Source organism: Cololabis saira, chromosome 8, assembly GCF_033807715.1.
Source record: "Cololabis saira isolate AMF1-May2022 chromosome 8, fColSai1.1, whole genome shotgun sequence".
Classification (NCBI taxonomy): Eukaryota; Metazoa; Chordata; class Actinopteri; order Beloniformes; family Belonidae; genus Cololabis; species Cololabis saira.
This window is the reverse complement of record NC_084594.1, coordinates 13,494,578-13,546,287: the sequence shown is the minus strand read 5'-3', so window position 1 is coordinate 13,546,287 and position 51,710 is coordinate 13,494,578. Positions and strand designations below refer to the sequence as shown.

The 51,710-nt window shown below is 40.6% G+C and overlaps 1 protein-coding gene across 1 annotated transcript; it reads left to right on the top strand.

The window, feature by feature from the left end:
• The first annotated feature begins 27,627 nt into the window (after window positions 1-27,627).
• Window positions 27,628-48,358, top strand: apcdd1l (adenomatosis polyposis coli down-regulated 1-like). The gene is made up of 4 exons (XM_061726806.1): window positions 27,628-28,034; window positions 40,449-40,632; window positions 44,734-45,253; window positions 47,134-48,358. The coding sequence occupies exons 1-4, from the start codon at window positions 27,956-27,958 to the stop codon at window positions 47,893-47,895; spliced, it is 1,545 nt and encodes a 514-aa protein (XP_061582790.1). The 5' UTR covers window positions 27,628-27,955; the 3' UTR covers window positions 47,896-48,358.
• The last annotated feature ends 3,352 nt before the right edge of the window (window positions 48,359-51,710 follow it).

Genomic DNA, 51,710 nt, shown 5'->3' with positions numbered 1-51,710 from the left:
CAAAGAAGAAAAAAACAGACCAACATTTGAGAGCAGTCGGCCGTCAGTCATCACTGAACTGAGGTCTTGCAGTTGTTTCTGGATGAGTCTGGGGAAATGACTTGTGCTGAGATGCACAAAAATCCTCCCTCCGCCTGCAGCAAGCAAATGGAAACCATTATGTGTGATTGGAGGGTTTGGCTGTCGGAGAAAAGCCCGGCTGTCTCCACGTATGACACACTGGACATCCCAGCAGCTCTCAGATGGTATTTGTGATAAAGCAATCAGAGCCGGGGATTACGAAGGCCTCCCTACGCTGCCTACCAGTCTGAATCCCACCGTTAAGTATCAGTATCATGCGCGGCGGAGATTAATCTGTATTTATGCTGAACGCAGTGCCGAAGATTCCCCTCGTGCAGACAGTGATGTCTGCGTGCCAGAGCCTGATAAGGTCTAAAACAAGATAATTAGCTCAGACCTGTTGTTTTCTTGTCATGTTTTCCGTGCAGCTCTCTCCTCCCGACCTATACTTTCTCCTCTAATCTTCCTTTCTCCCCTCCTCGTCTCTTCCCCCCCCTTTCCCTCTTCTTTGCTTTGATGTTCCTCGTCAGTATCACTCTTCCCTTTCCACCACCCAACAGCAGACACCCTGGTTAGGCCAGATTACTGGGTGGAAGCTGAGAAAAAAGAGAAACTACTCACAAAACAGTCATTTTCCTATTGTTGTCGTGAAAAGGCAGTTCCTGTCTTTCTTTGTCACTTGTCTTTAGTTGATAACTGCTGTTATCACGGACATTTCTGCGTAAACCCTATCATAATGGAGATCCATAAGTCTTAGTTTGTGCTGCTCTGAACAATGAAAAAGTGCATGCTAAATGTTTCCCGTTACAGTGTCCTGTTTACTTTACTTAACTAAAATAGTCCTAGTGCGCATTATGTGCAGTATCTCAAAAGAAAATGTTATGAATCACAAAATTAAGCAAAACGAAAATAATATGGTAAAAGGTTTTGTCTGAGGTGATTTTTGATGTTTATCAAACATCCGAGTTGATGTGCATGAGGTCCATGGAGACATCTACATAAACTAACATCAAACTCACAACTTATGATGCAACTAATAATTTTTTTCTTCTTGAGAAAGGAAACTACGACGGAGTATTAGGGCCAAACTAAGACAAAAAAAATTGGAAATTACGAGAATAAAGTCATAATATAATGAGAATAAAGTCGTAAAATTATGAGAATAAAGTCGTAATAGAATAAAGTCGTAATAGAATAAAGTCGTAATATTACGAGAATAAAGTCGTAAAATTCCGAGAATAAAGTCGTAACATTACGAGAATAAAGTCGTAATGTTGCGAGAATAAAGTCGTAATATTATGAGAATATAATTTATGAGAACTCTAACAGGAAGAGCTTCTTCTCCCTGTGTTAAAATGAGGAATATTGAGCATCTTGTGAAGTTATATTTATATATTTATAATATATTCTGACTTTATTCTCGTAATATTATGACTTTATTCTCGTAATTTTACGACTTTATTCTCGTAATATTATGACTTTATTCTCGTAATTTTACGACTTTATTCTCGTAATATTATGACTTTATTCTCGTAATTTTACGACTTTATTCTCATTACATTATGACTTTATTCTCGTAATTTCCTTTTTTTGTTTTTTTGTTTGGCCCTAATACTCCGTCGTAGGAAACAAATACTTGCTGATATAAAAGAATAATTACAAAATGCCTAATTGAAGAGAAATGGGTTCTTCTCTTTTTCCCCCCTCCATCTATGGCCAAGAGGATTTTTTTTAACTGTCTTCTTCGAGGTTTCCAGCTTTCCATTTAACGAGAACTCTGTCTTCCACAATATACAGTAGTTAATCAAAGCCAAGTGCAACACAGAAATAAACCGCAGTGTTTTGCTCCCTGAAACAGACTGGCATCAGCTCTCAACTTTAAATAAATGCTGGTACAAATGCACCGTTTTTGCAGTCACCACAAAGCTTTACCTCAGTTTCTTTCTCCTGTTCCCGCTGCTCCGGTTGAATTTTGTTAAAGCAGCACAAAGGAACTGTTGCAATTCAAAGCTCATAAACGCCCCCTACGGTTGTGGACGTTTTATTTGTAACATATTTTTATTACATTCCTAACATGAACAACAAAATGAACAAACATTTGGCGCTCAGTCATTTAGATTCAAATTCAATTTTCACAGGTGATAAAGTTCAGTTCAGGAGCCTCATCTGACACTGATGGGCAAGAAAGAAAAAAAAAAATGAATCACAATATGTGTGTATTTTTATGCAGGTTATATATTGACCAAATTTAACAAAAGGTACGTACAAATAATAATATAATTAGTGGTAGAGTGTCAGACTGCACATTCAAAACCATAATGCAAACCTTTTATAAGAAGTGGAAATGTCAACTGCACTATATGACAGTAAGGCCCTGTCCCAATACTACCCCTACCCCTAGTTTTCAGCCCTACCCCTAAATTTTGCGCGTTCCCATGAGGGTAGTGGTGTCCCAATTCCTCTTTCCACCTAGGGGTAGTGAAGAAAACGAGTGTAGTGGCTATGAATGTGTCCTTACGGATTGATGCTTTTCGTCGTCATTTGCGGACTGAATTTTTAAAAAAAACATGGCGGACATTTCTTATTTTTTAGTGTATAAAATCAATATTGTGAGTTAGTTTCTGCATAAAAATGCGTTTTGATTACATTTCTAGCGAGAAATATATATTTTACTTTCATAATATTCACTCAGTGAATGTACATAATCACCCGTTTGCCCGTTGTTGCAAAGTCTTTTTCAAACCTCGCCAGAATAAAGGCTGATTTATGGTTCCGCATTACACCAACGCAGAGCCTACGGCGTAGGTTACGCGGCGACGCACACCGTACGCCGTACCCTACGCCGTACCCTACGCCGTACCCTACGCCGTAGGCTCTGCGTCGATTTAACGCAGACCCATAAATCAGTTCCTGAGCCGGCAGGCAGTTGTCATTCCGAAATTTTCGGAGCAAATTTCTTAACAGGCGTAGCTACAACTGTTAGATTTCATCTATTAAACCAACATTTATCTTCCTAAATGATTTATTTCAGCCAGCGGTAATTCTCAACAGAGCTGCAGGTTTCTCCCCGGGACGACGGCGCAGGTTGACCTGGCGATCACGTCTGTACTCCGGCTGCTGTGGTGGTGCTGAAAGTAGGGGGAGTATTGGGACAGGGCCCTGGGAAGATTTCAAGTGCCCTAAAATCTGTGGCTTCTTTTTTAGGGGTAGTGGTGAGGGAGGGCTAGTGGCAGAAAGTAGGGGGTGTATTGGGATTGGCCCAAAGAGTTCCCATGTTTCATCATCTTTACTGTGTAGTTTACATGTCAGGTAGTCCAGCCAAACCTAATCATGTGTTACTCTGTGCCTGTGCACCTTAGATAGAACTTCACCTGTGGCCCAATTCAACAGAATACTCTTTCTGGCACAGACAGCAAACAAAATGTGCCATTGATGGATATATCAGACATACCAAGTAGCAGATATAAAGGGTTATTGTTACTGTTGATCGAGAAAATCCTCTTAATTCCCTTTACCATCACTTTCCGAAGCGGCTGAGCAAGACAACCAGTTTCTATTTTACACTTGGGACGCAATGGACATGCATTAAAATAGATTTATGACATTGAAAGGGAGCTATATAGAGCCTGTGTAGGATCTTAAGTTGCATAGCTCTCACTCTTTTACAGACACTCAATGTTTTTGCTCTTTTCCAGCATTGTTCCAGCCATCTTCTGTTATTTTAATATTGAGTTCCCTTTCCCATAATCCTTTCAGAGTAGAAGTATTTGTGGTGCTATATACCTTTGGTGTATTATATACATAATGAGCCAAAAGAATTGCCTGATATTTGTGGACAGAGCTGTTCCTCTATATGGGTTAATGTGAAATATTTTCACACTGAAGGATTGTGGTATCTTTTGTGAAATAATGTCTCACTTGTATATATTGAAATAAATGCTGGTTTTGCATGTTGTATTTACACTACAACCGATTAAAAAACATCATGGTGGAACCTTCCAGTAGTTTGTATGAACTGGGAATGCCTTTTTTTAGCCTAAATCTGGAAGTTATTGTCCACTACTCCAGGAGGAAAGTCACGGTTGTCAAATATTGGAGAGAAAAAAGAGGCGATTCGCAATCTGTCTTCTCGCTTTCTGATGGCCTGCTAGGCTTTAATTGTGGATACTGTAATGGGGCTACAACAAGCAGACTTTAAAGATGCAATTTTGTTTCTAATAAACAAAAGATTCCTTAGAGGGTATTTGGGCATAGAACCTTCTAGAGACCTCCCTCTGAGGATGGGAAGCTAAATGTGGCAATCTTAAGACATACTTTTTTTTCTTAGAGGAAGGAATTGAAATACCTATTAACGTTTTGGTGGTCTTGTGGGAGAACAGGACTGGGATCATTTGTATTGGATAAAGTAATCTGGGGAGGAAGTTCATTTTCAGTAGTGCGACACGGTCTTGCCAGGAAATGGGGAGGCTGTTCCATCTCTCCAAGTCCAGCCTTACCCATTCGAATATGGGTGGGAAATTTCTTTAATATAACTGTTCTATGGGGGGTATTACTCATATTCCCGAATAAATAAAGCCCTCTGGTGCCCATTCAAAAGTAAAGGGAGATGGGGCTTTAGGGGTCTGTTTAAAGGGGACCTATTATGAAAAACATGTTTTTTCTTGCTTTAACATATATAAAGTGGTCTCCCTTCAGTCTGCCAACTCAGAGTAGGAGGAAAGCAACCAAATTCTGCAGTGTCTGTACAGCCGCCCGGATGATCCATCCAGTGTGATGTGGATCTACGAGCCGTTCAGATTCTGCTCTCTTTCGTTACGTAACCAAAATGCAATTTGCATCGGTTGTCCTCCGATGCGTGAAACCACGCCCACAACTAACTCCGCCGGCCGGAGCTTCCACCATTTTTTCGTAGCGGTGTATCGCGTCATTCAGGCAGCCAATCAGCACAGAGCCTCATTATCATAGCCCCGCCCACTCAGAATCCTGCATAGATAATGAGGTTAGAGAATGGGATGATAAAGACATGGCTCAGAGGCTGGATTTCTAATTTATTTAGCAAAAACAATCAAAAGCTTGTTTTTAAGACATTCAAGGCCTGTTTAAAATAGGTATTAGATGCCATAATAGGTCCCCTTTAAGAGTACCTAATGGTATTACTTCAGATTTACTGAAGTTTCTTTTGTAACCATAAAAAGTGCTAAACATATTAATTGTGTCGACAAGGGTTGGAATAGATACCTCTGCGCTTAATCAAAATAATAAGGACATCATGAGCATAAAGAATAATCTTGTGCTGTCTAGCAGCCTCAGTAAGACCATGTATGGTGTCATGTGTCCTGACTCAACCATTGGCCTCAGCCAATGGCTCAATGGTGAGGACAAAGAGCTGAGGCGATAAAGGACAACCTTGTCCTGTGCACCTTAAAAACTGGAATGTTGGAATATTTTAACCTGTTTGCAAGCACTGCTGAGTTGTGTAGTGTATAAAATAAGTATGGTATTTCTGCTCAGTCAAATGCTTTCTTTTTCTTCTGGGATTGTATCCTTTTTTCTTTCTTTTTTTATAAGAGAGATGTGGGCTTCTCTCAAATATTGTGGTAGAATGCCTTTCTCAAAAGAGCCATTAACATATTTAAAAGAGGTTCAGTCAGTAAACTCGTTATACCATTCACTACTAAGTCCAACTGGACCTGGAGGTTTTCCAAATTGTAACCCTTTGATAGGAAAGTTAAGAGACGAGAAAAATATGTTCATTTTTTTTACTCATATCAAACTGAAGAGTAGATTTATAGAGATTTTCTTAAAAGGTTTTAAATTGATTATTTATGGTTACAGTGTTAGAGGCCTGTTTTCCCAGACTGTCTATAACTGAGCGAATAATTGGGGAATCTGCCTTTTTATGAGCTATGAGAGGTATCTCCCTGCTTTATTGCCATATTTGCACATTTTTTTTGGTCTGGCCTGTCTGATTTTAACTCCAGCATCTTTTTCCAATAATAAGTTTAAAGTGCAACCTAAGTGCAGAAATGTATTTGAGTTTTTACATAAAATGTTTTTTTTTTTAACATGTTCTTTCACAGCAGGTTTCAATTTGGACAAAGTTTCCATTGTTCATCCTGCCTTCGCCTCTTAGCGGACTTGTAAGATATGATAAGAACTCTTGAAAAAGCTTCAGATGTTTCCCACAGCGGTGACTGGTTATCAGTGGGAGCTGATTTAACAGATAGAAATGACTGAAACTCCTTTTTAAATTAGGACATGAATTTGTGGTTCATTAGGATAAAGGAGGCGAACCTCCAGTATCTAATTAGTGAGCTGGATTACACAGATTATGATGTAAAAACACGGCAGTGTGATCAGAAACAAGTATACTTCCTATTGAGCTGGAGACCACTGACTACAGCAACATTCTTGGGAAAAAGAAATAATCAGCACTACTGTATGATTTGTGAACCTTTGTGAAGGAGGTATATTCTTTTTCAGCCATGAATTAGGTCCTCCACACATGTACATAGTCTAGTTCCCCACAAAGTGCTGGGACAATTATGGGTTAAGGCAAAAGTGAAGATTTACCAACTGGAGATTTGTCCATAGGGTTTAAATGGCAATTAAAATCTTCTCCAATAAATCTATGACCTTTCACTTTAGTAAACGAAGAGGAAACCAGGTCATTTGGGTATCCAGGTAAGTTGTGAATACTCATTATTACAATTTCTTTGCCGTAGAGCAATCCTCTCTCAATCATGAAACACCCTGCTGGGTGTTTTATACAGCCCAGAAGTTTAAATGCAACACTTCCCTCGATTAAACCCCGCTGCAGACATGGTCCTTGACGTGAAATATGAAAATTAACCTGTCCAAATCCACCTTGTTGCAACATATCTTCATTATCGTTTAAGTGGGTTTCTAGCAACAGTGCTATGTCAATATGAAAAAAGATCACTTATCCCTTATCTTTGTAGGGATTTAAAGATAAGTGATAAGTGATCTTTTTTCGTTTCACAGCTGTCCGAACTCCATTTACAGTCCAAGTTCAAAGCTTTAAAACAGACGGGATTATGGGTTACGTGATGAAATCAGGGCAAAACATTTATCGCTACATGAAAACCATACCTGGGTAAGCCAAATAGAACCTAAAAACACGACACGATAAAAGTACAAACAGAAATCAGCACATCTATGGCCTACCATATCCTAACATTAGCAAAGAAAAAACTACAAACACTGTCCTCCTCCTAAACTTGGAAAAGCTCGAGTGCAAGGGTTCTCCACGGACAAAAGAAAGATATGAGTCTGGGACATCAGGAGGCAGCGCTTTTAATGATCCTACAAAAGTAACGGCTACCATGATTTAATAGAGTTCATTTTGTCCATGGCTTTACAATTTCATTTTCTGATACTTTTTGTCCGACAAAATAGACAAATTAGAGTAACAGCTACCTTGATCCATATAAGGAACACCTTATATTTATTGTTCAACTGCATAATTTACCGAGAGAAAAAGCAGCTTTTCGGCACAGGGAATCAAATATTCACATATTATCACGCAGGGTGTCTTTCAGGGACTGGAAATACGTCTCCCCCGTGGTTGGCTCATAAAATATCTTGGTGGATCAGCAGTAAGTGACTCTCAGGGATGCTGGGTAGAGGTGTCATAAGTATTCACATTCATTACTCAGGTAGAAGTATAGATACTACAGTTTAAATCGGTAGTCGGTAAATCGTTTAGAATCGGTTTTATCTTTCTGTCTTGCTTCATGGTTTGGAAATGCGTCCCTTAAAAACAAAAACTGCTTAAACCAAATTGTAAAATGGTCGAGCAAGCTGATTGGAGAGTCTCAGCTTCAGCCAGAAACCCTGTTTTCTAAGCAGTTACAGAGGATAGCTGGCTCCATTTTAAAAGACAACTCCCACCCCCTTAAATGTGAGATTCAGCTGCTCCCATCAGGTCGGAGGTTCAGGGTACCTGCTGGCAAAACGAAACGCTACAGAAATAGCTTTGTACCAGCAGCCATCAGTGCCATGAATAAGTGAGGGAACTGCAACATAACTTTGTATTTATGTTTTGTATTGTTTCCTTTATCTTGTTTTTATGAAAAGGCACATTTTTTATCCTTTTGCTTGGTTTTAATATTTTGTGTTTTTAGTCTACTGATGTTTTAACTTATTTTGATTCTTATCTTGGGGCCGTCCTTCTTGTTCTTTGTTCTTTTAGCCAAAGCTGTTGTCACTTTATCTTATCCTGTGTTGTTGAGTGTATGGTTTTAGATTGTATGATGAGGCACTCACTGTGAACCAAATTTACCCAAGGGTACTATAATAAATCTATCTATCTATCTATCTAAAAATAATCCTGTAGAAGTTGAAGTATCAACTCAAGTTTATTACTCAAGTAAAAGTACAAAAGTACTGGTTTCAAAACTACTTAAAGTATAAAAGTAAAAGTAATGTAAGGGGGGAAAAAGCCATTAAGGACAAAGGCCATTGAAAATGAATGCATCTTAGTATAATGCAAATATATTAAAGAACCATATATGTGTACTATTGAGCATTAACATGTGTTTCAGAGAGCAGGAGATATGATGACTAGTTGCCTATAAGTATTGTAATGGTGCAAAAAGTCAAACTTCAGAGGCATTTTATCATTTATCCTAACCTTTATTGGAATGTACATCCAAGTTTAGTTGCAGGAATCTGAGGGCAAAGGATGTAAGAACAAAACTGGACAAGAACATCTGAAACAACCGCAACCAAATTCACTCTATCCGGATGGAGCAATTTAACTGGATAGTTTTTTTTTAAAGGCCGAAATGAAATAGAGTAACGAGGCTGTTTTTAAAATGTAAGGAGTAAAAAGTACAGATAATTGCATGAAAATGTAAGGAGTTAAAGTAAAAAGTCGTCTGAAAAATATTTACTCCAGTGAAGTATAGATAACCAAAATTTCTACTTAAGTAAGCTAACAAAGTATTTGTACTTCGTTACTTGACACCTCTGAAACTGGGTAGACTTGCCGGTAGTGGGTGCAGAGCGTCCGCAGCAGTTTTTTCACTGCATCATATCCTTTTCTCCTGCGGACAACAGATGCTGAAAAGTCCTGAAATATCATCACCGTCAAATCATTATATTTATGCCCTTGATCTTTCCTTCTCATCTCCCATGCAGCATTTTATTAGATGCTGTTTAGCGCGATAGTTGTGAGACCGCACTAGCACTGGCAACGGCCTCTGATCGAGCTTTTCACCAACTCAACATGCTGGTGCAAGTCCAGCTCCAAATGGTTTCTACACAAAACTGGCTTGCTTTTCCACTGGCAGGAGATCAACGGAGCACCGGGAACCTTCGCCATTTGTTACGTCACCAATGTGCAAGCGGTAAATACGTAAAAGGAGCGGGAAGCCTAAATATTTCAAAGAAAAACCTCTAATGGAAACGTCTCTAAAACTGACCAACATTGCAATAACCTTGTCAAGCTTTGATGAGGGGGTTTTACAGACATGTTGATGATCCAGTTTAGTGCAAAAGTGTAATGGAAACATTTTTTTTTCACATTTGCACGTCTCTGGCAGCACTGGATGTGACGTAGCCAATATAAGGTCATCAAAATCTGAAGTTTCCAGCTGTGTTTGGCCTCATTAATACAATGTAGTTGTGCTATCACACTGGGTAATCATTATGCATTACTGCATTACATAAGGGCTTTTCTGAATAATGATTTGAATGATCATCTGCTGCCTTCGTCTGTTGTTGACTATTGCAACAACTAGCTGCAGTTTTGTCAAAAAACTAAAGATGTTTTTGTCCATCTTCTTCAAAGTCGAGATCTTCTTTTTCATTGTTTTCAAGAGAAGTCTGGCAGGATGAGAAATGGATAGTTACAGAGATACGGAGAGAGTTACACTAATACAAAAAACACAATTCAGTGGAAACATTCCGTTTTCTTAGCACTGAGTAAGTGTTTTTCTCGCATCCATCAGTCAAAATGTAAAGAATTGATGCGCTAGCACCAAACTAGCACTGAAACAGCTATGGTGAAAAGGCCCTATGAGTTCCATCTTTTCCAAAGTTTCCAATTTTCCATTGATTGGGTTTGGGGTGTCCTCCAGGACTGAGATCCTCTGCTCGGCCTCTGTTATGCACTTTTCATGGCAATCAAGTTCTTCTTATTTATTTACGGTGTGTCTTGTTGTAGCTGAGTGTGTTTTTTGACACTGTATATGTGTGATGATCCCCCACAAAATCACATTTCACTATATCTGATTGGATTTTAAGACTATGCTTTGCTGCTATTTGCTTGCTTAATGATTTGCTAAATTTGCTGATTTGCTAATGGCTGGTACTTTTATAGATTGTACGTTGTCTATGTAAATCTTTTTGTGATGTTTGTTAGTGTATTTCTGAACTGTATTTTTATGCTTTATTTTTATCATATTATTTTTATTGTTTTATTGATCCGACCCCAGGAAGAGTAGTTGATGTAAACTACATCAGCTAATGGGGATCCAAATCAAATCCATGTACCTTTAAACCTCTGTTAGTGATCCTGGTTTATCGTCTATAACTTTGAAGATGTTTGCTGTAATTAAGAATAGCCAATATACTTGCATCTGCTCCGGTGCTGGCTGCTGTGACATTAGCTTCTGGATTAGCCTGGTTAGCCCGGTGTTTATGTACAAGAACTTCAAGCGCTTGATCTTACTTACTATTAATGTTCATTTTTAGTCCAATCAACCAGGTTGGGGCGCTGCTTTTGCAGAGTTAAGGGAGCAAAGTATCGCGCCAGCTTTCCCGAACATGACCCTCTCCTTTCCCGCCATCTTTCCTCGCCTGTTGTATTTTGTCAAAACAACACAAAGGAACTTTTACGATTTGAAGCTCACAGGCTTCCCCTACAGGCGTGGATGTTAAGTTGCTCCTACAGCAGTGTCTGAAATCGTTTTTTTCTTCCATCTTTACTTTTGTAAGTCTCTTAGTCATATCTGCTGTAGCTCTGTGAGCTAGTTTCATCATTGTTGACATTTTAATGTGCCGTAAAGCGATGTGCAGTTGTTGTAAGAGACAGCTGCCATGGGAGTCCAGAGTTACTTTGGGCGGTTTCTGCCAAAAGCAGAGGACGTGAGACCGCGAGAGCTTGAAAACAGTTCTCACAGTAAGCCAATATTCCTTCAAATGAAATTGAAACTGATATTTCAACATGGAAAAAACTCCTTTGTGCTCCTTTAATGAAATTCCTAAATCATGGCCTCCTACGTAATCCACACAAAGCCTTGTCTCCCAAAGGCTTTCCTAATAATGCAAAGACATGTTGAAGAACAAGCAGGATTTTTGTCAGCGACTGCTACCATGGAGCTTTATCCCTGTAAAACCCAGCAGAACTCTTGTTACCTTCAACCATCCCCCCACTGCATCTCGTCTACGTGTTCTACTCAACCTCAACACCCTAATCTTGACCCCGGCTCGCTCTGCCCCTCTCCCCTAATCATGCTGCTCCCCTGCTTCCCTCGCCTCCTTGGCCATGTCAGTATAACAAATGCACCCCCATCACAAAACCCAGCACGCCACCGGTCAGTGATGGATGTGCACATCACAGCCAAAGTTTAGAAAGCCTCGGTGAACACAGCAGAACCACCGTAGATCCTCTCAGCTGAACCCCTTCTGCTGGGCCTTTGGCACCGCACGCAGAGGGGCTCTCAGCTAGGAACAACTCTTAAAACCTGATAGTAGACTCCGTGGAAAACCTCATCCATAAATGTCAACTCTTTCACTCTCCCACCCCCACAGCTAACACCAACAGCAGCCATGGAGAGTTTTAGCTCGTTCCAGATCAACTTTATGGGAGTGTAACTCCGGAAAACTCGGGTGTGAAATTGAGGATGAATCGTCGCCACTAAAGAATGTGCTCCAGACACATCGAGAGAATGATTGCTTATTTTATTTGTGCCTTTAAAATCCTCTCTTTTTTTTCTCCGAGTCTTCCTCTTCTGTGGCACCATTCATCTCTCCGGCAACAGGCCGTTAAACATGAAGTCAAACAGGAATCCCCGAATAAGTCCGACCTAACCCGTGAACATCGTAGAGCCCATCAATAACCCCTCACCTCTGCACGAACCGGCAGAATATTAAACTGGCTATCTTTTTCATCCCATTCCAAAGTCTGCGCAGTCCTAAAGCCGCGCACCTGGACGGTAACCTGAGCTCCGCCGTGATACGGCGTGAACTCCCCGGACAGGAATTGTGGTTGTCTTGCTGTGTGTGTCAGTGTGAGTAGGAAGTGGTGGATTTAGGGACAGCGTCAGGCACTAAACCCCAAGATCAGCCACCTGCGTGTTATCAAGGGTAGCCTCGTAACCCCCCTCCCCCGCTGTCCCGTATGTGCCCTCTTCATTTCCACACACGCACACTAAAGAAACACATGGGGACATGCCGTTTGATCCTACACCACTGGTAACTCTTCATCGCATTCCTACACCATAAATATTACTGAACTCTGGAGACACAACCGCAGATGTTCAGTGTGATTATATGAGCAGTAAACCGTTGAAGAGTCTACATTAGCTTAAATTGCAGGGTGTCACGATCAAATGCAATCAAAATATTTCTCACGAGGAACCGAGGTTCAGAAAACCTATCTCCTCCAGGCAGCAGTAAAAATAAACCCATCTCACTTCTGATGACGGGAAATTTTTGCCACCGCATAATTCAAAGTTGGAGAGAGGCAAAGAGGCAGGTGAGAACCTTGGGATGCAGATCATGGGAACACAAGCTCGGCCGTACGCTATAATTTCCTCATCAAGAAGAGAGACATGCAGTCATAAGAGCCACTTCGATCCAAACCACATCTCAACAGGTAATTAGACATCAGCCGTTCCCTCTTTAACTGAACCTACAGCAGGGTCTTTTTCAACCCGAAACACAGGAGCCAACACGCCAGCCACACGCCGATCCCACAAACCACTCTGACACTTAATTAGAAATTTCTCACTCGCTGCCTTTGACCCGTTTTTGCCATTCGCTCATGCAGGCATCTGTAAAGTGGGAACTCCATTGCTGAAGCATTGGGGTAAACCTGCCCAACAAGGGAGCCTATTCTCTGAAGGGTCACTAAATTTTTGGTGTAATCTAATTCCCGCGTGCCTCCTGTTCCGTATCTCCGCTGTGTGTCTCCAAGGTGGAACACGACAGTAAATAACGGCCGGGGGCTCCACCTCTACTCGCCAGACTGTTTTTCCTTTACAGTAGAAAATCATAAAGGGCCATGGTTATAAATGCATATCGTCCAACAGCTCTCTGAGGACTCGACAGATGAGAATTATGGCTGTGCACTGCTGTCTGCAGGAATTAGATCCCATAAAGCCTTGACATAGGACGCCCATTGTTATATGGAGGTTTATCATGACACACTGGGGTGGCTGGATATAAAAAGCGAGCACTAGTCAACTGAAAGAGCCGCACTGATGCAAACAGCATTTGCAACTTGCAGGCAATGAGAAAAAAATGTGAAGTAAATAAGAAATATCATGCTTGTTTGAAATAAATGATGAATTAGCAAGGTACTTGAGGATTATTAGCAAGTATTAGCAAGTATTTTTCTCTTCTGGTTCCTGAACAAGTCCTGTCAGTTTTCTAAGTCTTAAGTTCATTAATTTCCAGAAATATAGACTTGCTTGAACCAGGAACATATCAAATCAAACATGTGCAGAAAAATATTCCTGTTACTTTTCCTCGTCACCTAGTAGCAGATTATTGTTACACATAATTTTGGCATCATTGTTTTCCAGTCTGTTATCATTTCAATTTCTGTGGCATGAATCAAGTCAGTTTTCCTTCTGCAAATCACCTGCTAAGCTCTAATGCACAGTAATTACTCATCATCACAAATCGTGTGATGCACATAGATATCGTTTACCTTCACCAGAAAGGGGTCACTAATTTTCCTATAGTGGTGAAACTTTTAACCAAAAAATGTGCTGGTTTTAGCGCAAGAATGGGTGCAAATCTGTCATTTCCTTGTTGATGCTTTGTTGATACAGTAGTCGTTTCCCAAGTTTCCTGCAACATGATTATTGTGCAAATTGTAAGTATATTATAAATTGAATAGTAAATATATTCTAAATTACTGTAGGCTATGAGTGTGTATACTGTATATAGTATAGTAGTATGAGTATATTATAATGTATGAGTATATTATGATATGTAGTATATTCATACTACTATAAATAGAGGTATGGGTATATTATAAATTATAAAGTCGTTGCAAACTATTTTGCTCAAAAGTGGATACAGATCTAGTAGCAAATATTGTTACTTAAGATGTGGATGGTTGGTTACTTAATCTTTTATTTTTGTTTCAATTTATTATTTCAGGAATTCTAGTGAATGTTTTTCAGCCTTTTTGAGTTGTATTATTGTCATCTTTTGTATGTCTATGTGTGGACCCCAGGAAGAATAGTCTTCCCATGGTGAAGACTAATGGGGATCCTTTTTAAATAAACAAATACATAAACAAACATGCAATAATGTCTTTTCTTCTTTCTTGCATTTTGTGCACGAATCAGACCGTCTGGACTCAGGAAGCGTGATGGCGAACTCTCCTTCTGGTTTGACACCGTTCACTGCTGAATGTTCTAATGACCCATACAAATCCTCCATTCTGGTGTTAGTTCCACATCACATCCTCATTCCCCGCCCCGATAATTCGACACCACTTCCCCTTCAGGAGCAAAAGCAGGAATGAAATCTATCGTTTCCAGATCAGTGGAGGAGGGAGAGTTTGGAAGGGGGTGAGGCAAGAGGAATAGCGTGACCTTCTTTGATCCCCTCTGATGGGCTTCCTCATTCCCAACCTCCCTCCGGACTCCTCTCCCGCCTCTCCAATGCACGTTCCGCCCTGCCAAGCACCTGTCTGCAGGTATGAAAGGACAGAGAGTAAGAGATTCAGGGCGTTTGCCTGCACAAAATATCCTGCTTCACCTGCCTGCTCCCTGCGCTTATCTGTCTAACCTTATCTGCCTCTTGCTACATCTGTCAGCATCAACATCTCCCACTAAATTACAGACTTTGAGTCGCACAAAATAGAGGCAATGATGATTGCAATCAGACAAGAGATAGGAGATCCAGAGGTGTTTAAAACCAAACGCAGACCGTTTTCAAAGAGCAGCAAGTCAAAGCTTGATGTGGCTGCAGCTGTCCCGTTTTTCTAATATGACCCTCTCCACCGAAAATTCAACATGACAGTAAGATAACAATCTCTCCTTAGCTCTTTATCTCCTGCAAAGTTCAAAGAAAGTCCGAGGATATAGCGGGTTAGTTGGATGGTTATTGCTGTTTGTAGCAGAAAAAAAGAGAAGAAAAAAACTTGTGGACACAGTATCAGTTGAGTCCAGACTGATGCTCGTAAAGCGAAGTCGGTTTTAATGTGAACTTACTGTCGGAATTAGAGTTGTGCTTTTCCATCTTTAAAACTGCTTAGCATTTATAGCTCAAGGTGATTATTTAACACAACTGATTATTTTTACAGATTGTCTGCCTCCCAATACAGCTGACGAGCAAATATGTCAGAACAATTACCTCCATAAAGTTAACATGTTGAGCTTTTTTTTCCTCATAGTGGTTCAACTGGTACAGTATGTCCCACTTTAGATGAATTAAACATTTAAAAAGTGTGTGCGCACACTTGTAACATGACTTTATGTGATACAGTGAGTGTTAAACAGATGATGCAGGTTGAGGACGCAACAGATTTTCACTGTCGAAAAACAACTGAAACCTCTCAAACTTTAAAGCAGTTTGACTGAAGCCTTTATTGATTATTTGATGTCACTTTTGCAATAGACAGAAATTACCTGTGTTTTTATTTAATGCAGAACAAACCATGTAATAACATTTTTTTCTCCAATGGCTACACAGTTAGGTCTGATAGTATTTGGAAGTTGATTGCTTATTATTTTACATGTATTAACCCATGCAATACATTTGAAATAAAACAATCAAGATATGATCAAAGTGGAGACTTTTAGCATCATTTTCAGAGGTTTCACAAATATATTAAATTTACCCATTTGGGGATTAAAGCCAGTTTAAAGAGAGAACCTCCATTTTCAGGTGTTTTCTCATGGACGTCACCAAATCCTGATCTTTCTTCCAGGGAGAAGCTAGTGGGACCTTTGCTGCAGTTGTCTGCAGTTGTTGCTTGTTTTGTGAAATTCTTTGCCTTCAGTTAAGTAGAAAAAAATGAAAATCATTTTATCAGATTCACGAATTTATTTGCTGGAGTTTGGTCTCCAGTGGATGAAAAGCATCAGGTGGCCATTGAACAATATTTCATTCTGTTGCCTTCAAACTTCGTTGCTTTTGCTTTTGCAGGATCATTCTCCATCTGCACTGAGAAGAACCATCCTGTCAGTTCAGCTGAACACGAGCAGAGTGTATAACCCTAAATACCTCAAAATGAACACTGGCAGACTTGCTGTGTAATTTTAACTTCATATTTTTTTCTTATTATAGTCTCAATTTGCAACTTTAACTTGCAGCTTACTTGTGGTTGCTGCTATGGCAAATTACTTTTGCCATGGGAATCAACACAGTCATCCTGAATCTGATTCTGATGTTGGAGCAACTTGTAAAATTGAATCTGAAAGTCCACACTTTGGGTTCTACGAGTCTCTGTGATGACCTGGTGACCTGTCCCAGGGTGTGTCCCCCGACTTTCGCCTGTTAGGAGCTGGGAGAGGCTCCAGCCGGTGCCCGTGACCCCGTACAGGATTCAACGGGTGGAAGAAATGGATTAAAATGAATGAATTAGTCCACACTTTGATCCCATCCTGACTGTTTTATTTCCAGTGCATTGTGGCACATGTGATATATAAAGACTAAATCATAAAATCTCTTTGGATATCAAAGTATTTGGTTTGATAATAGACAACATTTATTATGGATTGATGAACTAATTATTTATGATAATTTAAAGTGATGAATTGATGCTTTATGAAAGTTTATTATGGGTTGAAGCATAACATTATTGCTATGTTAATTGGCATAAAAGGCTTCATAATGTATATTTATTATTTATTTGGATTATGTGACACACATTAGAATGGCTTTATGGTCATAATTGTTATTTATTTCATCATCATTTTAGGTTATTACCTGGAAACTTTCGGAAAATTATCTCAAAGGAAATAAAGGAAGAAAAAGTTAAAATCCTGAGTAATACCCATTTTTTATGCCGATTGAGAGCCCCATTCCGTGGGGAGGGTCCAATAAAACGGAACACATTGTCTAAATACTTTTGGACCTAACTGTAAAATTAAATTTTATTTAGATTGTGAAAACTCCTTAGGGCCTTTATTCTTCGCTTCCCATCGGAGGAGAGCACTGTGTTTGAAAACTAAATAAACTTTTGTTTATGCATCCAGTGTGGTCATCAAATTGACATTCGGACCAAATATTTGGTTGGAATAAATGTCTCCTAAACATCCGTGTGATAAATCGACTGATAGGCGCTCATTCCGTGGAGCAGAAGACTAAGTTTGAGGCGGAGCGCCACATGAAACAGCTGCCGTTGCCCTCAGAGGTGCTATCTGTGGTCGGCATCAGCTCTCACCTCAGACGGCCTCTGTCATGTCTTTCTCTAATCTCTCATACTGGGACCAGAAGCCCTTGCAGAGACCTCCGGTGGAATGTGACAAGTCATGGGACCGCCACTGCTGCGTCCCTCCCTCCCTTGCCCCTCTCCCTTTTTCCTGCGCAGACTTGGGACCAGCTATAAACGCAAGAATATGAGACACAAATGTAACTGACCTCGGTCACCTGAAATAATCAAGGTGTGTTTGATTTACGGCGCGTATTACAATGGTATTGCTGTCAACTTGGAGCGTCTGTATGCCAGGCGGGGCAAATCAAGAAGACCTCCCAGACTAAAAAATCGAAACACATGTTCAATCCAATATGGGACCTATTGTTAATTTTTAAATATGTGGCGCACATGTTACAAAAATGGACCTACTTCTGCTGTTTCGTGGGTGGCTGTTGCTTGAAGAATGTGATGATTAAGTGTTAAATCGCTCATAAATCATCAATGACTGTGAGCAGGTGGTGTCAACATCTCAAGTTAGCGTGTGTAAGGCCTCGCTGTTGATTTAACTCAACATGACTTTTGCATGTCAGGGTCCCATTTGCGACTCGGGGGCAAAAACGTCTTCTGCCGGCTGAGATAAAGTAAAATAATACGCAGGCAGATTTGGAGGGCAGACGATATGGATCCAAAAGGCAGATGACAGCATCGACGGAGGAGAGTGTGTGTGTGTGTGTTTGTGTCCGTGTCCAAAGAGAGAGCGTGTTTGTTCAAGTGTTTCCTTTCTACGTGTCCGGGTGTATGTACCCGCACATTCCCCGTGGCAGGAGATCCATCATCTGGGTCATATTACGGAGCAGTGGGGATCCGCGGTCGATTCTGGTTGACGGATGAAAAGAAGACCTAAGATGGCAGCTATGTCAATAACAGGCGCGGCCTCCGCTGACATCTGCCAGCGTCGAACCCTCACCCTCTCACCCCATTAGCTCCATTTTGTACACTATACCAACCAGATGTGACTCCTGCCCACATCTGTCACAGTAATGACCCCTCACCCATACCGGAGTTTGCATTGATCACTTGGCGGAACTGATTTTAAAAGAATGGATGAAGAATAACTACTTAGCATCAAGAAAATCCATTTGATTTGATTTGATTTGATCTTTATTCATCTTGAACAAAACAATAAAAAAAACACACCATGCATCAACAACAATAATAAAGCACAACCAGTTTTGTTCAAGAAGGGACAGGAAGAAGCAAATGCTTATCTAGTCCGGCCCCTTCTTGCAATATAAGAATATCCGATAGATAAAAGAATAATAATAGCAATAACAATAATAATACTAATAACAACAATAATACGTATATACAGTATATACTCTTCTTCTTTACATATAAAAGTATATCAATATAAAAGTAATTAAAAGACAAGTGAGTCAATAATAAAAGTAGCTAAAACGAAAGGCGTCAAGCACAGTAGCGAAGAAAAAAAAAGTCAATGAAAAAAAAACAAAAAAAAAAACAATCACCATAATAAAAGTAGCTAAAAAGAAAGAAAAGCATCATGCACAGAAGAAAAAAAGACAATGAAAAAAAATAAAATATCCATTAAAAAAAAAAAAATGCTGATTTCAAGCAAGCTTTTTTTCTTCTAATTGACCTGGTAGCAAACAAGCTCCTGGAAAACGCAGCGGCACCACCACCGAACTGCACTGAATTAGTTGTGCTCAAAAGATTTATCTACAATTACAGTTTGGATGCGATTCAGAAAGCCTTTGCACACATCTTGATTTTCCAATCTGGAGGATGATGACATTGCAAAGTGTGCGCACAAAGCGGCGTAAATCAGGAAAGGCTCACATGGGATAAATTAAAACACATGTTCAATCCAAGCTCATTGGAACTAATCAAAAACACTCTCATTCGGTTACAGAACGTTGCATACGTGATAAGATCGTGGTTATTTCACAGGGCTTTAGCACAAGTTAAGATATGGCAATAATACATGAAAGAATAAGGATACTGGAAGCTCTACAGGAAAAGATTACAGTAGTTTTTTCACGCTTTAAGGTTTTTACTTTCTTTCATAGGACAAGGACTTGGCTATGTATTATCTCACCTCCAGGTGAGAGTGAAACAGCAGACACTTCACATGCCATGAGCTCTTGCAAAGTACAGATAGGTGATAGATCAAGCAAAGTGTTAAGTGTTCTCCTTCTTCTCTTGTACAGTCATTGCATGGTGTTACAGATTTACTTCCACAGTCAGAGAGGTTTCACAGCTCAGATATAGTTTGGTTTTCACTGCAGCCATTGCAGGCGACACAGCCCCAAACACAAAAAATAAAAGGCAGAAAGAAAGGGAACACCATCAAACTGCAGCATCTTCACAGAACATACAGAAATACACCACTATAATCATCAAAGTAGGTCACGTTCGTATGAGTCACGTATATATATGATGTTTATTCATGAATATCTGAGTATGTTTTCTAAAGACCTAGACACACTGCTTTGCTCTGTAGCGAACTCCAGCCGTACGGTTGACATGTGTCCAGAAAGGGGACAGCACAATTAAGTGTTGACTCAGTGGTGGATGTTATATTAAGTGTTACAAGTGAAGCCTTGTCAATTTTGCAAAATATGCAAATTAATTCTGATATATTGCGGAGATGAAAACTTTGCAGAGCTGGAGTGACAGTGGAGCAGTTGTGGCAATCTCCAGGTTGGGGAATGAATAAGCCTGCGGTTGGTAATCATCTGTCAGCAATCAGGGCTTCTGAATATTTGCTCAACTGTTTCCCCAAGAGCACGTTTCTGCCAGAGTCTCTCCATCTGGGTAACACTGTCAGTGTCATAAAGCACACACCAACACTTAACCGTCCTATCTGTGTCTCAGCTGCCAGGGTCTCTGTTTGAGTTCGTGTTTGTGGCTGTGCGTGTCTGCAGCTATCCTCAACTTTATCATAATTATGTATCGATGAACACTTAAACTCGTGCGGAAAAAGAAAGAACGCCTTCTTCTAATTCTAAGGTTTCAGAATCAAGACATGAATACAGTGGCGTCAATTCAGTCGAAGCTAAGGTATGGCAAGGTTACGAGTCACAGAACTTAACTAGTATCAATCAACACGTCCAGAAAATACTCATCACAGAAGTCTATGTAGCTTATCTGTGTGGTCAAGAAAATCTTATTTCTAGTTAAAATGTCAAATTTTTAGTCAATAAATCTCATTACACTTAAAACAAGAGTCATCACCAGAAAAATAATTTATTTGATATTTTCACCTGTTTCAAGTAAATTTTCACTTGAAATAAGTAGAAAAATCTGCCAGTGGGACAAGATTATCTTCTCATTACAAGCAAAAAAATCTTGTTCCACTGGTAGATTTTTCCACTTATTTTAAGTGAAAATCAACTTGAAACAGGTGAAAATGCTTGTTTTTGAGTCTTTTCTTAAATGTAATGAGATTCTTTTTGACTAAAAATTAGACATTTTAACTAGAAATAAGACAAATATTCTTGTTAAGATTTTCAGTTTTTGCAGTGTATAATAACTAGTGAAATCAATCATGTTGTTCTGATTTGCATTTGTAGTTATTCTATATGTATTAAGTAATAGAATAATCAATACAAATAGACACAGAGTAATTCCATAAATGTATTTAAAAAACAAACATTTACATTTTCCCTTGAAGCCAAGGTGTGGCGGCTGCCATACCTTGGCATACTGAATTGACGCCCCTGCATGAATAGTCATCTGAGGTTTAAGGCAAACGCAGCCTCGGATGAACAATAACATATGACATAATATACAAACTTGATGCATAATGCAGAAGAAAAACCAAGTATCCAACAGTCTGCAGACCCACCTTCAGCAGCAATAACTTGAAGTAATTGTTTCCTGAATAATGTTATCATTCTCTTACAACATTGAGGAGGAATTTTGGCTGATTTTTCTTTACAACATTGCTTCATATCATTGAGGTGTAACAGCATTTGTTTATGCAAAGCTTTTTTAAGGTCTCATTGGGGTGGATTTCTGGATTTTAACCGAGCCAACTGATCCTTTTCTTTGACAATCACCCCGTTGCAGATTTCCCCGGTGTGCATGGGATAATGGTCCTGCAGATTGACACAGTTCTGACCAAACTTTTGCTGTCAAACAGCATGTACGTCAACAGTTAAATCCCTTTTACTGCTCAGAAAATCCTCAGCGCTATTGCAGCAGACTGGATGCAGAGGGGAGCAGGTATTTCTCTTTTTTTGTGCGTGCAGGTTGCAGTACATCGTAGCAAGTCCGGCATTCCTCTTCTTGATAACACTGTAACATGTTTAGACATCTGCGCCGGGGCGGGATTACAACATCAGACGCAAACATGCGTTTATCTTCTTATCAACAGATTTGGAAAACATCAAAAGATCACTGCACCCAAGACCTCACCTGGTTACACAACCCAGCTCCGCCAACATACTTCTGAGAGTGATGTGCACTGTTTCACTTTGGTTGAAGTCTTGAGCCAACCGTGGTGCCGGTGCATTCAGTGGGTGCCTGTCTTTCCGAGGCTGCGTGTTTGGAGTTATGCGTCTTGCTGATAAGAAGTGTTTGGGATGTGAATGTGTGATGATTAATGAGCATGCCGTCATCTTAAAAGATTGATGTAGGTGATCTGCCAAGGTTTCCTGTAGTGTTTTTTTTTCGTGTATTCTCTGGTGTTAGGCCCATCTTGACATCTTACATTTGCTCGATACAAGTTTAACCAAAATGAGTCCACACTAAGGACTGCCAAGCCCTTTCAGACATGATGTACCAAAGGGTTCATGGTTACCTAAATAAATGTGGCTGCAAACCATCACACCTCCACCACCGTGCTTGACAGTTGGCATGTGGTGCTTTTTGCTCGCATGCCATGTTTAGTTAAGACCAAACGTGGTGCAGTGCATCACATCTGGACTTCTTCATTTTGATCTTATTTGTCCGAAGACCATTGATCCATAAGTCTTGTGGCTGGTAATGCAATTTTTCTAACCTAAGCTGTTCGTACATGTTCCTTTTACAGAGAAGAGACCATTTTTCTGAGAAATCCTTCAACGAGTCATACATGTGCTGTTTTTTCTCGTTGTCTTGCCATGAATGTTAACATTTAACATGCTAAATGGGGCCTGCAGACACTGAGATGCAGCTTGTGAGTATTTTGACATTTGTGTCAAAGCATTTCAGTTTTTGACCTTGCGGTGAATCTTCTGGGACATCTACTCCTCAAAAGATTGGCAGCTGCCGTGAAAGTTTTCCTCTTGTGAATAATGTCTCACATAAGAATGATAGACTCCAAATTGCTTGCATATGGCCTTTCAATCCGTCGCAGACTGATGGGCAGCAGCAGTTTCATCTCTAAGATCATGTCCTGCTTAGCTTCATGCTCATCTTAATTGACTGCTCTCGACCTGCAGGTATCACCTGACCGGTGCTTCCTGTCTTCATTTCTATAGGAACAACACTTTGTTTTACGCACATTTGGCTTAGTTTTTATGAACACCCTAACACGCTCACATGTACAGACGTTTGCTATATCTTAAAACTGTGTCTGGCCTCACTCAGGATCCCTGGCGTTGGAATTAAAGGCAGACAATAAATATTAATGTTGTCCTCCAAAAAAGCATATTTTATACTCGGATAGGTTCTAAAAAGTATTTAACACATGTTCCAGATCTCACAGTGGCTGCAAAGACATCAATAACAAAAAAAAGACTCACCTGTCAGTGAAATGCTCATTTTACCTTTGGACTGGGTATACGATACCTAAGGATTGTGATGCCCAAAACTAACCAAACAGCAAGTACTAGAAAACAGTACGAAACACAAGCGTCAAGATTCGGTGTTGGGAGAAAACCTGTTACCACAGAACCAACAACCTCTTACTCAATTTTTGAAATGCCAAAATGTCTATAATTGTAGTTTTAGTGATCCTTTTAAGTTTAGGTTTTGATAATATATGTAAAAAGTTTATTTTTCTTTAAATGATGCTATCTTGTTAAAATAATTGTCCTGCTTGGGGTGAATGTTACAAGTGTGTGATACAAAAACCTTCCCTTCACCCGAAAATGTCATCTATAACCATGATCCAGGTATCCAAACTGCATTTCAGTTTGAAATATCTTTTTTAAAGGTGCAATATGAAAGTCTGCAAGCGTTCATCATTTTACGTGTTCACAAAAAAGCATGTGTTGCAGCTAAAGAAATCTGTAAAATGTTGTTTCAATGTTTTCACCATCACTTTCACTAGAAAACTAGACAAAAGACAAGCATCAGGATTTCGAGTCCTGTAACTTCAATCTCCATCGCCCTCCAGCCTCTTCACACAAACTTTGTAACTAGTACCAAAAGGAAGCATGGATGCCTTTACTGCCAGCGCATCATGGCACCAGTGACTGCAGATACCTGTTGGGTGGCAGGTGGAACATGATTCACTCTGACAAAAAAGGTCTGTAAATGATTTGATGCCCTGGGGACTAGAGGGTCCACGTCTGCTTTCATCCAAGCCACAAAGTTTCTGAACAGCTTTCTCCTGTTTTGTCTCTCTTCCCTTTAGTAACTGGCTCTAAATTTCCACTGTAAAAACAGAGGGAGAGTGACAGAAAAAGAGAAAAGTACGAGTGGAGCAAAGGTTTGTCGAATGCACATCAACTCAGAGCCCTACTGAGGGCGCTGAAGCCTCACACCAGCATGAATGAAGCCATGTGTTAATGCGCAGTCCATGTGAACGTAGAGAGATGGCTCTACTGTACGTGTGTCTGCTGAGGTGTAGGACATGTGCCCAAGCAAACACACCACACACACGGCCCACCGAAGTCGATACTTTACCTCACGCTCAGAGGAGACGGATTAGTTCCAATATTTGAGAAAGAATTACATTTTAAAATAGTAATGGTTGTGTATTCTTCTCCAAGTTATGCCAACTCACATGCTCATGGTCAAATCCAGTTAGTGTGTGTGTGTGGATACACGAATGTGCCTCTTAAACATGGGAAAAAAAGAAAACAAAAAAGAGGTAGTGAGGGTGAGGCAGAAAAAATTGTAAAGCACACATTTACATGAACATCAGAGGGCCCACACAAATTGTGATGTGAGTGTTTGTGCATTCCTGAGAGGGCCGTGAGTGGATCAAAGCGGCTGACACCCCGGGCCGTGTCCTCCTGAGGGAGCCAGCTGCCAGATCTGGGATCAGAGATCAGTGTCCTCCCTCCTCCTCCTCGCTCTCTGTGGGGTCTGTCACAGCAAGTTAGCACTTAGCCAGCGGCACTGATCAACAATCAGATTAGGACTCTCGCCGAATAATAGCAGTGACGTCTGGCAGCGAGGATGAGAATGCTCAAAGGAAAAGAAAAAAGAAAAAAAAAAAAAAGAGGAGCGAAACAAGGAGTGCTATTGTTTCATATTTTTCAGCATTAAAGTAGAAATCTTGTTTATCGCTGCTTTTGTTGTCGACTGATGGAAATAATAAGTGAACCCCGTGAGCCGTAGGTGTCGGCCAGGAACAAGCAGTTTCTGACTTTTCATCTCTCACTCTTTTTTTATTTTACTTACTGTGGAGCACAATGAAAATGAAAGGTGTGGCGGGGGAATCACGTTACCATGGCAACCAGCAACATGTGGCTCAACTTCTGGAAGACAAAACATATAAAATTGTGAGTTATAGTGATTCTTTTATCTTGTTCAAAAACACAAGTTTTTATAATATACGTAAAAAGGTTGTTTTTTTTAACAGATGTTTCTTGTTGAAATAATTTGCTTACATGTATGATACAAAAAAGGCTTCCCGTAGTCAAAAAAAGGCCAGCTATAAAAATGATGCTGGCATCATTTTATGTGTAAAAGCTTAATATGTTGCAGTCACACCAATCTTTAAATGTTTTCATCTTCTTTTTCTCTAGAAAACGAACACATTTTGTACACGTTTTTCTTCATCTTGATTACAGTTAAAAAGAAAAACACAAATCATCCTCGATACCTGTCGATGGAGTCTTTCGTGACCATGAGAACGTGGCGTGACAAGGAAGTGAGAAACAGCTCGAGCGCTTTGAAGAGCCCGACTTGGACAGCTAATGTTTGGGGAGACTGACAATTGGCACAAAAACGTTAATATAAGCAAGATGATGTGATCCAAATGTGCTTATAAAACACAGTACCGGTGGTAAAATGACTAAGTCCGATTGCCTTGGCCATTAGCTGCATATACGTGTATCCGTGTGGGTGTATGTATATGTGTGTGTGTGTGTGCAGTTCTGAGAGTGTGTGCGGGGACTCTGGTCAGCCCACCCGTTGTAGATGTGCTGCCAACTCTCGCTTGGCAGGAGCTTTGAAACCCTTCTTTACCTCAGCAGCGGTCAACAGTGTCAACAGTTCCATCAGACCACATGTACACGCCGAGCCCATGAATCAGTGTGACTGGGGCGTCTATGCACTCGCCTTTCTAATGATGTGTGATACAGGTTTGTGCGATCCGTGTGTGTGTGTGTGTGTGTGTGTGTGTGTGTGTGTGTGTGTGTGTGTGTGTGTGTGTGTGTGTGTGTGTGTGTGTGTGTGTGTGTGTGTTTTTGTCCAGAGGATACTTTTCCCTCCACATAAAAAGTTAGAATATCCACTCACCCTGTATCATATTTACACAAAATTATTTTTGAAATAAATGTATCCAGTCTTGAATGAATCTACTTCTGATGACACTCACTTCTGTATGAGTCTACGCCTTGATATTTGAAATTACATCCACCAGCTGTCAATAAGTGAGACCTGCTCGGCCGACGGTCTTGCCCGATGTTTATTATTTAAGTGTTTCTGATCTCTAATGACCTCTAGACAGGAGGAAGCAATGGCTTCCTCCTGTGCATTGACACGTCTGGAATACCAGCCATCTCATTTGCATGATGAAACTGAAGGCATGGATATATCTAAAAGGAAAAAAGCATCAATTAATTATTTGGGGGGGAATAAAAAGTTGCATTTATAACAATTTTTGACATTTCATCAATGCATTCATGTTTACAGCTATTCAACACATTCATTTCATGGAACATATTTTTTATCTTGTCATATAAAGTTATGTAATCATTCGTTTTTTAACAGTCTATATACATATAGACATGTATTTACTAAATAAAAGCAAGGCCAACACTAAACTTGGAGGACCTGATAAGCAGTGTGGGGAAAGCTCTGTGGAAAAACCATATCATGTTGCAAAAATAGACTTTTTGCCAAACGGGCGAAGTATTTCTAGTACAAATCCAGGTGTTCCCTGAATGTACAGAGTGCTTACAAGCAAGCTCAAGTGCACACAACATAACTCTGGAAGCACATTCCTCTCCACACCACAAAGCCACCCAGCACGTCGGTCCCCCTGAACAAACTGTGAGCAATCTGCTGTTTAACTCCTGCAAAAGGAACAAACAAGCCAACCTTCAAACTCCTTGGAAGCATCTGCACTGCAACTGCAGCTTATGACACATTTATTAAGTCTTTTTTTTATTGCTTAATTCTTACTGCTTAACATAAGAAGAAAACAAAATATAAAATCCATCCACCACCGTGCTGCTGGGCGGAGGCAGGGATCTGAGGCAAATATCTGAAAATCTGGAATCTGACTGAATAATACAAAAAAAAAACTAACAAGACCAGATACCATCAGAGGTGTATAGTGCGAGTGAGTAGAGACCTAAAACCATGCATAATAGATGCTGCGCTGATATGTTACAGTGTTGTGGCTGCAGAGTTAACTCCTTCTCACAGCTGCCCTTTTGCACCTTGCTCTAAAAGCTCCTCGGAGTCTTCGCTTGAGGAAGTTTGACGCTCAAACCCCCTCCTCCTCCCTCCTGCACCACTCACACACACACACACACACACACACACACACACAGTGAAACTTTCTCTATCTCTGCCCTCCCTCTCTCCATCTCTCTTTCTGCTCCCTCCTTCAGCTCTGAACTATAAGAGCCAGACAGGAGTGCACACACACATGCAGAATCCTCTCGCTCATGTGCACGAACACACTGGCTTTGCACATGCATCGAGTGGAGCAGAGAGGGGAAAACACCACCGTGGAGAAGTTGCATGAAAGAGCGGTCTCAGCTGAGGACTAAGTTTTGAAGTCAAACCATGGAAGCCGAGCAGTGGAGGTAGAAGAGAGGAGGGGAAAAAAAAGCTCCCAGCTGGGGATTACTGGACACTTCACTTGTATGAGCTCTTGTCATGGTGTTATCGTACCTGATCATCTCTGCGATTTGGATTTCCCACGGATCAAAGTCTGCTTTCTGAGCAAGTTTCTTGTGAATGAGGCGCGTGGAACTGGGAAACATGTCAAACGGACGCTTCAGTCACCTGTTAAGGGGAGTCTGGCTGTTCTGGCAAGGTGAGTCCAGACGGCAATTTCTCTCCGGCGATCTGGTGCAGATTTTGGTTGAAATTGCTGAAAAATTCATGTTTTTTTTTTGTTTTGTTTGTTTTTCTAATATTAGTGTCTAGAAAGCTTAAAGTCACATCCCCACACACGCCTGCCAAATATGAATTTTACACTCTAACTGATTTCATATGCTCTGGGGAATGAGCTGCAGCAGGGTCGAGCTTTCAGAGTCTGATCCTAAAAGACTGTAACAGATTTCCTCTTATAAACCAAAGATTTTCCACTATGAAAACAAGGAGATAAACGCTCTCTCATGTGAAAAATCGGTTGAACACTTGGAGATTTGTATAGCTTAGAGAACGCATGCAGGCAGGGGCAAGTGACAAAAAAAAGGGGAGCGTGTGGGGGGGTATTAAAGCAGACAAACACATAATTGCAAGGAAGTCATTATGTAATTTGTTACAATTGAAGTGATTTGCAAATTCTGATATGACGATCACCAATTTGAAAAATAAAAACATAACCAACGCTGGGCGTGGGATTTATGAATAGCCGTCTGTGTTCTCCCTCTCCTCCTGCATGTGTCTTCAAAGCCGTGTCAGATCCCTGACCACAGGAGGAGTCTTTAAAAAAAAAAGAAAGAAAAAGAAAAAGGGGGCTCCGGCTGGTGCCTTTAAACAATAGTTCCCTAGGAGCAGAGGAGCATGGCCCTGGAACTAATGTTGCCATTATGTTAATGGTTGGAATAACAGCGCACAGCCATTACTGACACAACTTCAGGCCGCTTCACAGAGCCGATCGTCCAGCCGCCGTGGTCTCAGTCACGAAGGCCGTCAGGGACGGTTGAAATGATGCGAGCCAGGGGAGCGACGGGAGGAAGCCTTTGTTTGGTTCTGATCATCACACGGCGGCTCTGCGCCTTCCACCTTTTTCGTTGCTTCAGTTTTTAGACTGGAATCTGCGAACTGTTCTCTTCCCTCCGCTCAGGTTTAGCTGAGGACAGGTTGCTGGTTCCAAGAAGATGGTTCAAACAGGGCAGCATTGAAATTGATTAAACTGCAAAGATGTGACAATTTGACAATTTTACTGTATGTCCTCCCAGTTTGCAGAAAGTTCTCACCATCTAGTTCTGCAAAAAAAATAAAGGTCATATCCAACAAGTGAGGTCAAATATCTGGTTGGAGGTTTCTTAAATGTAAATCTAAAAAAGGTTGTGCAATCTGACTCTGACTGAATAATATTTCTTCGAGTTAAACCTTAGATGGAGTTTCCTGTTTCAACTTCAAATATGTGAAAGAAGACGCTCTCCAGAAGCATTTCCAAACCCGGCTTTTAAATCAGAGGGAATCCTGGCTCCGAAACACCACTGGACCATCAATTTCCTTTGTCCACTGTCTGTTTCTCGACAGCCTCTCCTCTCCACGGAGACACGCCAACGTGGGCGTCAGGTGCCCTTATAATTCAGGCTCCTCTCGGCCGCCTGATAGCTCAAGATCCAGTGTTTTACATTTGACGTACAGCAGGATTTGTGGCGATAACGGTTCGAGCGAGTGGGTGTGTTGGCCTGAGCAGGCAGTGTCTTTACGAGCAGGAGCCAGCGCTCGTGAACCACGGCGGCGCTGGCAGCAGTGTCCACTGGGCAAACCCCCGTAGATCTCTTGTCTAAATAAACCAGGCCGCCGGATTAAGCAGCTTACATTGTGATGAAAAGACAACAGTAGTCGTTCCCTGCCCTGCCCTGGGCACGGGGGGATACTGCTGGTGGTGAGGACCGCGGTGAGATGCCGGGGTTAAAGAAGAAATAAGGAAGGGGGGCGGCGGCGTCGGGGGGGGGGGCTCAGGGTTAGAATAACAGAAACGTTCTTTAAATCATCCTGACCTTCGTCTGACTGTGGCGACAAGGGTGGAGAGGAGGGGGAGAGGGGGCGGAGCTCTGGTGCCGGAATGAAATTTATATTACACGGCATTCCCGACAGCGTTGGACGCAAACACATGACTTACAGTGTAAAGATTGCAGTTGTACATTCTGTAATTACTGTTTTGAAAGCTGGTGTTTGTCTCTGGATCAACGAGTGCACGTGTAGTAAGTTCACTGCTTGTTTTCACAGCCAGTAATGTCAGCGACTCAGAGATATGTAAGATGATGCATTCTAACATGCAAATAAGGGAAAGTGCACAAAAAAAGAGTAAAATGACATAATCTTCCATCACCAATCTGCACCATGTTTTGTGAATGAAATACTTCAAGTTTGCTTATGTTCTTCTGAGTGTCCAAAAAGATGAAATCATTATGTATACCAATTAGGGATGGGCGGTATGGACTAAAAAATGTATCACGATAATTTCTGGCATTTATCCCGATAACGATAAAAATGACGATAAAAAAAATACTAATTCAACTCCACCTTTGTAACTATAAATCTATCTCGCTCTCAGATCCGCCATGTTTGTTACGCAAAAACGTCATCAACGGGAATTTATCCTTTTTTCTTTCTTTCTTTCTGGCTCATTTCTTCTTTCTTTCTTTCTTTCTTTCTTTCTTTCTTTCTTTCTTTCTTTCTTTCTTTCTTTCTTTCTTTCTTTCTTTCTTTCTTTCTTTCTTTCTTTCTTTCTTTCTTTCTTTCTTTCTTTCTTTTTTTCTTTCTTTCAGGCTCATTTCCTTCCTTCCTTCTTCCCTTCCTTCCTCCTTTCCTTGTTTTCTCCCTTCCTTCTCCCCTTTCCTTCCTTCCTTCCTTCCTTCCTTCCTTCCTTCCTTCCTTCCTTCCTTCCTTCCTTCCTTCCTTCCTTCCTTCCTTCCTTCCTTCCTTCCTTCCTTCCTTCACGTACGTTGTGCGTGGATTTAACACAGAACCATAATTCAGGCTTTACACAAAAACGTCATCAACGGGAATTTATCGTTTTTACCGCGAGATGATAAATTCTCATCGTGAGGAATTTTTTTGACGGTACATCGTGAATGGTAAAATATCGCCCATTCCTAATACCAATTACCTAAACATGTATTTTGTTACCAAAGCAAACCTTTTTTCAATTTGGTCTGGTCTCATAGAAGCATGGGACATGAGCGCTACCTCTTATAAAACAGTTACTACTCAATATTTTGATGTTTCAGTCAATTTCAGCAAAGACAGATATTGTTTCTGAACCATCCAGCTGTCTAAGATTAAGTTATTTTGTTGCCTAAAAAAGCATTTAAAAATACTACCTAAATGTGGATGGATCAAAGGGTTTGGAAAATGCAAATGTTTACTTATATGTGCCAGATAACAGATATTCTGGGCCTAATCTTTGCTACTTTCATCCCTTTTTTGACTCAGACATGTTGCTAGCAAGTGTAATCTGAGCAAGATGTGGTTGAAGGTCGTGCATTGGACGTGTTGACGTGTTGTGTGGTCCAGATGTGGCCCAAATGTTTTAATTCCACTAGTGTTTCGGCCAGGTATGGCCAAAAAGGCGCCAAAAAAAAAAAAAATCCAGTTTCTGGTTGTGTCTGGTTGATATTCTCTGTCTGGGTCGGCGGGCTCGGTCAGGTTCAAGTCTGAGCCAAAGGAAACAGCAGATGTTTGGGCCAAACATCCTTTGCTATTTGTGGTTAATTAGAGAAATACAGAAGTAGTAACTTTGAAACCTGGCGACTGTCTCGGTTGGAAATTCAACTAAAACCTTTCTCACTTGCAGGTTTTTCTTTGTATTTAAAAGTGACGCTTCAATGAACTTTGACACGCGTAAGAAATCTTCTTTTTATTGCTTATCGGATGACGAGTCAAGCTCCATCTACAAAAGTCCCAAACCTGTCGTGTGCATGAAAGGAAGTGAAAAACAGTACTTTGTACATTATTCTAAATGGCTTCAGTAAATGTGTTTTATTATCCAAATAACAAAGAAAAATCTTTTTTTGTATTCCACAATTGGCCTTTAGATCAAGTTGTAGTTGATGATGATGTAGCTGAAAACAGGACAACTCTACCTCCACTGACCTGGTGTTGGACAGCTCTGTCTGCAGTCGTACAGTTAGTTTTAAGATGAAGCTCAAAATGTCCAAGTAAAGATGATAAGCTAATAATAGGTAGATTGCAATTAATTACTTTTTTTTTTAAAAGACCCTGATCTGTGAGAGTTGATTTCCCCACATACAACAGAACTTGTCTACGATCACAAGACATTACAGACCTTACATTTTCACGCAATTATCTGTACTTTTTACTCCTTACATTTTAAAAACAGCCTTGTTACTCTATTTCATTTCGGCCTTTAAAAAAAAACTATCCAGTTAAATTGCTCCATCCGGATAGAGTGAATTCGGTTGTGGTTGTTTCAGATGTTCTTGTCCAGTTTTGTTCTTACATCCGTTGCCCTCAGATTCCTGCAACTAAACTTGGATGTACATTCCAATAAAGGTTAGGATAAATGATAACTTGCCTCTGAAGTTTGACTTTTTGCACCATTACAATACTTATAGGCAACTAGTCATCATATCTTCTGCTCTCTGAAACACATGTTAATGCTCAATAGTACACATATATGGTTCTTTAATATATTTGCATTATACTAAGATGCATTCATTTTCAATGGCTTTTGTCCTTAATGGCTTTTTTCCCCCTTACATTACTTTTACTTTTATACTTTAAGTAGTTTTGAAACCAGTACTTTTATACTTTTACTTGAGTAAAAAACTTGAGTTGATACTTCAACTTCTACAGTCGTATTTTTAAACTCTAGTATCTATACTTTACCTGAGTAATGAATGTGAATACTTTTGACACCTCTGGTGATTACTATGTGATACTGATGCCCTGCAGCGGTCGTGTGCAGTAACCCAATCGCAGATGATAAACAGCAGGAATCAATAAGTCCGACACCTGGTGTTTAATAGCACTTCTTCTAAGGAGCCGGTCGACTAAAAAGGTTCGGGGTCGCTGACGTATTACAGCCGTTCAAAGTCTGGCGGATAGCTCAGAGGCCTTAAAGAGGCAGCTGTGAACTTTGAATAATGAGCTGCATTCAACTAAATATGTGGATTAAGGAGGATCTCTGGCCTATTGTATCATTCTGCAGAGAGGAGCACCTCACTGATCTTGTGCATTAAGTCGACTCCCCCCATCCCCCCAAGCCGCCCTCGTCCCACTGACTGACTTCATTCACCTCATCAACCACTGACAGACACCGAGAAACCAGAAGAAAAAATCAAAGACAGAAAAAAGAGGGGAGGAATCTGACAGCCATCCAGGAGAAATGAGATGTAAACTGTCATGGTTTTTTCATCTGGGAGGGGAGCAGGAATCAGGAAGAAAGGGGCGGCCAAGAGGGCACAGACACGTCAGGGACAGTTGGAGGGGGTTTTTGTGCTGCAGAAGTAAGTCAAAGAAAGATAAAGAATTGAATTTTACAGAAAACTGGGCCCTTGATTCTGGAAAAAAGGATGAGGAAGTTGGAAAAAAGTTGGCAAAATACTGGAAAACTCAGGGAAAGATTGTCCTCGCCTTAATCTAGGTTGTCAGCTACATTTTCTTCAGCATAAACACATTTCATTAGCATCCTCCAACTTGGGAGATTCTCTATTAAAAACCTGAACAGCCCTAGCTCTCTCTCTTTCTCTCCCTCTAATGAAGAGACTTCAATGTTGAGCACTTGATTCCCACATAAGCCTTGAATCAAACGTCCCTAGATCTGGGTCTTGTTTTCACAGGACAGCTCCGAATGCAGATGCACACAAAGCTGTGTTTTGACTGCGGCTCAGTGGGTGAGACGTGAAAGATGAGAGCTGAGGCTGCCAGACCCTAATGACAAATGCAAACAAACAAACAAACAGAGTTACAGCCCGGAGATCTTTTATAAATGGTATCCCTTTTAGAGTTTAGTACAGTAAATCATTGTGAGCTGTGTTTTTGTTTACGCGCGTATGCGCAGGCGCGAGTGTGCGTCTGGAAACTGAATGAATTTAGGGGCTCAAAGACAGGTAGGTTACTTTGGCCGAGCATCACACAGGCGGAGTGAGGGGCGGTGGCAGCAGCAGTGTTGCCGCTGGTGACAGATTGTCAGTCTGCACAGTTCGGTGGCTGCAGCACTGACCCCTGGTGGGAGACTTATGGTACTGCATGCGGACTTTGCCGTCCACAAAATCAGGAGGACGTGACAGGAAACAACACAGATGGACAGAGGTGTCAAGTATTCACATTCATTACTCAGGTAGAAGTATAGATATTAGAGTTTAAAAATACTCCTGTAGAAGTTGAAGTATCAACTCAAGTTTTTTACTCAAGTAAAAGTATAAAAGTACTGGTTTCAAAACTACTTAAAGTATAAAAGTAAAAGTAATGTAAGGGGGAAAAAACCATTAAGGACAAAAGCCATTGAAAATGAATGCATCTTAGTATAATGCAAATATATTAAAGAACCATATATGTGTACTATTGAGCATTAACATGTGTTTCAGAGAGCAGGAGATATGATGACTAGTTGCCTATAAGTATTGTAATGGTGCAAAAAGTCAAACTTCAGAGGCATGTTATCATTTATCCTAACCTTTATTGGAATGTACATCCAAGTTTAGTTGCAGGAATCTGATGTAAGAACAAAACTGGACAAGAACATCTGAAACAACCACAAACAAATTCACTCTATCTGGACGGCGCAATTTAACTGGATAGTTTTTTTTTTAAAGGCCGAAATGAAATAGAGTAACGAGGCTGTTTTTAAAATGTAAGGAGTAAAAAGTACAGATAATTGTGTGAAAATGTAAGGAGTAAAAGTAAAAAAGTAATCTGAAAAATAATTACTCCACTGAAGTATAGATAACCAAAATTTCTACTTAAGTAAGGTAACGAAGTATTTGTACTTCGTTACTTGACACCTCTGCAGATGGATTTATCAGTATTTTAGCAATTCAATTAAATTCAATTCGATTTTATTTATATAGCGTCTAATACAACAAAAGTTGTCTCTATAGGCGCTTTCCAGAGACCCAGAACATGAAAGCAAGTGAATGGATATGTGTGAAATGTGTACAACTATGAAAATGCATGTAAATGGATGAATGTGGCTTGCACTGTAAATCACTTAAATATTCAGCAAGACTAGAAAATTATAACACCCCGAATATTACTGCAGAACAAGACCAGAAAAAGCTTGAGAAGTTGTGTCCACATCAAATGCTTTGCTTTAAAAGTTGTTTTAAACACTCCTATTCTATCTTCAAAATAACCTCAAGCTTAGTTTGGAAAAGTGCATTTTATTTGCTCATGTATTTGTTACTGTGACACAAAACTAAATGCGCTTCAATTAGAAAATGTAGCATAATATTAGAGATTATACTTATCATTTATCAAGTCTCAAAGAAAGAGACGGTGAGCTGAATTTGAATTGAATTGAATTGAATTGAATTGAATTGAACTTAATTTAACTGAACTGAACTGAACTGAACTGAACTGAACTTAACTGAACTGAACCTGTCCCAAGCCTGGATAAGTGGGGAGGGTTGTTTCAGGGGGGTCTGATGTAAAACCTTTACCAAATCAATACAGGGGACACAACGATCCAAAATATAGACCAAATATCCAAATAAATAAATAACAAGTAGAACTTCTAGTCATTATGGAGGGGAATTATTTAAGGTTATTGCTGCAGGCAGAAATGGAGCTTGGCTGAAAAACAGCAAACCTCTGACTGAATACATTCTGTTGTTTAATCAATATGTTGCTTAAAATATGATGATTAAAAAGTGGTTCCTGTTAACATTTAGAAAATTAATGGTTTTCATTTGTTTTTCTTTAAACAGTTTCAAAACAATAAGTAATCAGATTTTTCACACCATTCTATCAAAGAACAACAAACCTTTTTTGTTGTTTATTGGTGAATAAAACTGTAAAATCATAATAACTGCTGTGATAAAATGACCACCTACATTGCATTAACAAAACGAGCACTTCACCAAATATGAAGCTTTTACACGGTTGTAAGAGAATCAAGCTTTTGTTCCTCTTAATGACGTCTCTTCACATAACAGTTTCATAAAAGACATTTAATTCTCTTTCATAAAAATAAACCTGCCACATTCTGTGTAGATTATTATTTTCAAGTTTATTCTATTTACATGCAATGTGACAACACTAAACTGAGTTTATGACACGAGGGACTGTATTATAGCGTTGCATGAAATGTCCTTTCTTACATGGAGAAAAAGCCACATAAAAACATAAAATACAACAACTTAAATTTAGGTATGTTGAACTTATACGCCGACAACAAGTCAAACAAATACTCATGAATAAAAGGCCCATTGTCTGAAAGTCAACTGATGGAAGAAGAAAAAAAAACAATATTTTCTGTGATCATTTTTCTTAACATTTCTAAGTGATCGTTGCACTTTTTGCTCTAAAGCTGAGCATAGCAGAATTTCATTAAAAAACAGTCAATATTATCACTTCTTATTATTAATCTCCAGTAGTGTGATAAGATTGTATGTTTTTGCAACTTCTTGTTTCTGCAGCAAATCTTAATTCTACAAATGCGTCTGATCCATGATAAAAACCTGAATGCAGTGTTCTCGCCTCATTCTTTATGTAATTTTTACAAGTAGATGAAATCTGTTTTTGAAAAATGTTATGGCGTAACAGGGAGGTGCACTCCACACGAGTGGGAAGTTTTAGAGCCCGTGGCGGAAAAATAAATCAGTGGGAACCAGTGAAGGATAAAGCTAATGATATCTGACTGCATGTGTAGGAAGTGATTCAAATAAAACAATCCCCCGTCGCCTCCAAACTGAGACGGGGGTTGAATATTATCATACTGTATGTATTACACCATCATCTCACTTGTGGTTGGAATAGTCTCTTTTGTAGAAGAATCCTAGAAAAAAAAAAACCCACAATGAGCAATTTTGTTTGACTAGGTCTCGCTTTTATGAGCGCTCTGTGTAAATGCAACCATATGCCCAACTGGCAAGAGATCCGAGAAAGGGAAAGGAACTGAAAGACAAGTGACCTCAAGGAACAGTGTATAGAAACGTTCTGGCAAATACGGGAACACAGATGACTCCCCATCACGTACAGGCTCTTGTCTCGTGTGTCCGTTCACCGGGCCGTGTGTATTTGAGCAATCATTTAGACGACATGTTGCATTCTGCCCCGAAGGATGGAGAACACTGATTGGATGGCATTCAAGGGAATTGGAAATTCATTAATCCAGACTAGAATTTCTGGTCTGTGTTTTAGCAAATGAGCACATCTGGGCCTCGCTGAACAGGTTCCTTCGCCAGCTCCGGTGATATCCAGCGTACACAAACATGTCACAACAAGAGGGAAACTGTAAACACATTAAGATGTGACTGCAGAAAGAAGTATTAATCTTCTAAATTGGTCCACTTCTGGAAGGATGATGAATGTGCTCTGAGCTTAAAGCTGGCTCTGTGGTCTTTGGATGATTCAAACAGCCCAATATGCGTGTGTGTGTGCGTGCGTGCGTGCGTGCGTGCGTGCGTGCGTGCGTGCGTGCGTGCGTGCGTGCGTGCGTGCGTGTGGATCAGGTGGAGAGGCACTGGGAAACAGCCGAGCTTCACACATGTCTGCGGTCGTGGTCGGCATGTGGGAAGCGTTCCAAGGGTAAAAGGGAACAAAGAAATATCCTCCATTTGACATTAACAAGGTTAATAAATGCCGATCAATCAGCCTCCTTCTGGGAGCCTCTAACAGAAATTTCAGCAGCGCACACTTTCCACTCCCAAGTATCCGTTTTCTGTCAGCTTCATCTGTTCAGCCACCAGAGAGCAAGCTGATCCGCGGGTAGATGCTCCCAGGTCAGCTTGCGGCTTGACAGGTGATGTTTACACCCACAAAACAAGGGGGAGAAAAAAGAAAGAGTGAAAGAGAGATGGGAAAAGGAAATTGAGGAAAACAGGGGAGGGGGGTATTCTGACATGAAGCAAAAGTTTGATATTGCTGAAAATTTGTTTTCAGCAGAGAGTTTATACGGTGAAAGCTGATACCACTTTCATACACGAGTTCTGTGGGACTGGCTCTGGAGCTGAAGCCATACTTCTCACCCTCAACGAAAAGAAAAAAAAGCAACGCTCACATTGCATCACAGACCCCCGCGGGTTTCCTCATATTTCATTGGTTCGGATGCAATCAGGAGAACTTCTCTCCCTTGTCTTGGCTTCCAGCAGACTGGGTTAGGGCCTTGTTGTGTACACAGCGTGCTGATTTCTTCAGAAAAATATAATTACCGTTAATGACAGACAGACTGCAGATGTGCACATGTCAGATCAATAACAATTACAGGGTGAAAAATGCTTTCAGTTGGATTAGCTGCCAGTGCTTGGGATAAGTCGAGCAAGAACATACATCTTTGTGAGTGCCTTTCCTTTAAATCATATTATCAACAGATGTGTTTGGCTCAGTTGGCCTGCAGTTGTCAGTGACCCCGTATTTGGTTTATATCAGTGCTGAAAAATGCACATACTGTATATAGAGAGTGTGTGTCAAGGGCGTAGGTTTGGTCTCAACATTGGTAGGGACGATATAACAGCATAACCTGCATGTACTTTTTGCTGGGGACGGGAAATTAATAAGACCAAACAGATTGGGTGAACGGGGGTCAGGGCTACATTTGTCACGAATATGAACCTAATTAATTGATAGGCTAATTGATCAATGCAAAATAAATCTGTATTGACTTATACTAACTTTCATGTGTATTGGTTCATCTGATACACGGTTTGATTCAAACCTTTGTTTTCAAAAACTACTCAAGAAACATTTTGAAAACTTACAGAATATTCCAGGATTTTATTAACAATTTAAATTGCAATATTTTAACATAACTTAAATTATATTAACGTACACAATAAATGTATTAAGTGTACTTATTAATAATCTCTTAACTATCCAGAATGCAAAAAATATTTCTCTTAAGACCACTCAACATTTTCTGTCTAAATAAATAAATTAAATATAACTGAAAAAAATAAAAAATAAAAATAAAAATGGAACCTTCCTTCAGGTTAAACACTACTGCTTTTGTCAAAAAGCACAGCCAAACTCAACAAAAAATGAAAGCTCCTTTGGGCTGCTTTAAGACCACATAAATGAAATGCATGGTCAAGTCATCAACCAATCAAACGTGCGTTTGAGGAAAAAAATATGGACCGGCAAATTCAGCAAGTGAAAAGGGATAAATGTAAGTCTGAACATAATGAAAATAATTCACTTAATAATGGTAGGGTCAATTCTATCCTTACAACATTTGGGAAGACAATCTAAATTACCTACCGGTATATATCTGAACTAATTATATAATGCAAATAAGGTTGCTTAAAAGTTGGTGGGGACAATTTGAGCCTCCTGAAAAGTTGGTAGTGTTATGTCCCTACCGTCCCTATGCAAACCTACGCCCTTGGTGTGTGTAGAGGTCACCTCTCGCCTAGGACCAAATGCTCCTAGAAAAGGGTTTGTGTGCTGCAGCTAGGGTTGCCACCCGTCCCGTAAAATACGGAATTGTCCTTTATTTGAGAAAAAAATGTTGCGTCCGGTATTGAACTAATACGGGACACGATTTGTACCGTATTTTCATTAACTTTTACACCATATTCTAGTTGAATTATTGAAATAAGTTAACTTTTACACCATATTCTAGTTGAATTATTGAAATAAGTTAACTTTTACACCATATTCTAGTTGAATTATTGAAATAAATTAACTTTTACACCATATTCTAGTTGAATTATTGAAATAAGTTAACTTTTACACCGTATTCTAGTTGAATTATTGAAATAAATTAACTTTTACACCATATTCTAGTTGAATTATTGAAATAAATTAACTTTTACACCATATTCTAGTTGAATTATTGAAATAAATTAACTTTTACACCATATTCTCCACCTGTAACTATATTCTACATCTTGGCTGATGTGGACATACGTAGCATAGGAGGCTATTTCAGTTGCTAGTATGGTTGTCTGTCTCTACAGTCATGCAAGTTCAATGCTATTAAAGCACTTTAAACTTTAAATCAAAGCATTTTGTTTTTTCATATAAAATAAACACATTTTTATTCAGTTTAGAAGTTTTGGGGCTTTTTTTTTGGCTCCAGCGCTGCTGAAATCGGGGCGTCCCTTATTTCTATTTCTGAAAGGTGGCAACCCTAGCTGCAGCTGCAGAGAGACTGCAGCGATGCACAGCTTTACATGATTTTAATATCACTGACTCGCCACTTTTTACATGGGAGATGTAACAAAAGCAATCCCTGAGACAGCTTAATCTCAAACAGAATTGTGTGCAGGCTTAAGTGGAGGGAAATGTGTAGCCTATTTTCTAATGAAAGAGGTCAACAGTCCTCTGCATAACTCTGGAAATAGCCTGGAACTCTCTGTAAGGGAGCTTCTGTGTTTATCTGTCTTTATTTACCGACTGTCCTATGCCTTTGCAGCTGTGTTTGTGGTGGGAACGGGGAGTAAACTCTGGGAGGTGCCCACAGGACCCTTCGCTTCCTCCTCCAATGTCAGCGGGAGCCTGCAGTGGGCGCCCCGCTGTCAGCAGCGCCACCTGCAGGACGACGTGAGAGTCACAGCAGAGATCCCCCCGAAACTGGACGGCACCTGGGTCTCAACGAGGTAAGGCTGATTTATGGTTCCGCGTTACACCGACGCAGACCGTACGCCGTAGGCTCTGCGTCGATTTAACGCAGAACCATAATTCAGGCTCATGCTCAGCAGCCGCCGCAACAGAAACGCTTTCACGTTTTTGGAGGAATGATTTTCTCTTTCTTGTAGAACTACTGTACAATCACTTGCTGAACATTTATGAAAGAAACTTACACTGATACAAATATTGTGCTTGATCTACTTAAAAAAAATAAGTCAACTTTTTGCATGAGATTATTATGTAGATCAAGAAAGACTAGTCTTTTTATAAACTACTTAATTTTTTGTATGTAAATAATACATTTTACAGTCAACTTAATTGTGATAAGTTGACTTTATTTATCAAAATTAAGTTGACTTTATTTACCAAAATTAAGTTGACTTTACTTGCCAAAATTAAGTTGACTCTCCTTTCAAATGAATTTTGTACATATTAAGAATTAAGTAGTTTATACAAAGACTAGTCTTTCTTGATCTACATAATAATCTCATGTGAAAAAGTTGCCTTAATTTTTTTAAAGTAGATCAAGCAAGATATTTTTTACTGTGGTGTTCTACTTAAACAAATAAAGCATGTTTCATCTAAACATTGGTCAATCTGCCCAATAGATTAAAATTGTTAAAGGAAAGGTAAATCATTGCTTGTTGTTTGTGTGTAAACTAAAAGATTGCCTGGGATTACAGAAATACTGCTTGTTAAGGAAAAAATGCACAATGTCTTGTTTTTTGAACAAATGCAGATTAAGTTCAAAACTAGATGTATTCATGTAAAGCAACAAACTTCATTTTTAATTGTTAAAATCACATATTTAAATATGTTATATTTACATGCGCTTAGATTTATTTTTTTCAGTGTAGTCACCTTATCCTAGACCATGCAAATAGTCTCTAAAAGCGACATCTTTTGTAGAGAATAGCTTTAAAAACCTTGATTTTTCTTTTTCTAAGTAAATAGAGCATTAGAGTTAAAACATGATCTTAGAGGGAATCAGTATTTTATTATATCCAATCACAATTTTCTGTAAAAAAAAAAAAAAACATTCTACATATCCAAGTCATCACAGATTTAAAAGCAAACCCAAATTACTGATGACTCTAAAGTTTGCTGGATCCATTTTTGTATCATTTGGGTCATTGTTTTAATTTCTGGGTGAATCTGAATCTATTCAAATGCTCCAGTCTTTACCTGAAAGTCAGAGAACATGACTCAACAATAAAGATCTAAAAGAGGTCGTGTCACATGGTGGAATAAGTCGTGTTTGGAGATGGTGGTTTGTCATCTGGTTAATGCGGGAACAATTTGTAAAACCCTTTGTTTAACAAGCCAAAAGGAACTATGCATGTGCAGAAAAACCTACCAATTAAAGCAAAGAGTCATAAAAGAAGCCACAAAAAGGCATAAAATGACCTCACAGTGATGGCAAAGTTATCACCGTGGAGCAATATTCAACATAATGATGTAAAAGGACATACAGCCAAGATAAAACACGTATATGCAACCACTTCAGAGAGAAACTAATTGGTTATGAAGTTGCCTTTGGGGACAATTTTTTTGCCCATGCGGATTTTCAATCAGTTAATTGCTATGTAGTAGGTAGTAGGAGACTTTAAATATTTAGGTACCTTTATTGACAGCAATCTTAACTTTAATAACAACACCAACCACATCTTTAAATCTTGTGATCAACGGCTACATTTACTACGCAAGCTCAACTCTTTTAGTGTGAGCAAGCAGATTATGGAGACTGTCTATAACAGGGGTCGGCAACCCAAAATGTTGAAAGAGCCATATAGGACAAAAAACACAAAAAAACAAATATGTCTGGAGCCGCAAAAAATCAAAAGTCTTGTATAAGCCTTAGAATAAAGGCAACACATATTAGTTATAACTGGGGGAAGATTTTTTTTTTCATTATGCACGTCGAGAAGAAAGTGGAAAGGTCGAGAAAAAAGTGGAAATGTCGAGAAAAAAGTGGAAATGTCAAGAAAAAAGGTGGAAATGTCGAGAAAAAAGTGGAAATGTCGAGAAAAAAGTGGAAATGTCGAGAAAAAAATTGGAAATGTCGAGAAAAAAAGTGGAAATGTCGAGAAAAAAGTGGAAATGATGAGAAAAAAGTTGAAATGTCAAGATTAATGTTGAAGTACAATCTTGATAAAAAAGTCAAAATGTCGAGAAAAAAGTCAAAATGTCGAGATTAACGTTGAAGTACAATCACGAGAAAAAAGTGGAAATATCGAGATTGGAAAGGAAAAAGGAATAAAAAAGGAAAAAAAGGAAAAAAAGGAAAAGGAAAAAAAAAGGTCAAACGTTTTTGAAAAAGCTCCAGAGAGCCACTAGGGTGGCGCTAAAGAGCCGCATGCGGCTCTAGAGCCACGGGTTGCCGACCCCTGGTCTATAAGAACCTCATAGAGGGAATCTTAACCTTTAACATGGCAATGTGGTCCGGCAACCTTAACACAAAAAATAGATGCAAGCTACAATGAATAATAGAAAAAACACAGAGAAACTTAAGTGGTATTTATAAGGAAGTGATTGGAGAAAAAGCTGCTAGGATAGCAAATGATCCTACTCACCCACTCTGCAGCGAGTTTAAATGACTTCCCTCAGGTAGATGGTAGAGTGTACCAAAGGCTAACCGGAACATATTTAAAAACTCATTCATTCCCAACGCCATTAAGGCTCTGAATGAGGGCACGTCTCGGTAGACTTGTCTTTTATGTACATGCCCTTGTTGTTCCTCCTTTTTTGCCACTAAGATGTTTTGCGTGTAAATGTTAAGTGTTTGTTGATGTGTCATGTTACTGTTGTTTTTGTATTATGAGACAAAAGACAAATCTCCACTTGTGGACAAATAAACTAAGGCCACGTTTCCACATAGCCGGGTATTTACAAAAACGGATATTTCCCCCTCTACGTTTTGAAAAATACCCTTGTTTACACGAACCCGCATAAATACGCTGTTAAGGTGCTATGAGCAGCCAAACCTACAGGGGGCAGTGTAACGAGAAGCGTAAAGTCATGCTAGCCAATCGGAATCCTGGAAAAAAACGTCAACAAATGACACATGTGAAGCCTGAATAATATGGTTCTGCGTTAAATCGACGGCGTAGCCTACGTACGGTGCGCGTCGCGGCATACCCTACGCCGTAGGTTCTGCGTTGGTGTAACGCGGAACCATAAATCAGCCTTGACTGCCAGTTACTTCCAAGACGGAACGAGAGTCTTTCGTTTGGAGAGACAGAGAAGTGGAGTTACTTTTAAAGGAGCTTGAGGCCGGATTGTGGCAGGATTTATGAAAAAAATCCGTATACATTTTAAGTTTTCTAGTAATAATGTCAGATGAAGCGTTCCAAACCCAAAAGAATGAGCCCTCTAGTGTATCTCTCCTTTGCCTTGAACAGGCTGTGTGCTGCAAAATGTGCTGCAATTCGGTCCCGAATTTCCCGCGCTGTCCTGTGGATGTGACGTCACATGACGCTGCATGTGCGTTCTCCCCGTTCTCCCGTGCCGGCTTCGCTGTTGGCTGCAGTACCCCCGACGACCGTCGTGGTGAAGGGTGGCGCTAGAGAGTCTAATTTCTTAAAAGGAGCCTCAAGCTCCTTTAAGTGTGACTTTAGAATATAAAACAGGTAAAATACAAGAAAATATTGACAGTGGCCAAACAAATTGTAAACACAGGTCGCACACATAATGCTGGTGACGTTTCTGTCGCATAATGTGACGTTCTGAAGCCTAAATCTCCGTTTCCCTCCCTTTACAAGCAAACGTGAAAACTGAGTTTTTGAAAATCTCCACTTTGGCCGGAGTTTTCAGAAATGATCGTTTTTGGTGACTTTGAGCTTCGTTTTCGTGTAAACGAACGGCCAAAACGCATGAAAACGCCACCGTTTTTGCTACGTGTAAACAGGGCCTAACTAACTAACTATCTTCAGTTAATGGAGGTTGATTATTTTATAAAGATGCCCGTTTAGAAAAAAACACTGGCAGCTTTAAATTGAAAAGACCTAATAAACATGTTCACTCACATAATCCGTAACAAATCTCTTTCCCGCCTTCCCCTGTGTGCTCAGATGTGAAGTTCGCCCCGGTCCAGAGTTCCTGACCCGCTCCTACTCCTTCCACTCCAGTCGCCACTTCCAGGCCCTGCAGCACTACTACACCGACGGCGCCTGCGAAGATCCAGCCTACTCCCTGATGGTCAGGGGGAAGATCCGTCTTCGCCAGGCCTCCTGGATCACCCACGGGGGCACGGAGGCCGAGCACCACCTCACCAAGGTGGCCATCGTGCTCCACAGCATGGCGGCCAAGCAGCGGCTGGCCTCCAGGCTGCCGCCGGCCTGCGTGAGCCTCAGCCTCGGCCGAGCGCTGCCCGGGAAGCCCCGCGAGCTGTACAACACGCGGGCGGGGAGGGGCTGTCTGGCGGCGCTCGGCTTCTCCATGATGGAGATGGGCCTGGTACGAGTGGAGACGCACCACCACAGCCACGGAGGGAAGGTCCAGAAACTGTTCTTGGGGGATATTCACACAGACTGGACTCAAAGAACCCAGCACAGACCTACAGGGTACCAGCAGCCGCTGCAGAACGCCATGGTGAGACTTCAAACTGATTTTGATTCTTTAAAGGGGACCTATTATGGCATCTAATACCTATTTTAAACAGGCCTTGATTGTCTTAAAAATAAGCTTTTGATTGTTTTTGCTAAATAAATTAGAAATTCAGCCTCTGAGCCATGTCTTTATCTTCCCATCCTCTAACCTCATTATCTATGTGGGCGGGGCTATGATAATGAGGCTCTGTGCTGATTGGCTGCCTGAATGACGCGCTACACCGCTACGAAAAAATGGTGGAAGCTCCGGCTGGTGGAGGAGTTGTTGTTGTTGTTCCGGCCAGAGTTAGTTGTGGCCGTGGTTTCATGCATCGTTTCAGAATCTTATTGGCTCGTAGATCCACATTACACTGGATGGCTCATCCGGGCGGCTGTACAGACACTGCAGAATTTGGTTGCTTTCCTCCTTCTCTGAGTTGGCAGGCTGAGGGGAGACCACTTTATACATGTTCAAGCAAGAGAAAACTTGTTTTTCATAATAGGTCCGCTTTAACTTTCATCATAATGTCCTCAAAGCTGTAGTGCAGGGGTCGGCAACCCAACATGTAGAAAGAGCCATATTGGACCAAAAACACAAAAAACAAATATCTCTGGAGCTGCAAAAAATGAAAAGTCTTGTATCAGCCTTAGAATGAAGGCAACACATGCTGCATGTTTCTGAATTAGGTAGAACTGGGGGAAGATTTATGTTTTCATTATGCACTTTGAGAAAAAAGTTGAAATGTCGAGAAAAAAGTCGAAATATCGAAAAAAAAGTTGAAATGTCGAGAAAAAAGTTGAAATATCGAGAAAAAAGTTGAAATGTCGAGAAAAAAATTTAAATGTCGAGAAAAAAGTCTAAATGTCGAGAAAAAAGTTGAAATGTCGAGAAAAAAATTTAAATGTCGAGAAAAAAGTCTAAATGTCGAGAAAAAAGTTGAAATGTCGAGAAAAAAGTCGAAATTTCGAGATTAAAAAGGAAAGGAAAAAGGAAGAAAAAAAGAGAAAAAAAGAAGAGGAAAAAAAGAAAAAAAAGAAAGAAGAAAAAATTAGAAAAAGGAAAAAAAGTTCAAACATTTTTGAAAAAGCTCCAGGAGCCACTAGGGCGGCGCTAAAGAGCCGCATGCGGCTCTAGAGCCACGGGTTGCCGACTCCTGCTCTAGTGGTACAATGATGCTGCAATATAAATATAATCATTGTCATCTTAATATTTTTAAATGGATAATTGTAAAGATGATGATGATGATGATGATGATGATGATGATGATGATGATGATGATGATGATGATGATGATGATGATGATGATGATGGGGTTTTTTGTGATCCCAATGAACTCTACATAGTGAATGAAACATTGTATTTATTTATTTTAATAGAGGTTGTAAAGGTTTGAATGATTTGGGTTTTGGGTTCAACAAAACACTTGACAATGTGTTTCTCATTCACCCAGTCACACACACTCTAGATGCAGGCCTTTATCTTAACAATTACACACTAATAAGCACTTCGGAGGCAACATGGGGATTCTGTGTCTTGCCAAAAGACACTCCGGTGCCAGGGACGGAACGGGATACGCATTTTCTGATTGTAAACCAGTCACGCTACCAACTTTTTTGAAAGCTAAAATATTCGATTTCATTGCTTAAGTGTTATTGTTCGTAAAGCTGTAAGTCAGTCGCTCGGTCATGTGTGATAAGTTTAACAGCTGCTGCTCTTTTTTGGTTTTTGGGGTAAATGTATCAAACATAAGGCACGAGAACGGGGGTTTTACAAACCTCTCATATATTTATAGTCATATTTTCACTTTATTGTACCTACCACAGCGCTGAGTAGAAATGTCACTTATAACCCTGGGTTGCATTTCTCTCTCTTTCACTCTGCAGCATCACATCCACCCCTGTCCTGTGTGCGCTCTGGTGTACCGCTCCTCGGAGCAGCGCCCCGCCGTGTTGCCCCGCAGTCCTGCATCTCCTCTGTCCCTGGCCGGCCGCTGGGTCAGTCAGAGCTGCGAGACTCGCCCCACGGTCCTCTTCCTCACCAGGGACTTCGTCTTTGATCCCAGCCAGCACACCTGGGAAGGCGTCTACCGGCACTACTCGGACCCTGCGTGCTCACAGCTCACTTTCATCCTGAGAGCCTTGGGACATTACGCTCTGGGAAATCCCTCCGTCAAACTCTCGGGAGCGTCTGAGCTGGTCTTCAAGGTCACTCGGGTGAAGGTCACTGCCTTGGACAAGCCCATCGCAAAGTTGCTGAACGGCACAAAGCCGGGGAAGTGTGGTCGGACAGGAGGCTGGGAGGTCGGGGCGGAGCAGGATTTGACCCCGACAGATGGGTGCACTGTGCTGGGCATCAAGCTGCCACATAAGGAGTATGAACTCTTCAAAATGGAGCTGGATCACAGGAAACATCCACTGCTCTTTGTTGGAGAGAGGCCAACCGATGGCTCCAGTCCTGACCGGCCACTGAAGCGACCCACGTCCTTTCAGGCCCCCATGGTGCTTTGCAGCGGGGGGCAGGCACAGCCTTCCTACTCCCGTTTTGAGAGTAAGCAAGAACAGTTGGCCAGTGGGACGGGGAAGGTAGCCCAGCTCCTGATACCGCTGTTTGGGTCTGTGCTGTTCAGCTGGTTCTACGTTTATTAGAGACAGATCAAACCTGCTCCACCCGCCCCAGTCAAGGATGGACGTTGTTTTGTGGCAGCTGCCTTTCACCCTCTGGGGAGCACATATGAGGAGAATCACCAGACCTTCCGAGGAGCAGAAGGATCTTTCATATCTGGCTTTAACATGGTACATTTAGGTTCCCTTTAATTGACCCACTTCAGCTATTTTAAAAGAAATATATACACATACATAAAACTACTCTGTATAGAGCACACATATATTATGCAAATGCCACTGAACATGTTCAGTCCAGTTGGGCTCAGTTTGGATAATGATCACATGTCTGAGTAGGAACTATTTCATTCATGTCGATGTGGAGATGCTGATCAGTTATTTCATCATCAAAACTTAAGCCATGAACCTTACAGTGGACTTTCTACCGAGTTGCAGGTTGACTAATGCACTTTGTACAGAACATTGTCCTTTTTTTTTTTTTTTTTTTTTTTTAAATAAACATTGTGGAAAGACAGAAATCTATGTAAAAAAACAGCTGCCACCGTCACAGCTCTAATGCCACTGTGGTGCGAAATGTCATTTTATTTGTGCATTAGTTTGCTTTTCTATCAGCGTTCAAAGTAAACACATCAAATGAATATTTATTTTAACCTTTTTTGTATGTTTTCATAAAAAGCAGATTTTAGTCTAATATTTTAGTTACTTTTCTATATCTATTAAATTTTCTATATCTATTAAAAATGTGTTTTCATAATATCTTGTGTTGATTTCATCATTCAAACATGACTGAGGGACTAAAGCGATGCTTGTGGTGGTGTGACTGTACGGAGGCTGAACCATCTCAGCTCTCTTTCCAGGAGTGCATATAAAATGGCCTGTTTTTGGTTATTTATTTGTTTTGTTTTGGGGGTTTTTGGATTGTAAAAATTATCTGATCATAGTTGGTCTTTAGTATTAACCAGATAAAACCAAAGACAAAGTTAACTTCAATTCAGCTTTGATTATATGTTGCCAAATCATGACAAATGTTACCATATGGCACTTCAACAATACAGTCACCCAATTAATACAGAACCGATAAAAATATTATTATTATTATTATTGCTTCACTAATGAAACCAACAGATTGAATCAAAACTTATTTACCGGTACAATCCCTTGGCCTGAGCAAGCATCCGGCGACTGTGGAAAAAAAAAATTCCCCTTCAACAGAAAGAAACATCTGGCAGAACCAAACTCAGGAAGGGTGGTCATCTGCCTCGACCTCGTTGGGGGTTGAGAGGACAGGAAAGAGGAGAGAACAGTAACAACTACAGATCAGGGTTCTCATTTATAAAGCTTGCTTGCGCACAAAACAGGGCCGAAAGATGCGCAAGCCACCTTCTACGCAAAGGTTGGGATTTAAAAAGAAAAAACTAACCGAAAAATCTGCGTATCCCTACGCCAACCCTGACCCTCCCGTAGGAACTTACTTAAGATATGAGGAACTGGCGACGTAGGCGGTGAGGTGGTGAAATGAAGCCAGATTCATGTCATACTCTTAATAATGTCATCACACATCAGACTTATAATATAATAGCGCTGATCGTGTCCCTCTGTGTTTGAAGCACAGCGTCAGTCAGGACTCTGGTGCTGCTGCTGCTGCAGCCACGGTGAGTGGGCTCGCCACCCGTCCCTTGAAATACGGAATTGTTACGTAATTGGGAATTAAATGTTGCGTGCTGTATTGAACCAATATGGAACGCAGTTTATTCCGTATTTCACAATTGTCCCATGCACGTCTGTCACACACTCACACACTAGTTAAGCCTAATTATGGTTCCACGTTAAATCGACGCAGAGCCTATGCCGTTGGGTACGCGGCGACGCACACCTACGCCATAGGCTCTGCGTTGGTGTGACGCGGAACCATAAATCAGCCTTGAGCAGCCCTGAGGGGAGACGGGAGGGGAGGGGAGGGGAGGGGAGGAGGGGTAGCGGGGCTCCCGTCCCGTCTTCGCACAGAGTGTCTTGATGATTTGACAGGCTGAGCCTACCATTAATTCTTAAACTGTAAAAAGTGGGGGAGACAAAAACATGAGTTTGAAAAGTGGGGGGGCATGCCCCCCCTGTTCCCAGTGGAAATTGCGCCCTTGCGCCTCACTGCGTTTTATTTTCACTCGCTTTATCTAATACTATTTATATACTATTTATACTTTTACTGTGACCACCAAATAATGTAGTTTTCCTGGCCTCCACCTCATCCACAACATCTCGTTCCCACTTCCCAGTCTCCGTGAAATTTAGTGGCACGGTGGCTCGACACGTCTCATCATGCGTCTCATTCATCCTGACGCCCAAACAGGCTGCAGGAAGCCGCTGCGCATGCTCAGCAGGTTCATTCATATGCAAATACTACTTTGCATTGCCCATTTATGGTTAAAAGTGGGCGTGTAGAGGGCGGAATATGAGCCGAATTCAGCTGCGCAACCTTCCAACTGGACTGTGATTTATAAAGCGAATATTGCGTGCAAGTGTGCGTGCACAGGGTTTTATAAATCCAGATTTCTTTTTGCGCCCGCCATTTTCGGCTTTTGGCTTTACGTGCACTTTTAGTATGAATCCTGCGCACTCTTTTATAAATGAGGCCCCAGGAGAGTTAAGGCTGGATTATGGTTCTGCAACAAATCGACGCCGAGCGTGCGTGGCAGGTTGCGCCGCATCGCGCACCCCACGCCGCAGGCCACGCCGTGCCTGACGCGCACCTCCCACAAATTGTAACTAAGCGTCAAGAGGTCGCAGACCAATGCAGACCGAGAGGGCTGTGATTGGTTTGCTTGGTAGAAACGCATTTCCGGTTCCGGTTCGTGAAGCAGTCGTGAACTTTCAGCGCTCTTTTCTTCGTGTATGTGTGATTTTTTGTTTTTTTGTTTTTTTGCACAATAGTTGTCCTAATCTCTTTGATTCACTGTGACCGGAAAAGTCGGTTAAACCATTCAGGAGGAGATTGCACCCCCCTAGCGCTCGCAGGGGGTATTGCACCGCGGCGAAATGGAGTGACAGAGAAGTCCGAAGGGTTCACGACGGCGTCACAGCTGCGGCGTGTGCTCTGCGTTGGTTTAACGCAGAACCATAAGCCTTTAGAGTTAGAGTACACGAGAACAGACTGAGTAAAGGTGCATCATGGGAGGTCCCCCAGCAGTCTAGGCCTATAACATCATAACTAAGGGATGTTTCAGAACACCAAAGAGGGAGGTTTGAAGCATTGTCTTAAAGGTAGAGGGTGTCTGCTTCCCAAACACAAACGGGCAGATGGTTCCAGAGAAGAGGAACCTGATGACTGAAGGTGCCTCCTATTCTACCTTTACAAACTCTAGGAACCACAAATAAACCTGCTGTCTGAGAGTGAAGTGGTCTGCTTGGAAATTATGGAACTATGAGCTCTATAAGGTATGATGGAGCTTGGTCATTAAGAGCTTCATATGTGAGGAGAAATTTGATATTTTACTATAGATTTTATAGGTCGCGAATAAAGAGAAACTAAAACTGGGAATTTTTAGCACAGCCCATAATAATAGTCCGATCTTAAGATAATAAATGCACGAATCACTTTTTTTGAGTCAGTCTGAGACTGGATGTTCCTAATTTTAGCAATATTACAAAGGTGAAAAAAGGCCTGTTTAATATGAGAATGGAGGGACAGATTCCAGTCAAAAATAACTCCCAGGTTTCTAACAATAGTCCTGAAGACAATGTAGCAACAAACAATAACATCTTTTATTTCACTGTGCCATCATTAATTTAACATAAGTGAAGCCAAAATGATAAAAACATGTAAGCAGTAACAAGTACCTCTCCAT

Bases quoted from the DNA above. Each gene is read 5' to 3' on its own strand.
- apcdd1l (XM_061726806.1), top strand. From the start codon at position 27,956: ATGAGGCGCGTGGAACTGGGAAACATGTCAAACGGACGCTTCAGTCAC. The intron at 28,035-40,448 runs GTGAGTCCAGAC...ATGCCTTTGCAG, and splicing joins AGTCTGGCTGTTCTGGCAAG to CTGTGTTTGTGGTGGGAACG. The intron at 40,633-44,733 runs GTAAGGCTGATT...CTGTGTGCTCAG, and splicing joins GGCACCTGGGTCTCAACGAG to ATGTGAAGTTCGCCCCGGTC.